The 64,106-nt window shown below is 51.5% G+C and overlaps 1 protein-coding gene and 1 pseudogene across 5 annotated transcripts in view; one reads left to right on the forward strand and one right to left on the reverse strand.

Annotated features, from left to right (window-relative positions):
- Positions 1-12,499, reverse strand: part of PRKAG2 (protein kinase AMP-activated non-catalytic subunit gamma 2) — a 260,684-nt gene extending 248,185 nt beyond the window's left edge. For 2 of the 5 annotated variants that reach the window (XM_030308856.1, XM_030308854.1), the window contains exon 1: positions 11,863-12,496. In XM_030308856.1, the coding sequence (XP_030164716.1) occupies positions 11,863-11,976 (114 nt within the window). In that variant the 5' untranslated portion in view covers positions 11,977-12,496. Of the gene's footprint in view, positions 1-11,862 lie in introns of all 5 variants that reach the window. The other 3 variants (XM_030308857.1, XM_030308859.1, XM_030308858.1) reach the window with 3 other exon arrangements.
- A 21,727-nt stretch (positions 12,500-34,226) lies between these two features.
- Positions 34,227-37,539, forward strand: LOC115502140 (annotated as a pseudogene).
- Positions 37,540-64,106: the final 26,567 nt, after the last annotated feature.

Genomic DNA, 64,106 nt, shown 5'->3' on the forward strand with positions numbered 1-64,106 from the left:
CTCCATTGAAAAGAATAAAATTATCTTACCATGGGACTCTCCCAGAAAACCTGGAGTGGGGTGGTGGCACAGCTATATTCTTAGGGTGATCTTACCCATGGGCCCCCTTTATAGGAGCGGGGAAGCCAACATTCTTGATCTTCCCCTTGGACCTCATTTCATCCCCCGCTCCAAGCCCTGTGAGGTGGGGACTATTAGCCACATTTGACCGGTGAGGACACTGAGGCTCAGAAAATACCAGGAAATGGCCCAAAAGACAGTGAACAAATGGTAGCACTAGAATCGCAACGCGGGCCTTTGATGCCCAAACCTACACCCCCTACCACGACACCCTTCTACAGAGCAGATGAAAACCACCACGGTTTCCCTGCTCACGCAAAGGATTCTGTTCTAGAGACAGTCACACAAATAACAGCTAAGTCCGTGTCTGTTGCCTGGGTGGGGGAGGCTCCCCCCTCCTCTGGTCTAAAGGCGGTGAGGCCGAGAGGCTGGTACCTGGCCTCGGGCCAACCGTCCCCTCCCTCTCTGCTTGTGAGGGCAGCTTACGTCCGTCTAGGTGCCGGCCGCGGTTCTAATCAGAGAATGATCGCGACGCCATCTAAAATACCGCCTGACATATTTACGACGCTCTTAACAAGTCAGTTAGCCTGAGCAAAAGCCCAAATAACTTTCTCAGGTCGGAGATGAAGGGAAAAAAGAACGAATATAATAACGTTCCTAAAAAACTGCTCTTTTATTGAACCAACAAAACATGGTTTGCCTGAAAATGATTTTTTCATAAGATTTGTAGATAATGGATTCACCCAGATTTTTCAGAATTAGCAGACCGAGGGAACCAAGCATTTGGATTCTCCAAGACTGCTCATATTTTTTTCTTTCCCCCAGTTACTCGGGCTTCTGCATTTCCTCACCAATATCCTCAATGTCAATGTTCGAATTGGCCGCACGGAGGTGGTTTCCCAGGGGCAAGGGCATGGAAGTACAGACGTATGCTATCCTCAGGGAGCATGTGATCTAATTAAGGAGACAAAAGTCTGGCCACCCTTGCGCCAATCCAGGACAACTCTGAAGGACCATCCCGGTTCCAGAATGTTCCAGTGGGTCAGCTAAGGTCTTCCTTGTGACTCCTTCACGGTCTAACTTCTCCCTCTGCCCCATCTGGCTTTCTTTCCTTCCCCCGCCACCAGAGGACCAAAGCTAGAGGCCCAAAATCGTTAGCTAAGAGCAATGTTTAGGTGAGAGTAACAAAGATCATTTGAGGGTAGCTCACCATTAAATAGGCATACAACCAAATATGTCCGTTGGACCTTAAGTTTCTGCATTTTGTTTATTATGATTTTATTATGGTAATAAATTCTTTTTTTAATTAATTTTTTCAGCCACTGAAAACAGAACTGCTTTGATTTTGTTTTCTGATCTAACCCAAGGTGTAGGTCTCTCTGACAGAGAGCCACAGTGGGGCAGGCAGATGGGACTGTGGCTCTCCAGACGCCTTCCCTGCCACAAAGGCTCGCCTCGCTCCCCAGCATCCCTCCAGGAGGAAACCTGGTTTGTCCTCCCTGCTTTGGCCCTGGCCAATCATGTGACCTCTCGCAAGTCCCTTAACCTCCCGAGGCTGCCTCTTCATTCTGAGGGGTTCCCGGTCAGCTCCCCCACCTTCTCTGACACCTGGCAGGGAAGTCACCTGGCTGGGTTACTCCCTGAGACCGGTTTGGTACAGCTGCCCGGCACTTCCCTCGGTCTGTGAGCTGAGAACATTCTATTTCCTGTGCCCCACACTCATGTCAACCTCAAAATACACTTCACAAGCAGAGAAAAGTGACAAGGAAAGCAACTTCTCTGTCCTCCTGGCACTGACCTCTCCCCACGAGCCAAACGGCACCTCTGACACTCGCCCGTCTCCGGTGATGAAATGGAAGGTTGGGCGACCCCGTCAGATGCCCAGCTTTGCGAGGACCCAGTTCCACCACTCCTGTGTCACTCAAAGCCCCCTGGAGCCCACCTGTCTTCCGGGAAGCCCTGCTTCCTTGCTGGAGCCCAGTGGAGACCCAGACTGCAACCCTCGTACGCGTTCTCAGCATAGAAGAATTACACATCCACGTTATATACTAAATACACTCCTAGATGTTAGTTATATAATTAAAACAAGTATATATTAATTATATAACATTATTAAATAACGTTATTATGTAATATATAAACCCACTTAAGACCTTCATATCGTCTTACATATTATAATTCAATAACATGTCAATAGGTTATATTTATATAGCTATATGTTAACGTGTATTTATGTAATAATATAATCATGTTGATTATGTATAATACTAATTATCATATATACTATATATACTTCAGAAATAGCAAACGTGTGTGGTTTTAAGTCACTATGTTTTGGGTTTTTTTTTTTTTTATGTTTATTTATTTCTAAGAGAGACTGAGCACAAGCGGAGGAGGGGCAGAGAGACAGGGGGACCAAGCATCTGAAGCAGGTTGATACCAGTGAGCCTGACGCGGGGCTCGAACTCACAGACTGCGAGATCGTGACCTGAGCCAAAGTTGGAGGCTCAACCAACTGAGCCACCCAGGCGCCCCTGGGGTGTTTGGATGGCAGCACAGGTGAACTGATATGGTGACAGATGTTCAAGGCTCCTCTGCAGCCTCTAAGCCTGGTCGGGAGAAGGTCACAATTGTCCTCTCTGAGGCTTGCACGGTGCCTGGCACACAACAGGCCTTCGCGAAGCGTCTGCTGACCTTCCAAGAGAAAGCTCGGTGGCTGTTTGGCAGAAGACTCGACACAGGATTTTCCAATTCCTGGTTTAGTGCTTATTCGAATGTTCCATTATTAAAAAAAAATGAAAAAGACCTACAGAATAAAGAGCTATGAAATTATAGAAGGTGGATTGTTTCTTTTTGAGATGAGAAAGATAAAGAATTGCTTTCAATGACCTTCCTCTAAAAAATGTAGGAACGGGGCGCCTGGGTGGCGCAGTCGGTTAAGCGTCCAACTTCAGCTCAGGTCACGATCTCGCGGTCCGTGAGTTCGAGCCCCGCGTCAGGCTCTGGGCTGATGGCTCGGAGCCTGGAGCCCGTTTCCGATTCTGTGTCTCCCTCTCTCTCTGCCCCTCCCCCGTTCATGCTCTGTCTCTCTCTGTCTCAAATAAATAAACGTTAAAAAAAAAAATTAAAAAAAAAAACGTAGGAACCATTGGGGCGTCTGAGTGGCTCAGTCGGCTGAGCGTCCGACTCTTCATCTTGGCTCAGGTCGTGATCTCATGGTCTTGAGACTGAGCCCCGAATCGCGCTCTGTGCTGAGCTGCTTGGGATTCTCTCTCTCACCTTCTCTTTCTGCCCCTCCCACACTCGTGCACGTGAGCATACGTGCTCTCTCAAAAAAAAATTAAATTAAATAGAAATAAAAATGTAGGAGCCACGTAAAGTGTACTGAGACCTGGCAAACCACTAGAGGGCAGCTGTCCAGACCAGGTGTTTCGTTTCTTGCGTGCCCATCACGTGGGTGGTGTCCCCTTCCTACTGAGCAGTCCTTACCTCCCACCCCCATGCTGCCACGCTGCCTGGACTGGTCTCGAGGCATCAAAAGCCCGGGGCTGGAGTGGGGCCAAGCAGAGACATCAAAAACCCAGTGAAAACACAACCGAGAGTTTTCTAGGCGGGTTAGGCTAGAATAGCCGGGAGCCACAGACAGCCTACCCCCTTTGTCTACGGTGAGGCTAGGAACACCGATAACAGTAGGCTGATGGGTGAGATAGAGAGGTGGCTTATATAAAAATACAGGCCTGCCACATGGCAAGTGGTCCAACAGTGTTAGCCAAATCTGACGACAACCCAGGTGGTATCTTACAATCGATGATATTGATCAGTCATAGCTACTATGAATGAAACTACCCATCGAGCAGTGTCCGAATTTCGAGGAGGAATCTCTCTGGGGTGTTTGATTACATAATATGCCATAGACAAGAATGGGGCCAGGCGATCACAGCCTCAAGGCCCCGACCCGGTGGCTGTCGCATGGCCCATGCCGCAAGGGGTGAAACCAAGAGGAAGGAACCCAGAGCTGCCTCTGTCCTCGCATGACCTTCCCTCAGTGTCTGCGCCCTTCTCTTCATAGAAGGGCGCCAGTCATCCCGGGTTAGGGGCCCGGCCTAATGGCCTCATCTTAACCGGGCTAATCACACACGCAAAGACCCTATTTCCAAATAAGGTCCCGTGCACAGGCACCAAGGAGTTAGGACTTCAGCAGATCTTTTGGGGGACACAATTCAACCCATGACCCTGTTCATCTCTGAATCCTGAGAACCACCCCATCGCCTGGAAAACAGACAGAAATGAATCGACTGGCTTCCCAGTGCCAGCTTTAACCCTACCTACCCGTAAATGTGATCCCCAGCCATCCCCCAGCCCTCCTTCTCTTTCAAGACCAAGAAGTCGGTGTCCCATGGCCGGGTTGTGTCCTTCCTCCGGCTCCCCCATCCCCCCACCCTCCTCCCACCCCCGCTCCGCACAAAGGGAGGTCACCCCAGTGCCGTCCTGAGCTGGGCTCTGCAGCCGGCTGAGCCCTCTCCGTGCTCCCCCTCCGCAGCAAGGGGACAGCGATGCAGGGCTTCCCACAGCCTTGGCCTCATGGAAAAAAGGCTGGACCCCTGGGGCCACCAAGAGCAAATCGGTCTCTGCTGCACACTGTCCAGCAACCTCACTGCCAGGTCAGAGTACATCAAAACACAGAGGCCCTGGCAGAAACCCCAAAGCCTGGGTGATATCTGATTGGTCTGTGACAAGCCCCTGAGCCGGCAGAGAAGGGCTTCCTGTCAACAGGAAGGAAAAGAATGGAGACCAAATTATTTTCAGAGTAGGCACTGGAAGAACGAGGTAGTGAGGTTGGGATTAACCATGTCGCCGTGGGCCACGCCAGCTGTCCCCTGGAGGCCAAGCCGGGCCCGGGAAGAGCCGACCCCTTCCTCTGTTCCAGCTGCATACGCTGTGCAGTGAGGTCTCTAAGGTTCCCCGTGGGTAAGCCTCAGGGACACAGCTTGACCGTCACAAGGCTCCTCTGCCCCGTTAGAGGAAGATCACAGTCAGTTCACCAAGCAAATTAAGGACTCGGCCTCAGCTCTTGACGGCTCTGCGCCTCATGGGCCTTGATTTGCCCTAGATTTTAAAAGACCTTGACGACAATTTGACCTCTGGTTTGGCATCATGGGGTTTCAAGACGGTTTGGGCCACCGTCTTGAAAGAGGCAGGAGACAAGTGGTGTTTTCGCATGCCATCATATTCACCGTTCTGGGTCAAAGGGAGGGTGGCTGGAGGGGAATGGGGAAACAGAGCTGGATTCTAACCCAGCTCTGTAGGGACGGCTGTCCTGTTTAGTAACCAGGGTCGCCCCCATAAAAGTAAAATGGTGCCCAGAAACAGAACATCGTTGGCAGTGAGCTGAACAAATCAAAAAGGAAAAATGGGAAAAGTAAAAGAAAACAGTCAGGGAAACAGCCTCATGGAAAAGCACATGTATTTGTCTGAATGGTTTGAGAAGATACAAACCGATTTAGAAGTTATGGGATGGGGGCGCCTGGGTGGCTCAGTCGGTCGAGCGTCCGACTTCGGCTCAGGTCATGATCTCACGGTTCGTGGGTTTGAGCCCCCTGTCGGGGTCTGTGCTGACAGCTTGGAGCCTAGAGCCTGCTTCAATTTCTGTCTCCCTCTCTCTCTGCCCCTCCCCCTCTTGCACTCTGTTTCTCTCTCTCTCTCTCTCTCTCTCTCTCAAAAATAAACATTAAAGGGGCGCCTGGGTGGCTCAGTCGGTCGAGCCTCTGACTTCGGCTCAGGTCACAATCTCGCGGTTTGTGAGTTCAAGCCCCGCTTCGGGGTCTGTGCCGACAGCTCAGAGCCTGGAGCCTGCTTCAGATTCCGTGTCTCCCTCTCTCTCTCTGTGCCCCTCCCCCACTCATGCTCTGCCTGTCTCTGTCTCAGAAATAAACATTTAAAAAATTAAAAAAAAAACATTAAAAAAAAAAATTAGAAGTTACGGGATGAGGTCTGAGCGGGTGAGAAGGTAAGGGCCAAGTGCTTCCGTGCTCCTTCAGTCCATCTGGGGGTTAGGAACCTCAGAAGTCCTACCTCTGGCTGGACGTTAGCAGTAGAATATAGCTCTCCTGGGTTTCACCCCAGGAGGAGGCCAGCTCAAAGCAAGCAGGGCGGGGGAGGTACTTGCAAAGCAACGAAAACCCTAACACGACATGTGGGAAGACGGGATACTGAGCATTCGAGCCATATTGGGTGGCTGCTTCTGTCTTTGCTACCTGAGTACTAGAGATGTCCGCTTGCTGAAATCACGTTCCATGACGTCCATAGTTGCAGAGGTCATCAGAGCCTGGTTTGCTCAAGGGGCTCGAACCCCTCCACAGATGGGGTACTAGGACCCAGCGAGCACCAGGCAGCAGAGGCTGGGCTCTCACATTCCATTTCCACCTGCCATCCAACCTTGGGATGGGGGGGTGTGCTTGTTCTCAGTGGGGCCACCTGTGAAGTGGGGTGGGGGGATGAGATAAGGGTGTATCCCAGCCTGAGGGCACACCCCAGGGCACGGAACGGTGACTCAGCAAATCCCTTAGTTTTGTGCATGCTCTGCTTATATCGCTAAGGGAGCTGGTCCCTGGAGATGTGTGCACAAGCCACAGGGCAGAGCCCACAAGGAAGGGGACTTCTTTATCCATACTCTTCCCGCCCATTCCCTCCACAGGCTCGGCGCCCGACTGTGCCTTCCTGGCATTCAGCCAACGTGCCATGCCCATGCTTCAGGAAGCCCACTCCCCAGTCTGCCACACTCACATCCTGCAAGCTGAGGAGGGGTACCCCGCCCTCACTCATAAACCCTGGAGCCACAGGACAGTTCTGGAGACTCCGTCGCTGGGGAGCTTCGCCTGAAGCTTGAGTGTCCTGATATCATACTCTGGGCCCTGGAAGAGCCTACGCTCAGGGCGTCCGAGATGCACCATAGGGCAGAATCAAGAAACATTCCGTTGTGCCCTGACAGGCTGGCCCGCACTGGGCTTCCATATTTATTTGGGAGCCAGAGTATCTTACCATTGTTCAAGAGTCAGTAGCCAAGGACATCTCTTCCCAATGACAACTGGAAAAGTATACATGACAGATATGAAGATGGATGGATGGATGTATAGCTGATAGATATAGATAGATAGATAGATAGATAGATAGATAGATAGATAGATAGACAGACAAGCAGATACATAAGTAGATAGATGGATTGGATGGATGGATGGATGGGTGGATGGATGGATGGATGGATGGATGGATACATGATAGATAGATAAGATAGATGATAGATAGATACATACATACACATATACATACATACATACATACATAAGTAGGTGGATGGGTAGATGGATGGATGGATGGATAAATGGATGGATGGATAGATAGATAGATAGATAGATAGATAGATAGATAAGATAGATGGGTGGGTGGGTGGACGGATGGATGGATGGATGGATAGATAGATGGTAGACAGACAGATACATAAGTAGATGGATAGATGGATAGATAGATACATAAATGGATGGGTGGATGGATGGATGGATAAGCGGATAGATGATACATACATACATACATACATACATACATACATAAGTAGATGGATGGATGGATAGATGATAGATAGATAGATAGATAGATAGATAGACAGACAGGCAGATACATAAATAGATGGATGGGTGGATGGACAGATGGATGAATGGATACCTAAACAGATAGGTAGAAAGAATAACTCACAGGGGTAGAAGAAACAGATCAGTACTAACACTGGGGAAGTTGAAAAACAATTATTTTAATATGTACACCACTGTAAGCATAAGACACACCTGGAGAACTTATCAGAAACACAGAACCATGGTCCCACTCCTCAGAGATTCTGATTCAGTAGGTCTGGGCTGTTACTCAGGATTTTATGTAGTAAACAAACAACGGGTGCTTGTACTTAGGCTGGTCCAGGAACCACAGAAAACCCTGCCTGAAACCCCTACTCAACAAATCTTGTTCAAGGGGTACAAACTGACCAAGGCCAAGGCCAAGAACAAAAGCGACACCCTCCCTGTACTGCATGGCATCCCTTGCCTTTCACTGAGGCTCAGGCTGCGGTATTTTAGTGATGTGACAGGTAGCCAGCACTCTAGGCACTCGGTCCTCCACGCCCCGGGGGGCGGGGGTGGGCAGAAGGGCGGCTCTGGTCCAGCCTACGTCCAGCCCATGCCCCACCCCCCTTCTGGGGTCCCTGAACAGAGTGGAAGTGGTTGGATGGAGGCTATTGGTCACATGCAAGTCACAGGCGCATCCCCCCCCCCCCCCCGCCGTGTAGAAGGCGCTGGGCCTCAAGCAGTGTCAGGCTTCCCCTCCACGGGCAAAGCCATCACGAGTGACCGGCCTGCCCGAGCCAAGTGCTGTGTTCACAACCTTCTGCGACCAGCCAGCTACTCTTGGCTCTAGTTTTAGTGTGTCTCCAGCGACCGTGAAGGATTTCTGGAGCACCTCTCCCAGGAGGCCCGGGGACCCATGCCTTCCATTGGCGGTAAATACCGGGCCACTGCCTGGAGCCTGAGCTCCTGCAGGCCTGCCTCGGTGTCCCCTCAGGCTCCTGCAGAGTCCTCCTCTCCGAAGCCCTTCCCTCCCCCATGGCCTCCTGCTCTATCACTGGCTTCTAAACAGTTCCAAAGACCCACAGTATGCCGGTCCACAGTTATCAATTTAAAAAGGTCTGGCACGTATGAATTTCAGCATTAATAGAGAAGCTGCTTCTTCCGGTACCAAAAAAAAAAAAAGAATATACCTTCTCCAGACAACAGTTTCTCTGGCCAAGTTCTGGCAGGATGCCACACACGGCTAGGCTTCCAAGGAGTTACTTTCCAAAACCATTCCCACCACCTTCATCATTATTCCTGCTTGACACTGGGGAGGAAGGTTGAGGGAAGAGAACCAGGGCGAGGCGCCAACCCACCACGATTCTAAACATGGCGCCCATCTCGTTCCTTGACAGGCCCCGGGCAACCCCCAGAGGAGTCCGAACTCCCGCTTCCCCTTCCTCCCCTCTCTCCCACCGTCCCCTTTGCCAGAAAGGGGTGAGCCCGTCCACCTAAGGAAGGGACTAAAACCAAGCCAGGCTTCATCCTCCATCAGGCCCAAGGGCCATTCTCCCTTCATCGCGTTCAGTTCATCAGTTACTATAGTTCGTGATTCCAGGTCTCTGTTACCTGCTATAACCCATAGGCCCTAGGGCAACCTCGGAAATGGATCCCCCATTCTGGTGTCTCAGGGCACAGCAGGTGCTCTTGGTAGCAAGGAGGGTAAAGATGGTAAGATAATCAGAGCCTGGGAGGGAGGTTCACCGTGACTGCAACACCCCGACACCCTAGGTCATGGTTCTGTTTATGCACCAGATACGGGGGGAACGACTGGGGCTAATCACGTCCAAAAGGGACTCAATCCAATTCAGTGCAGAGACAAGCTGTGTGGACACACTGGGGACCTCACGAGGGCTCTTTCCTGAGAGTGCACTGGACCAGTGAGAGCTGACCGGAAAGATACAGGACACCCAAGGTGGGATTTCAGACAACGATGGATGATATTTTCAGCACAAGTTCATCCCCAATGGCGCATGGGACATTCACGTACTAAAAAGTTATTCCTTGTTTATCCAAAATTTCTATTTGCTAAATCTGGCAACCTTACTTCAGGGCCCTCCTTGATGGGGCCTCACTCCGTTTCTGATTCCCACACCCTTTCTTCCATGAGAAGGGGCTCTTTGCTGTACCCGGAAGCCATCATCCAACCCCCAACTCATGGAGGTGCTCCAGCTGGTTCGCTGGTGGGAGTAATCCAGGCTTCTCACACGTGGCTCTGTCCTGCCTACCACCTCTGGGTCTGATGTCTCTCGGAACACGTCAGTACACTGTCCCCTACCCCTCTTTCCCCTCTGAAAGCAGTGGCTGCCAGCACCGGTCATCGGATGCCCTTGGGTCATGTGCCAGCATCTGTCTGAATGCCATATTTCCCCAACTAGAGTATGACTCTCACCAACCCGGTGCAGCGGTCAACAGGCAATTACTAGATGGTCAACGAGAAGAAGCTCGTCCCCGCGGGTCCCACCAGCAAATACAAGCCCTATAAGGAAGGAGACAGAGACCCTCTCTTTCACCCCTGATCTCGCCATCAACCAGAGCACTAGACACATGTGTGGGACAACTGAGTGAAAAGCACTTCTGGGTATGGGATGGATCATGCCCAGAAGGTTGTGAAAAGCAGCCAAAATCACGTCCAGCAGCAAGAAGGGTGGTCAGAGGATTCCAGCTACACCGTGGCCTTCCCACTTTCACAGCGTGGCCCCTCAAGTCTTTTTCTGGGTTCGGGACTTTGTCCCGCACTCACCACCAGCACCGCCCCTCCAGCGGCCCCAACACCGCATCTGGAACCGTCCTCACCAGTCCGCCTCGGTACAATATGGCCTGACACTGGGCAGTGTCATTTTCTTCTCTCTAGGTCTCTCTTTTTAAAACCAGTTGCCCTGATGCAGATGTGACAACCATACATTCATACCACACTATTTACGTTCGCAAGAGCTTTCCCGTGAATTGTTTTATTTCAACGTCGCTATAAGGCGGGAGTGTACGCACACACGGAAGGGAAGGGGGGGGGGGGCTTTGTTCAACAAACACTGAAGGAAAGTGCCTAACGGGGGTTCGCAGGGGGAGAGTGAGAGGCCAGCAGCCCCTCCCCAGCCCTGCCGGAGGCAGTCCTCAGAGGTTGGGACTCACCTCGCACTCCCACCCGGTGCCCAGAACCGGTCATCCCCCGAGAGAGAACTAAACGTCCCCAGGGAGAGAACCAACATTCTTCACGGAGCCCACCGCTCTGCGTGTATGTTTGTGCCTGTGTGCGTGCGTCTGTCCGTCCGTGTATCTGGACAAACATTTACTTGGCTGGTGGAGGTCAGGGGCATGACCCAGTTGGGGGGTTTCTCTCGAGTGCCCGTAGGGGCTGCGCCGCACGCCCCACCACCTGACTTCCCGATGGGGACGCTGGGGAAGGCCGCGGCTCCCCTGGGTAGCCAAAACCCAGGGTGGGCGCACGCCCCCTCCCGGCGCTCCCTCCAGTTGCACAGAGTCGAGCCGCAGACCGATCGAAGTCGCCAAAGTCCGGGCGGGGCTGCCGGCGTGGCTGGGGCTGAAGTTCGTGGCAGCTCCGCACGCGTTAGGGAGTCCCGAACCCCCAAATGCCCGAAATGTGCTCCCGGGGACAGGCAAAAGGAATAGCTGCAGAGGAACCCCCCCCCCCCCACGGAGCCCCGGGCCCAGGCACACCCCGAGCGGAACTGGGAAGGGGGAAGGTCCGTTTCGGGGCGCAGCTACACAGCCACACACATCCCCCCCCCGCCAGCCTCCCGCGCGCTGTCCCCGCCCACTGCCCCGCCCCTCCGGCCCCGGCAGCCGCGCGCGGCTCCACCTCCCCGGAGCGCAGTCCACACCGTCCTTTTTCAACAAAACAACACTACGCGCCGCCCCCCAGCACCCGCACCAGGCGGGATCCGGGGCTACGCCCAGCCCGCCACCGGCCGCCCCGCGCGCCCCCTCCCGCGCCGCCGCTGACGGTCGCCGAGAGAGATGGAGCCCGGGATCGGCGGCCCAGCTCGACCCCGCGCCGCCACCCATCCCCGGGCGGCCCAAAGTGACAGGAGGGGCACGCACGGCGCGCGCGGGGCGTCCCGCGTTAACCGCTTCGGCGCCGGGGTAGACGACCGGGCGAGGGTGGGGAGCCGGGCACCGCGCTGCTGGCACTCACCGGGATGTGCACTCGCAGCGAACGCCTCTTCTGGCTGGGATTTTTTTTGCCGCTGCTCTCGCCGGGGCTGGAAACATCTTTCTTCTTCTTGGTGTCCATGGCCGAGCTTCCCATAACTTTAACCAGAAGTTAATTCCGGGTAACTCGTTCCTGCAATTCGGTCCTCTCCTTCCTCGCCCGGCCCCCGCCGTCGGCCTCGAGCCGCGCGCTCTTGATGATTAGCCTTCCACCCCGGAGACACCGCGTGGGGACTTCCGCGGGGAGGGAAGGTGGCGCAGGTACCTGGGGCCGCCGCCACCGGGGAGGATGGCGGTCGGCGTGTGCGCTGAGTTCACGTGTCCTCTTCCTCCTTACGGGCTCATCGATGCAAAATCAAAGCCAAAGCCTGTCCTGGTTCTTGGTCTCTCTCCGGGTTACGCGTGGCAGAGGTCTCCCTCTGGGTGACAAAGTTTTCTTCCTTTTGCAAAGCGAAGCAACATCGTCCACCCTGTCAGCTCCTCCCACAGGTTCCCAGAGGTGATCTGAAAGGCAGGTGCAGGGAAAGACGGTACTTTGGAAAACAACCCTCCCGTGCCTGCGCCGAAGCGGACAATCTGGCGAGAGTGGGACAGTGTGTGTGTAAATATAATCCTGGGCCGCAGAATGAACCAGCCCCGAGCCTGGAACTCGGCCCGTCCCCCTTCTGGGCGAGATGGGGCGGGGGGGAGGGAGGAGGAGGCGCAAACGCGAACGCCCCGGCAATTGGGCTCCCCGCTCGGCTGCGCGCCGAAGTTCGGGCGGCGGCTCGGCTGGCGCAGCCCTGCCAGCCGGAGGGCGCGCCCGCTGCGTCCCACCGCCGCGCCGCGTCCCGGGGACAGGGAGCCGGCGGCGAGGGGCGGCGCGGCCCGGCAGGCTGGGCGAGCGCGGGGCGGTGGAAGGCCGCGTGCACTGAACAGGAAGTGCACGGCGCACGCCGCTCGCCCGCTCCCCGGGTCGCCGCACGTTGTCGCCTGCCCGGCGGGCGGGGTCTCCCGGCCGCGGCGGCGCGGGACCGGCCTGGAGCTGATTTGCGCAGCATCTCGTCCCCCGGGGTCTGGCTCCTGGCCCGAGCCCCCTGCGACGCCGCCGCGCCCTGCCGGGCCACCCCGCAGCGGCGGAAGCCGGGGCTTGCGGCGGGACGCGCACTGACCCGCACTTGCTTCCGGGAAAACCGCGGCCCCGGGCCCCTCCCCACCCGGCGTGCGGACCCGCAGGCGCCCGGAGAGCGGTCGGGGTTACCGGGGAGCGGGGTTCACACCCCACCCCACCCGCCTGACACCCGGCTTTTCTCGGGTGCGCCGAGGGGTGCGCAGTGGGGCGGCGGTAAGTGCGGGCGCAGGAGCCGCAGCCCCGCGCCGCCCCAAACGCGGACTTGCTGGGACTGCGGAAATCAACGGGGGCGGAAATCGCGGGCGAGGCTTCCACGTGCCCCTGCGTTGCCGCCGTAGCACGGCCGGTAGCGGAGGGCCGGGGGCGTCCGTGGTGGCGTCCCCCTTCCGAGGGCCCCAGGATGGCGCGACCTCGGCCCCCGGCCGCAAGAGGGGTGAATGCTGGGTAGGGAGCCGCCTCCTTTCTGGCTCCAGGTTCTGAGGACGAAGTGACTCCCAAAGTCACTCCAGCGCCTTGAATGCTGACGTCAGCTCCACCTCTCCCCGTAATCAGAAAATCAGGGTTACCCAGAGGAAGAAGGTGAGGACGCAGCCTCAACTCCTGTCCGGATGCGGATGCGGATGCGGAGATTCGCCGAGTGCCCCCTCCCCCCACTCAGAGGAGGAGGAATTAGCCCGCTTCAGGGACCCCCTTAGGTGGCGCTTCCCACCCAGCCAGAAGCCCCGTGTTTCAGCCATCTTTCCTATTTTCCTTCCGATCCACGTTCCATCATCTGGTCTAAAATCCCCTGCAGTCTGGGGGGTTCCTTGGTTCATGGGTTTTTTTCTTTTAATCGTCCTTCTCTTTCTCCCCTGCTCTCCAGTCTAGAACGAAGCCAGACTGGAAAATCCTAGAGCACGCCTTGCTTGACCGAAGGTTAAGCGTTCTGGAGCCCACTAGTCTGGGTTCAAAAATCCGGTGGCCATCCTGGCCCCACAGGTGTGGAATTTCAGGCTTTGACCTTTTTCTGACTGGTTGGTGGGGGAGACCTAAGACCACATCATTCCCCTAAACGCTAGAAACCCTGGTTAGTAGTTGAAAAGGAAGAGGGGGCTTTACCTTTGCGACCAAGGGAGCCCACCCTTACCCACTCAAAATTACTCCCCAACTGTCACTTAAAGTTCACCCCTTTTGCTTAAAGTTTTAATCCCTGTCGAGGTAATAATTTGCCAGGCCGTGCAAGTCACTCCATTTGATGAGAACTGATTTGGGGAGGAAAGATGGACGGGTGGGCAGGGGCGAGAAGACAGGCAAGAGAAGTCGAGAAGAGCCACCAGGAAGGGATTCAGAACCAGGAAGGGATTCAGAACCAGGAAGCCACTGCGCAACGCTTTGCCTGGGCCCTGTCCCTGGTGATGGGAAGTGGTTAGCAGTTGTTTTAATAGGTACTCGGGTCAGTTGATCCGTGTACCTATGCCCAGTCATTCATTAATACAATTGATTTGTTCTCTGAGTTTATTTTGTTGGAGTGCAGACTTTAGTGCCCGGGAACCCTAAATTAAAATGTTTTACCATGTTGCTGGCATTTTAAGAGCCTTTTGTGGTTGTTAATATTTCTGAAATCTGGGTGTTTCTTACGGACGGTGCCGGAAGAAGCTTCCCATTGTTTTTCCTTCCGATAAGATATGCATAAATTGATCATAGGTCTTCCAATCAGTGCAGTCTTAAGATTGAATTTTTCTGAGGGGGCGCCTGGGTAGCTCAGTCAGTTAAGCGTCTCACTTCCACTCAGGTCACAAGCTCACGGTGTGTGGGTTCAGGCCCCACATCGGGCTCTGTGCTATCCTGCTTCGGATCCTCTGTCCCCCTTTCTCCCTGCCGCTCCCCTGCTCATTCTCTCTTCTCTCTCAAAAATAAATAAGCCTTAAAAATGGAATATTTCTGAATGTTTCGCTTTGGGGTGCCTTCCGAAACCCCATCCTGTGGCTTGCCAAGCAGCAGTGTCGAGGAAACCCTTCCCACGGACTGTTGCTGAACGCGCGGATCTATGACTTCCTTTGCAAAAATCATGCAATAAAATCTATGCTGAACAGAATATACAAGATGTTAAAACGTTTTTTTAAGTGTGTTTATTTTGAGAGAGAGAAAGAGAAAGCATGAGTGGGGGAGGGACAGGGAGGGAGAGAGAATCCCAAGCAGGCCCCACGCTGACAGTGCAGAGCCCTGCCCGGAGCTCGAACCCATGAACCCCAAGATCATGACCTGAGCTGAAGTTGAACCCTTAACCAACTGAGCCACCCACGCTGAAAATTTTAAATGAAGACAAGCATTACTGATTTTGCCTTTTGCCTGTCTCTAGTATTGCTCAGGTCAGCACTTTTACAGATCCTCTTTATGAAAAATTCTGACTTTCTTTTGGTATAAAGTTTATCTACATATAAGTTTATATATATAAATATATAACAAGTCTATATGCGTAATAATCATATGCACTTTTACTGACCCTGTCTTTATGAAAAGTTCTGATTTTTTTTGGTATAAAATGTATCTACATATAAGTTTATATATGCATAAGTATATATAACAAGTCTATATGCATAATAATCTTATGCACTTTTACTGACCCTATCTTTATGAAAAATTCTGATTTTTTTGGTATAAAGTGTATCTACATATAAGTTTATATATATATATATATATATATATATATATATATATATATAACAAGTCTATATGTATAATAATCTTACGCACTTTTACTGACCCTGTCTTTATGAAAAGTTCGGACTTTTTTTGGTATGAAGTGTACCTACATATAAGTTTATGTATATAAATAAATGTATATATTGTATATTGTATATTGTATATATCATATATATATAACAAGTCTGTACATATAATAATCTTACATATTAGGTTTATATGTAATCTATATAAAGTTCGTATATAAAATATAAAGTTTACATACCTAAGTTCATACACAATAAGTTTATAACATACTACATATAGTATATGTAATATATATACACATATATTCCCTTACACCAAGAGTAAAGCAGAGGCTCTTGGGTCACCGAATATCTGTGTGATTCTCTACATTTTCCAGTGCTCTGGTAGTTAGGATAGGATGAAATTAATTCTGGCCAATGAAATGGGAGTAGATTTAGCGGGAATTATTTCCGGGTCAAGCGGTGAGGAGTTGGTATTCTCCCTCAGCTTTCTTTTCCTCTGCTGCTCTGATCTTAGAGACCATGTGTTCCAGATGGTGCACAGTAAGAAAGGGGAGGACAGCTTGTGTCGGACTTGATTGATGTGGGTCAGGCCACTGAGATTTTGATAATTAGTTGTTACCGCAGCATCACCTTGCCTATAAAAAAATAACCTCATTGAAACATTACTTATGGTGATGACTGAGTTTTTTGGCACTCCCTTGAATTTTAACCCAGGGCAGAGACTGCATTCGCCTCCCCCTGGTGCAGCCCTGACCTTCTGATGGATGGAAGGGTGAGAAACGGAGGCCGACCAGGACTGAGGGGTGTGGGGGGACCCACCTTGCGGGCTCCAGGGGCATGACTTGAGTCCTGTCCCAGCACTGCCGCTGGTCTATTGTCACCGTGAGCACGTCACTTCCTCCCCCATCTGCGAGAGAATCTTTGGAAGATTGCTAAGGCCCCTTTAACGGACTCTTGTATTTTGTCTTGATTATATATTTTGTACATCTTTGTTGATTTTATTGCCTCGGTCATCGCTTTTTTATTTAACTTTTCGGAAGTATCATTGCCCGGCGAATTGAAAATTAAAGACGGGGGGCGCCTGGGTGGCTCAGTCGTTTGAGCGTCCGGCTTGGGCTCCAGTAATGATCTCGCAGTTACAGGGTTCGAGCTCTGCACTGGGCTCCAAGCTCACAGTGTGGAGCCTGCTTGGGAGTCTCTCTCTCTCTCTCTCTCTCTCTCTACCCCTCCCTCGCTCACACTTTCTCTCTCTTAAAATAAATAAACTTAGCAAAATAATTTTTAAAAATTAAAAACAAGTAAAAAGACCTCTGGTCCTTCCCTGCAGATGGTTCTGGACAGTGCTTCTCAGAGAACAGGAGCTTATTGGAGATGTTTCCACTGGGGACATCATCTGTCCAGGCTGATAATAATGACAGGTGCTGAAGCTACTATGTGCCCGTGCTGGGGCGTCTTATACGTTTTAGTACATCTACGGGAGGAGATGTTATTAACCCCATTTCCCACCACACATGATGGCTGTACCACAATTTTTTCTATGAAAATCCCCTAGGAGAACCCTCAGAGACATCTTACGGAGGAGGGAAACTGAGACCAGCTGTCGGAGCGGGCTTTGATATCCATTTAACTTCTGTCCATCGATTTTAATTTGCAGGGCCCTCTGGAAAGAGACAAAAAAGCGTGCCACCCCCACCCAAGCCACCCCCTTTATCTTTGTTTCGGATGGCTCTCCATCCATAATGCTGGCCAACCGTAGGTCGTCCTGCTCACGCAACCCGAGAAGTACTTTGGATGAAGATAAAGGTAAACTCTGTGGCAATATTCTCCCAAAGAACAGGCTTGCTGTTCCCTTTTTTTTTTCCCTAGAGAATAGCTTGGTGTCTTGACCGGCTCTGTGCCTAAACGCACACTCAGCAGTTCTAAAGAATGACAGATTCAGCAAGCCGGGTGCGTGTGGCCCGCAGCGCTGGGCCGCCGAGAGGCGTCTGTTGGCTACATAAGAGAATAGGTAATCCCGGCAATTATGTTCCCTTCCTTGACTAAGGGTAGTAGTCACGTAAACAGCATTAGTTGGGAATCAAGTCTTTGGTTCTGCCGGTGGCTGCTTTCATAACTGCCTTACGGCATGGCCGTGTGACTTTTGTCCTGGTGCTCCAGCGTTTCCTCCCATCCAGGGAATGGGTTTGGGCTCCCTGGGCTGCAGGTCTGAGCTTTGAACACGCTAGAGGCATACAGATTAACCCAGGGAAACGCAGAATACCACCGTTATCTGAATATGGCTCGTGGCCGATTTGTGACCTCTCACTCACCTATCTGGGGCATGATTAAATAATGCAAATTCAGTATAGTAATTTCCCCGAGCAAACAACATGACTTCGGTAAGTACACCGGCCCCAAAGTTCATACGTTGCAGTACAAACAGGAACATTAACTTGCACGAGGGGGTGCTTAGCAGCACCCAGTGTGAACCACTGGTCCGTGGGACTTGCGGCTGAGGTCCGGACCCGGCCTCTAGAATGCCTGTTATGAACAAGGCTCCAGAAAAAAAAATATATTGACAGTCCCTTGGGATTGGGAGTGTTCAAGAGTAGAGCTCGTGCCCTGGGTTTTCAGGTGTGTGCCGACCTTGGCCTCCTGACATCCAGCCCTTAATGCGGGTGTACGATTTCCAGCCTGACTCTCAGAGAAAGCTGTGTCCCTCCCAGAGGGCCCGAGCACACCTGGAATTAAAGTGCGCACACTTTCCAGGGCCTATCCCCGTCTTTGTACCTAAACACTTTATGCTCGTTTCAAGGGCTCTGGATGTGCCGGGAGGCTGTCAAGGACCTAGTGGTTTTGGACCACCCTTCTGTGCCCTGGGGGCCAAAAAGATATTTTATAAGATGTTCCTAACGATAACTCCGAAGAGCTGCATGAGGTCTGGGGAGAGGACGCGGAGAGAGAAACTTCCCAAGTAAACCTCCATGCCGTGGACCTGCGAAAGGTCATTTTGAATCGTTGCGACACGTACTCCCAACGCACCATTGCGCAAAAGGCCTTACCTTGTTTCGTTTTGTTTTCTGTCCCTACTTCCTGTAGCGTTTTACCCTCTAGGTGGAAAAAGGTAAGGCACGATTACAGAGTCCATTGTTCTTTGGGCAGCCTGGGAGAACATTTTGCTGTCCTTGCAGCTTGCTCACACGGGATGCAAGGGAGTTCCCAGAATCTCGTGGACGACGATGCAGGGTTTCTGGGGACAACGTGAAGTGCGGGGCTGCGTGGGGGGCTCAGTGCTGATACAGAGCACACGCGGAGATGCCGTGCTCACTCGGTCAGCACCGAGCCCGGCACGCTGTCCACGGTCCTCTGGCTACAATGCGAGGACGGCTGGAGCTTCAAGAGTCTTGGTTGGATCGTTGCTTCCAAATCTTTTCTTTACCTTTGCAGCCTTAAGAGACTGATGCAATTCGTTCACCGAGAAGGGAGACAGCTAGAGAATTCTGTCATTCTGACCACGCCCTCATAAGAGACTGGTTTTTCAGCTTGTCGGGAGAGGTGTTCTCTTGCAGGGGGTGTGCTTTTGTGTGATCATTTGCCTCTGCCCTGGGATCCGTTCTCTGTCCCGCCCGGCTCTGTGTTGCCCGGAACCGTGGTCCCCAGATCCTTCGCCAACTGATCCCACTCCCTGTCTGGCCAGGTTTGGCCACTGGGAGGCAGTGGGGGAGACTGGAATGTGGGAGCACGAGGGAGGCCACGGTTCTTCTTGCCTTGTTTTGCTTTAGGGAACGTTTCTTTCCTCTGTGGCTCCAGCGCCACTGGCCAGACCCTCCCTCAGGGGCCTGGCTGCTGCCAGGCCGCCCTGACCATGGCCCCAGGGCCCAGTGGACATCGGAGCGGAAATCTGAGGGACACGAGCGAGGGAACCGGGCGGGCAGCTGTGGGGGAGGATCCCAGGACAGGTCAGGAGGGCAGTGGCTGGGGGTGGTGGGGGGGGGGGGGACAGGTGGGGCTTCATCTGAGTGACATGGGACGCTGTTGGAGGTCAACCAGAATGGCGTGGTCTGCCTCCCATCCTGAAGGACTGGCCTGGTGGCTCTGTGAAGTGCTTAGAGGGTAAAGTGAAGGAACCAGCTGTCACTCATCGAAGCAAGAGACACCGTGGCTCAGACCACAACGGGGGAGGCGGGGTAGTGAGAAGTAGCAGCTTCCGATTCTGTATTTTGAAGACAGAATCCCCAGAATTTGCTGAGAGGTGGGGCATAGAGTCTGAGAGAAAGAAACGGGTGACATATGGCTGTGACAGTTTGGGCCCAAGCAAGTGGAATGATCCTATTTCCTAGCAGGGGAGAGGCTGGGGGGACAGGGAGTCTCCTTTCGGCTGCAGTAAGTCCCAGGTTCCCGTGGGACACCGGAGGGAAAATAACCAGAGCCACGGGGAGACGTCTGGCCGGAGACATCCTCCCATCGGGCATTTCAGGCTGGAAGCGGAAGAGATCCGGGCATGAGTGTAGACAGTAAAGGGGTCAGGGTCGCTCCCCCATGACCCTCTGCCAGTTAGAAGTTAGGGACATGAGCCTCCACGAACGATGAAGAACTGAGAGAAAGAGGATCTGGCGGCCAGGAGACAGAAGGGCGTCAGGGAAGGTGCACTGTAAGCGACAGGCCTGGGAGGTGACCGTGGGGTTCGGCCACCGCAGCCCATGGCAGCGGCCTCCTGGGGAGGGCTCATGGGAGACAGGGTGGTGGCCGCGCCACATGCTGCACAGCTGGATCCAGGAGCTCCACACTGAACAGGGAGCAGAGATGGGTGGCGGGGAGCGCAATGTGGGTCAGGACAGGTTGGATTTTTTTTTAATGTTTGTTTGTTTATTTATTGAGAGGGGGGAGGGGCAGAGAGAGGGAGAGAGGATCCCAAGCAGGCTCCGTGCTGGCAGCGCAGGAGAGGCGGGTGTTTAATGGAGCAGGATGTTCCGGCGAGACGGAGTGCTTAATCCCTGGTGCGGAAGAGGGAAGGAAAACGGTGGGAGCGGATCGCTGAAGCAGGGAAGAGGGGCGAGGTGTGCCGGCCGAGCGCTCAGCCTACGTGGGCTGGGGGACGGTCCCTTGCGGGACGGGGAGCGGGGTGCAGGGAGAAAGGGGCAGGGAGCTGGGGGTGGGTGGCGGGTCTGGTTTCTTCAGGAACAGGAAGCGGTGGCGCCCCGGATGTAGGAGGAGTCGGGGGGCGTTGAGGACAGAGGGGCCGCGGGGGACACCCCGCTAAGGACGGAAATGCAGGCTGCCTCCGGGGCTGCAAGCAAGGCCCGTGCGCGCGTCATGTCACACACTGCGGTGTCGCGAGGGACACACGCTCAGACGCACCGTTGCTGGAGCCAAGCCCGCGTGCACCGTCCTCGCGGTAGGCCGGCAGTCCGTCCCTAGATGGATGGCGGGGACTCCCGCCAACCGAGGGCCCGTCCCGTTGGGCTCACCGACAGAGTGAGTAGCTTTTCCTGCCTCTTGATGTTTGCTAATCTGTTAGGTGAAAGCAGCGCCTCGTACGTTCAGCGCTTCGTGCGCGCATTGGTATTTCCTGTCAGTTACCTTCCGGTGAACCATCTGTCTGTGCGTTCGGCCCTTTCTCTGCTGGCCGTAGGCTTTCTCTTATCTGCGGACGGGGGCTCTTTGTATACTGACAAAATTAGCCCCTCGTCGGGGCGGTGGGTTGGAAGTATTTCTTCCCAGTCTGTCTCTTGCCTTCCCTTATCTTGCTTTTTTTTTTTTTTTCCATGCAGGATTTTCCCCCTTTCCTGTGGTTTGTTTTATTGATTTCTTTTTATGGCTGCTGAGGTTTTCTGTCACGTACAGAGAAGTGCGGTGGGCAGGGCATGGGCTCTGGACTCAGACCTACCCTTGCCACTCCCTGGCGGTGCACGTTGCATAACCACTTGGTCAACGCGGGGTAAGAATGCCTGGGGGGTGGGGAGGTGTATAAGCACCTGCCTGTGGCCCTCAGGCACCGGGCTTCTTCCCCCGGGCTCTGCCTGGGCAGTTTGGGGTAGGCCATGTGCACCTGTAAAGCTTGAGACCTGCGGGTCTGGCCCTTCCTCTGATCCTTCTCCTGGAAAGTATTTTGGGAACCAGAGACACAACGAGCTGTACATTTGGCTCTGTCTTTCGGGCCATCGAAGATGCAGGCATCGTGCCTGCCTGTCACGCACCAGAACGTGTGTGTGGCCGTGGAGGACGCCCTCCGGGGACAGCCCGTGCCCCGGGATCACCAGGAAGGAGAGCGTGGCCGCTTCCCACGGAGCTGGCCACTGAGGCGACCTGCCAGCTGTGTGGGCTGAAAGCCTGTCTGAGTCCCAGTGACGGGGAATGTGGGGGAGGGGATGCCAACACACGTCCCCTTTCCATCTTGCCAACGTGACATCCGCACCCAAGCTTCCCTGAAGAGAGGTTATGCTGTATGGGATGCAAATGTGAGTTTAGGGTTTTTGACTTTCTGTGTCTTTCCAGAGCAACTTTTACGTTATTGGACAACAGGGGAATGAGTCACAGGCTTGGAAACGGGAAACTACGTAAGGCCCGAGTGGAAAGAGGAATTTTTATTAAGGCAGAAGTTGGATTGTGTGGGATTTTAGAAAGCGTGGTGGGCTTTGGACCGGGACCCCAGAGGGAGAGGGGCCATAGAGTTATTTGTGGTAGCGTTCCAAGAAGGAGGGCACGAGACCCCGCAGAGAAAGCTGCTTCTATCGAGAACTGTTCCAACTAGAGCTGTGCTGAACCCCTGTCAGAGAGGGTTCTATACTACTAAGGCCGGGACTGAGTGTGGCTAGCCAACGTGGGGAGTTGATAGTCTGAAACATAAAAAAGACACGTGTTAGGATCCCCAGAGAGAAATTCCTGTTTGGTCTTAAAACCGGGAACAGTGGTCTTTCTCCCAAATTCTCTTGGTTTGTTTGTTCCTTGTGGGTACCGGAACTGACCCTCGTGTCTTTCACGGATGGCCAGAGCACAGAGCATCAAAGGCGTCACCCGCCCACATGTGTGGTGTTCATTCTTTGCTATATCTTCCTCTTTGGGGGAACTTGGCTCCCCTGTTGGCAGGGGCTGCCTTTCCGAGGCAGTGTACTGGTCCCTGCCCACCAGCTCAGCCAATCACAACCAGCCTCCCTTGGGGCGTTGGTCCTGGGGAGCCAATCAGAGCCCTTCCCTGGGATTCTAACTGGAGCTGACCAAGCCCTCTCCCTCCCCACCCCAGTGCTAAAAGGCTTCCACCTGGAGCTGCGCCCACTCAGGGGACAGTAGCCTGAGGGACGGAGTACAGCTCTCAAGGAGAATTAGGGAAGGGAGGACACGGAACCCTTAGTCCCCATCACTCCAAGACCATTTCTTCCTCTCCCTCTCCCACTGAGCCAACAACATTCCCATCTTTGCTTAAGATAGAGTTGGATTTCTGTCTCTTGTAAGACAAGGTGTTAGCTAATGAAGTTCTCTCTTTTAATTAACCTAATCTTGTTATTCTTTCCAGAGCAGGGTGGGGAGGAAAAGACAAAGGCAGGAAGGGAGGAGAGAAGCAAAGAAGGAAGGGAAGGCTGTGTAAGCAGAGTTTGTAGCTGATAAAAGTGCCTGTTATCTAGCTGTTACAGCCTGAACCCCCTTGCCCCTTGGCCAACCTCTTTGCTGTGGTCAGGTAGCCCTGACCCTCATGACCAGCAGCCTCCCAGAGGACCTACAGGACCATGGCATTTATTCCCAAGCCCGTTCTGAATATCTGTGGGAATGGGAGGTTCCGATGAGATAAGACCCACCCTCCATGTGGGTGGGCATCCTCCTGACTCCACGCGGTGTTTGTGGGGTGCGAGGGCCGTTTTCAGAGGCTCAACTCAAGCAGAGGCGTCGGATATTCTTGTCCCTCTGGGGATCCGGACGAGTGTCTCTGATGGGATTGGAGTGCATAAATCTTCTCCCATAGGAAAAGAACTTTGCCCTTTGTAATTGAAGAAAGCCTGCTTAAGCTTACTAATGACTGGGATTATCAAGGTCCATTGGTAATTTTTCAAGTTACCTGAGCAAGAAAAAAACAGTGATTACAGAAGCCCGGACCCAGCATCATCAAGCGCACGTGGGTCATTTACTTTGACAGGCGTAATTCAGTCCTTTTTATTCCTGGTCACACTCCCATGGCGCTGTAACCAGATACCCCCGGGCTAGGAGGTGGGCTGCTCGTTCAGCGAAGGAAAGGCTGTTGGCTTGATAGAAATGGTCAGATATCTGATTCAGAGAATTACCAAGATCTGATGGAAAAGAGGCCACTTTCCTTTTGGTTTATTTTTCCTCAATTTTTTTTTTTAATTTTTTTTTCAACGTTTATTTATTTTTGGGACAGAGAGAGACAGAGCATGAACGGGGGAGGGGCAGAGAGAGAGGGAGACACAGAATCGGAAACAGGCTCCAGGCTCCGAGCCATCAGCCCAGAGCCTGATGCGGGGCTCGAACTCACGGACCGCGAGATCGTGACCTGGCTGAAGTCGGACGGTTAAACGACTGCGCCACCCAGGCGCCCCTCAATTTTTTTTTTTTTTTAATCCTAGCATCTCTTTGTGTTTTTAAGTCCAGATGCACAAAGTGGCTACTCTTCGGGCGACCAGAGATCACAAAATGCCCTGCCTCCTATTCTTCCTCTGTTCCGCTTTCACGGAGAGCAAGCCCGCAAAAAAACAGCGTTGGAATAGCCCGTTGGGAAGATCTGCATCTGTTCTCGCGATGTTCCTATTGCTCGAGATATTTTGGAACTCCTTCTAAACGTTTTTGAAAGTTGAGGGCCCCTTGCGAGCTGTGAAGAGCAGAATTACCGATGTCACCACGGAATATTTGTGCAAGTACCGAGCAAAACCGTCCGCACCGAAGAGGCACATAAAAGATCCCGTGAAAACGTTTGCCGACGGCAGGGTGAAATTCCCACGTCAGCCTCTGTCCACATCTCACCCGCCAGTCGGTGTGGCTCTGATTGACCCTGGTTAATGAAAACTGGGGTCAGTTTCAGGCTGAATTGCTTGCGCCCCAGGGATTGCCCAGTGCATCTCTCTCTCCCTTTTTGAACAAAGAACCAGTAACTTCAGAGGCTCCCATTTGCTGGCATATCTGTGTCAGTTCGGATCCTTGGGGAGGTGGATGCCAAGACAGAACTAGACATGGAAGACGTTGAACGGGGGGCAATGTCTGTGCAGGATCGGGCGGGAGCGAGCAGGAGTGGGTGGGGAGAGCCTCGGACCACAGCCCGGGTCGGACACCTGGGGAAGGAGAGCGGAAGGGGGTGGGTAGGAAGAGCCTCGGATCAGCCCAGTTCACACCCAGACCATGCGGCCTTGCCACACACAAGTCGCCCGTCAGAGGAAAGGCGGGGACAGCCCGCTAGAGGACCCCACGTGTTCTGTCGTTGCCTGGGGATGGCCGCAGGGGCGTGGCCTCGGTGCAGGTGCACTGGGGAAGCCTAGTCGGAGGCTCTGGGGCTGTCAGTCAAGGCTGTCCTCGGGAAGGACAGTCGGGTGCCACCTCCGTGACCACCGCATCCCTCCTTGTGACACACAGAAGCACGTTTCTGTGCGCGTGTAGGGAGCGGCGCCCCTGTGGTTTCTGGGGCCTCTCCTCTCACCTTTGGGGAGACTTGGGAGAAGAAGGATGGGATTAACCGTGAGCCACCACTGCTGCCTCTGGTCTTGGGGCCACGTGGGTGCCCATCCCGCCCCCTCCCCCACAAGATCCAGTCTAAACGGCCTCCCTGGTAATGTGACCCAAACCTTGTCCTGAGGGCTCTGAGTCCTTTACGATCAGACCCTTCTCAGGCAGGGTCGCAGGGCCCAAAGTCACGCTGGGCAAGCATGAGGAAGGAGCCACATGGATCCCCGGCTTCCACGTGTCTCCCTCCCCCACCCATTGTTTGAAAGCATCTTACCTCCCACTGCTGGTCAAGGTTAACTTACCCACCAAGAGGGTGACTTCCTTCTTCACCCACTGGGCCCTGGACAGGAGCCAAAAGCGTCCTGGTGAGAGCTGTAGCTTGTAGTTGAATGGGACCCTGCCTGTGTCCCCTGGCAAGAGTGTGTCCCCTACTGGGACCCAGACTTTTAGCTCTACGGAGTCCAGAGTCGCGGGGACAGGAAGCACGCGGGTCACGGAGCGATGGTAAGGAGGCTACTTGGGCTCCCACGCCGTGGCCCATGTGCCCACATGTTCTAACTCTGGGAGACACAGTGCCACCAAGAGGCCTCTGAATAATGCACACACCGCATGTGTGGGGTGCTCCTTCCCAGCCCCGTGTGCTGTCACCTCCGAGCTCCAGGGACACCTTCAGTCTGCTACTCCAGCTCTCTGTGGGGCTGGCTGCTTCTGGATACAATAGTGCGTCCTACAGTCATGGCCGCACCCCTGCACCTGCTTAGCTGTCAGGTGAGCCCTCTGATGGCTGCTATGTCATGTGGAATCCATGCCTGACCAGGTGTCCCATCAGCCCCCAGACGGTGCTGATGGCCGAGGTTCTGTGGGCAGGAAAGACAAAGCCACGCCCAGAATAGGTATCTGCCCACGTGAGGATGAACCGCTGGCCCTTTCGAGGTGTAAGGGGCTTAACATGGCCGCCTTGCCACCGAGCAGATGGTCTCCTCCAGGAAGAGCACCATATTGGGGTCAGCCTTGTTCTCAGCTGCTGACCGGTTGGAAATTCAGAGGTGGCAGTGGCTAGATCGTCCTCGATAAATGGGAGTCCGTCCTGTCAGACCCACACACAGCCTCCTCCTCTGCCACTCATGTACCCATCTTGCCAGTCCCAAGGCGCCTGGTGACAAAGGCTAGCTGCCATCGACCAGTGAGTCATTTTGCGCACTTGGCCGTTCGGCGCCTTTTGTGCGGCGGGTGGCCTCTGGTGGGCGCCATCACGTGTGATTCCGACACCTTTACACCTCGCGTACACCATTCCCGTATGTCCTTCCACACGCCTCTACCCAGACTTTTCTGTCCCTGACCCTGCAGACCCCTAACCGGCCGGCCGGACCGCTGGCCGCTGTCCAGGCACCTGTGCGTATCCTCACCTCGGTCTCCTTCTCCGGCCACACGCATGGATGAACAGCTGTACTGGTCACAGCCCTGTCCACGGGGAAGAGCTGTCTCCTGGGACATTCAGGGCTGTCCTGGGTCATGACGGTCACGCGACAGCTAAACACGTTCAGATTACTCAGATGGCCATCTGTCGAGGCAGCCTGGATTTTTCTATCTGCTCCTCACATGGGTCAGACACGACGCTCCACTACCCACATGGCCATAGGAGTCAGCTGGGGAAGGGGCGCTGGTGGAGTCTTCCGGTTTGCTCAGCCTCTGTCCCAAATGCACCGCCTCCCTCTCGTAACGGACCGCTGCTGGTGTGTTCAACTTCGTGACTTGGTGGGTCCCACAGGACCTAGGTCGCAAGGAGGCAGCTCCAAGTGCCTGGACGGTCCGTGCTCCAAGGTCAAGTGTCCCCTCTCCCAGCGACATGTTTCTCAAAAGGAGCATAGTTTTCTGCCGTAGTTGGCATGGGCTCGCTCGCATTGGGGTCCTCCCCTGGCTGGTCATGACCTCCGTGGTACCTCTCCTCCCATCGGTGACGTCACCAACACTGCCGTGGATTCCCAGGGAGGAGCCCCACACGGCCACCCGGATGGCTGCCGCGACATCGGCCCCCTCCCAGACTTCCAGCCCCACCTGCCTGAGCTCTCCCCCCGCCCCATGCCCCAGTTCTACCCGGCAGAATTTCCCCCAAGAGGTGGGCAGGACTGCCTCTGGGGCCCACAAGTATGCCATGTGGGTTGAGTTGTGTCCCCCAGAGAGAGATGCTGAAGCCACATGCCTGGCACCTGTGAATGTGACCTTCTCTGGAAATAGGGTCTTTGGTTCCTTAAGGTGAGGTCATGAAGGGGACCGCTAATCTAGATGACTGGGTCCTTAGGAGAAGAGAGGGGGCACAGAGACAGACGCACAGAGAGGAAAACACCATGAAGACGTGCGCTCAAGCAGAAGGTCGCGTCAGGGTGGGGTCAGGGGTTGGAAGGATGCATCTAGAAGCCAAGGAACTCCAAGGACATCCAGTAGCACCAGAATCTGAGCTGGAGGCGCAGAGCACACCCGCCCCCCGCCCCCCAGAGCCTCGTGCGCTCTGCTGATGGCCCCGGTGACACCCCGATCTCGCACTTGTAGCGTCCAGAACTGCAAGAGAGTAAGTTTCTGTTACGAGCCACCCCGTCTGTGACTCTTTGTTACGGTCGCGGTAGAAACTAACACACAGGCACGTGGACACACACGCACACACGCACGCACACACGCACACGCACCTTTCTCTGCTGCCCTCCGTACTTTTGTCCTGGCTTCTCTCCTGCCTGGAGCGCCCCTCCTTCTCTCCTCCACTCACTCGGCTCCCCTTGTCCCCGTCAGGGCACCTAAATCTTCCCTCGGGAGCACCCAGGGACTTGCTCACCTCACCCTCTGTCCCTCTGCGTTCCTAACACGTCTGCGGGCGGCACCGAACCCCTGAGCGCCTAATTATAAAATGCCCTGCTTGATCTATTTTTATTTCTCACCTTGCTCCCTAGAAGGATCTCGGGAAGCTTCTGCTTCCTATAGCTCGAAGGCTATCTCTACCGTATTTTTGAAGACCGACCCTTTTGTTTTTAGAGCCAAGTAGTGTCTGACCTCACATCTCAGCGTCTACACAGGGCAAGGCTCTACCTGAGGTCTGGAGGGCCTGCGGGAGAGGTGACCAGACCACACGGGTGCAGCGCTCTGGGACCCAGCCGTGCCCGTCTTCTGACTCTCGATGGACGGCTCCTGTGTTCGGATCGGTCTCTGAGACTCTGACGCCCTGTGCTTGGACCAGCCGTGCCATCTGTTGGGGATTTGGGAGGGCCCCCGTATCTGAACCCCCCCAAGCCTCAGAGTCCCCGGGTGCTTGAATAGCTCTCGGAAGGAAAAAAAAAAAAATTAAATTCCAGATCTTGCCGCGTGAGTTAGTGCACAGCAAGGGGACAAGACGACCCATTCCAAATGTAAATCAAAGTCAATTTGTCTGTAGCGACAGCCACATTTAGCACCCATAAGCTCCCATTTTAATCAAGGCGGAAAGCGGTTCGTCTGCAATCAAGGCCCGAGAATTAGCACCATCTCAAGACACGTCCTTGTCATCTAGCAGAGTGGCTTTGGGCGCCAGCCCAGCTGTGTTCTCGGTGGCTCCCGTAACCGCAGTTCGCAGCCCACGAAGCCCTCTCGAAATACGAATGTGCTCATCATCACCGTGCGTCCTGGGTGTCGGAGAAGCCTGTGCAACTGAAGGACCCAGGTTCCTCCACGAGGACATCGTCCTTTGCTGTGCCTGCTGGGATGGGCATCTCAGAGACCCACGGGCAGGAAGCGAAGTCAGCAGGCGCAGAGCAGAGGACGTGGGGCTCGGCCCCCGCGTGATCCTTCCGATTACAGAATCTGCAGTGACATCACAGCCCCGATTGAATGGGGCCAGGCCGGCCCCTCCCTGTACCGTCCTGTCGTCTGGTCACCCGGGAAAGGGGTCTCCGGGGCTCGTCACGAAGGACAGGTGTCCACCTCAGACAATCCTGGAGTTTTGCTGGTAGGGGCCCTGATACCCAGTCTTCCCGCCTTAGCCCAGGGACAGGAAGCCCCCCCCCCCCAACCCTTTTCACCATCACAGGGCCTTCTGCAGGGAGCAAAACCACCCAGGCTCTCGGCTCTCACCAGTGACCGCCTCCCACCCAGCCCAGAGGAAGCTGGGTCTTGAAGAGCCAACGGGCCTGCCATTTTCCGAAAACACGGAGGAAAACACCCCACGGTTCATCTAGACAAATATATGCCTGCAAAGTTAGCAATGCCGTCTTCGGGAAGGTAGGTACGCTCCCCCGACCTCAGGAAGTGCAGAGATGGGAGTGCACGGCTCTCCACGGTGCCGGGGTCTCTGGTAGAGCCCCCCAGCTTGGTCGTCCGGTCACGTTTCTTATTCTTATTTTAGTGACTCTGTTCTGTCGTGCCTCTTACTGTCCGCGATCTCAGATGTTTTTCTGCTAAGCAGAGGAAGCACAAATGGCCCATTTTATTTATAACTCTGCAGTGAAGCTCGGAATCAGAGTGTGTACGTTGGGGGGAGCGGGGGGGACCGGAGAGGGGAAGGTACTGGTGAAACAGGCCGATGTCTGCGTCTGGTTTTTGCCTCCTCGGTGTCGATGATCTTGCAGCTTATACCAGACCAACACTCAGGAAGTAGTTAATTGTCTGGCCAAAGGTGTGTAAGGGCCACGTAATTTCCACGTGGCCGGTATGTGCCACGTTCCCTGGAGTACGTGAAGAAGCGAGGAGGGGCGCGGAAGATGAGAGAGGGGCTCTTTCGGTGGGCGCAGCCAGTCCCCGACTAATCGGGAATTGTAACAGGAGCTGACACTACGTGCCCACGGTGGGACAGCTGTTGTCCTGGTGCTCTCAGCCCACCTGTGGCCTTCCCCACGCTCTTCGGCGGAGGGCACCGTCACTGTGTCACAGACGAAGGTGCTGGGGCACCGAAGAGCTCGGTCAAGAGCATGCAGCAGCGGAGGGCGGAGTTCAACCGGACCGAACGGCAAGCACTTCGAGCGGGTCTGCGGGCCCCAAGGCAGAGGCCCAGGGCCGTGGGGCTGCAGGTGGCCAGGCCTCCTGGTCGCACTCTGAGTTGCTGGCCTCAAGCCTGGGGTGGGGACGCTGTACTGCCTGGGACCACAGGAGACCCCCCCCCCCAACCCCAGGCTCCTTCCCCTTCCCACTCCCCTCCAGGACCATTTCAGACTGTCCCCTCCAGCGGGTAACCTTTCTTCCCATTCCTCTGGCAAAGAGACAGTCAGACGGGAACTTCCGCCAGGCCCCCTCCCCCACGGGCCCCTTCCAGCGGTGACGCCCACAGATGACATTTCTTGTAGCTGGAAACCGCCGCTCGGCTCTCCCGGAGCCGGAGCCATCGTTCCCCGTCTTCCCCTGCTGCTCAGTGTGTCTTTCCCTCCCTCGGTGGTTCTTCCTCTTGGCTACACGATGGAATCACCTGGTGACTCTTAAAACCGAAAGAATGGGGGCCTCGTCCCCAGAGACTGACTCAAGTAGCCCGGAGTTCTCCCCAGGCATCCGGAGACGTGAAACTGACTCTGCCAAGAAGCGCCGGCAGCCAAGAGCGAGCTTTCCTGCGGCTGCCCCCAGCCAGCAGCTCTGCTCTTCCCACCCACACCCCTGCAGCGGCTGCCCCCCACCCTGCTCCGCCCCGCTCTACAACCACCCCCTGGCAAAAGCCATCCAGCCCTTTCTCTCCAGACCACGGAAGGGCCGGGGCCACCTCACCGCGGACCCTGCTGGACAGTCGCCCTCCCCCCGCCCCCAATCTTCCAGTAGCAGCGAGCAGCTGGTCTCTCCCTCTTTCTCGAAGCGCTTCCTTCCCTGGCTCTCCTCGCCCGTCTGCCTCGCTGGCTGTTGCTGGTTCCTCTTGATCTCCTCTGGTCGGTGGCCCAGGGCTCCGTGCTGGGACCCGTTCTCTGCCCCAGGTGCACTCACCCCCTTGCCGTGCTCACTCAGCCTGCAGGCGTTGTAAGTCATCTCCTCACGGAGATGGGATCTCTGGTCTGGACCTCTCTCTAGAACGCCAGCCCGGTGTCTCCAGACGCCCACCCGACACCTCCGTGGGGGTGTCTCTGTAACATCTCAAACCGAACACACCCCGACCTGGGATCCTGCCCTCCCACCCCACCGCTCCGCGGCCTTGCCAGCCCTTGCAAGCCCCCGGATTGCTTGCCTTCGGCAGGCGTCCTTCCGGTCCCACCAGCAAACCCAGGCGCTCCTGCGTCCGGGTACATCTAGGACCTCTGCTCACCCCTCCCATCTAGAACCTTTCCCCCTCACCCCTCCTCCCTGCCAGGCCGGTCCAAACTGGATCGTCTGTCACCTGGTTACTGGTTTCCACTTCCACCCTGCCCCCCCGCGGTCAATTCTCAAGACCACAGTGAGGGTGACACTTTACCAACATCCCTCCAAAGGCTCTACCTTTCACTCCTGTGAAAGCCCGTGAGCCCGCAATGACCCACAACGTCTCCATTCCATTAGTCCCCTCCTTGTCCCCGCTCCAGCCAGCTGTTCTGCTAGCCGTTGCGCTAACACGCCACACTCCCTCCTACCTCAGGGCCTTGGCAGGGGCTACTCCCTCAGCCTAGAACATTCTTTTCCTAGATATCTGGATGAACTGCTCTCTCCTTTCCTCCAGCTCCCCACTCAAATACTACTTGTCAGTGAGTCCCTCACAGACCACTCTTTTAAAGATTGAAATCCCTTGGGGCGCCTGGGTGGTTCAGTCAGTTAAGCGTCTGACTTCTGCTCAGGTCACGATCTCATGGTTTGTGAGTTCAAGCCCTGCGTCCGGCTCTGTGCTGACGGCTCAGAGCCTGGATCTTGCTTTGGATTCTCTCTCTCTCTCTCTCTCTCTCTCTCTCTCTCTGCCCCTCCCCTGCTCTCCCTCTCTCAAAAATAAACATTAAAAAATTTAAAAAAATAAAAGTACAAATTGAAATCCCCTTCCCCGGCATCTCCCTTCTTTGCTCGTTTATCTCTTTGGCCCAGGCCACCCCCTAATACCTCCTAATGCATAATTTACTTAACATGTTGCGTTTATTGTCTGCTCCCACGTGAGGTTTCAAGCCCCATGAGGGCAGAGACGTCCGTCTGTTTGGCTCAGCGTTCTATAATCTAGTACAGTGCCTGGTGCTCGGTGCGGTGCATAGTCGCTAGCGTTTGTTGAATGAATAAACGATAAATGTGATGCAGGCCAGGAGCTGTAGGGGGCGGTGAAGGGAAGAGAAGGCTTCATTCTTTTCCACGAGAATCATCACAGAGATTTGGTGCTGGGAGTGATGCTCGGGGGAGACTGGCGCTGAGCCTCGGGGGCAGGATCCTCTTTAATCACAGTCGTAATAGTCGGGATAAGCACTAGGACTCGGGAAATCCTGGGATCGATTTCCTCGGCGCTCGGCTCTCGGAGCGGGCCACAGCCCTGGAGAGGCCGAACCAGGGGTGGGGTGAGGCGGGGGGCTGTGAAATCAAGGCGCGGGGGCAGGGACCCAGGCTCAGCCCTCGCTGAGCCGGACCCCCCACACCCTTCCCAGGGCCCCAGTCGGGCAGACACAGTCGGCCGCAAGTGCTTTGTCGCCGAGGTAGCCGTCCCGAAGGGGATCCTTGGTGGCGGAAGAAGCACAAGCTGTGCGGCCCCGTGGTCCGCGACGGGCACTTACTCCCGTCGCCAGGGACGCCGCAATTATGTGTCGCCATGACAACCGCAGGGCGCAAGCCGAGCCTCAGCGGATCAGATGCAGACACGCTGTGGGCACTTTTCAACCTCTGCCTGAAACGTGGAGGCCGTGGGTGTGGGTGTCAGGATCCCGCGTGGAAAGCCACGCCCCCCCTTCAGGAAAGGGAGGGCACGGGGCTGTGCTCACACCAGTGTCTGAAATGCGGCTGTGACCGCACCCCTCCGTGGCCCCCCACGACTCCTGTCTGCTGGCTCCGCCCCCTCTCGTCTGCACCTGCTTGCCGTGGCCCAACTCACTCACGATTCTCTGGATGCCCTGGGGAGGAGAACGGTGTATAGACAAGGAGACAGAGGAATGAGACAGCATGGAATGTTCTGGAAACACAGGGCGATGTGAGGGGCAGGTTGGGGAGGAAGGACTTTGGTGTCCTGCGGGCCCTGAGCTGTCCCGGGCTCTGCCCCTCACCGGCGCCGGGCAAGTCCATCTGAGCTCTCCTCACCTCGGTAGGACTGCCGTGCAAATCAGTGCTGAGAGCTAAGTGAGGCTGGGACACAGCCGAGGTGGGCCGATGGGGAGGGGGTCCTTATGCTGCACATCAAAGACTTGGAGTTTGGCTGGCGGGGGGCAAGGAGCCAGAGGTTTAAAGCAGGGGACGAGTCGGTACTGCTATTCATCCCATTTTACGGACGGCAGAACTAAGGCACAGAGAGGGTCCATAATTTGCTCAAGGTTACACAGCTGGCAGGTGGCAGAACTGAATTCAATCCCAAGCTCTTAACCACTATTCTTCCTCTGGCTAAACAGGAAGAAGAAAGACCTTGGAGACTAAGGCCACGTTAGGGACCGTGGAAGAATTGACTGGGACCCAGAGAAAAGCCAGACGTGGCTTTGCCTCCAGTGTAGCGGCTAAGCTGCTGAGAAAGGAAGAATTGAGGTACTGGCGTGTTCATCAACACGTCTCAACAAGGGTGGACCCCCAGCCCTCTCCGAAGCCTCCGGCACCAGCCCCTGTGCCCGGCGCTTTGCCGTCTGAAGCCCTCCACGCGCCGGGCCAACCTTTCACCTGGATTTGTGAGCCTGTCATGGGAAGAATGGGTCCACGGCAGCCGATTCACCCCTCCCGGCAGATCCGGGAAGGAGAGGCCCTCACGCTAGGACTCAGGACTGCTCACTCACACACACACACTCACGCAGCAGAGATGCGTGCATAAGAAGGCCGGACACCTACATGGGGACTCAGGCTGGACGGCGAGCGTGTCCCCAGCAGCCACGCGTGACTGCGGTGGTCCTGCATGGGTCAGGGTCCCCTGCACGGATTGCGGCCACGCGGCTGCGGGCGGACGCCCACGAAGCCGGCCCTGCTGCTGCGGCCCTTAGAGCTGGGGCTCCGATGGCCGGAGAGGTGGTTTAAGGCGGTTTTAGCAAAAGCCCCCAGACCAGGCTCATCTGACTGTCGCTTGGCCATCAAAGGAGCGCTATGCAGTGGGAGTGGGTATCCCTTCTTCCAGGGATGCCCCAGAAGGCAGAGAAACACGCTGGACCCCCCGCTTCCTCCCCCTCCCTTCTTTTCTTCCAGCGCACCCATTAGCAGGGTAGAGGTGGGCGGGGGTTCTTGGGGGCCTGGGCCATGTCGTCCCCACAGTGAGGGCAGGCAGGGAGGGCAGGTAGACGAGAGAGCAAAGGGTGGTTGACTGTTCCACCTGGAACAGTCTGGGTTATCTGGAATAATCTAACATCAAATACACCGTCCTATTGTCCCCGTAAACTATTGAAGTTTTCTGGACGTTTAAATGCGGATATGCACCGATATCTGATTTGTCTTCCTGCTACGCAGCATTACACATTCCACTCGCTCGGTGGGACCCGACCCCAGCGTCTGACGACAGAGTCTTTATCTGAAGAAAATCCAGCATTCTTCCCAGAATCAAAAAAAAAAAAAAAAATCCATAGAAAACTGTAATCAAGGGGCGCCTGGGTGGCTCAGTCGGTTAAGCGCCCGACTTCAGCCAGGTCACGATCTCGCGGTCTGTGAGTTCGAGCCCCGCGTCGGGCTCTGGGCTGATGGCTCGGAGCCTGGAGCCTATTTCCGATTCTGTGTCTCCCTCTCTCTCTGCCCCTCCCCCGTTCATGCTCTGTCTCTCTCTGTCTCAAAAATAAATAAAAACGTTAAAAAATTAAAAAAAAAAGAAAACTGTAATCAAATGTTATTTCCTTAACATAATAAAAAATACCTCACAGAATCATTGGGACAAGAGAGGTATTCTCATTAAATTCTGAATGGACCGAGAATTATAAATATTGACAAGGAGACAAGAAAGTGTTTGATGATATAACTACCCACCTAGAAAACCAATTAGAATTGACTGGAAAACACTTAGAACTAGTACGGCAATTCCATACGGTGGCTGCCTGGAAAAGAAATACTCCGGGCTTAGTGCTTTTCTGATATAATAACAAAAACCAGCTGGAAAATTAAAGGGAAGAAAGAGGTGACTCATAAAAACCAATGCACAACCTCTTTACCAAGGACAGGACAGACCTTGGCGGGAGACCGGAAGAAAACCCGAGTGAAGGGAGAGGCTGTCACATTCCAGGAAAAGGAGACCGGGGTGGGGGGTGGGGGGCAGTGAAATCAGCACTAATTCCCAAACGACCATGCAAAATGAACAGAATCAAGTCCTATCACTCCCGCCCCCCACCTTCACACACACAGGATTTTAAGGTTTGGGATGTGTACCTGTAAAGCTCCTCCAGAAGAATAAATATAAGAGAAAACTTATTCATGGTTGGGGGGCGGTAATGAGAGAATTTCTTTAACGAATTGCACATATTACATAGTGTAATCATAAAAAAAAAAAAGATATAGTGAGACAACAGGAAGCCTGCAGATCAGCGAAATCCCTAGTGATCATGTCATATACGATGATTGTAACACTTTGAATCCTGAATGGTTATTGATGTATTTTCTATAATAACGTGGTGGCCGTTACACGGGCTGCTATCGGTAAACTGCTTCCGCGGGCTGGCACTGCTTTTCCAGTTCCTTCCGCAGCAGGTTGTGGGATCGGGGAGGAAGGAGAGAACATAAAGCCTCTGGATCCCGGCAAGATGAAATAGACATCCTGGCGGGAACTCAACACTCGTCTCTTCCATTAAAAGTAATCTCCGGAGGTGGGCAGCCACAGAGCAGCAATCGTGTGTGAGCGCATTGCCGTCCACGTTGGCCAGGCTGGTGTCCGGGTCCGCGATGGCCGCTGGGAGCCCTGTTGCCTGGAACATAGCATCCAGCCCAAGGGTCAGGTGCCAAGTGACAAGACCATTGGGGGAGGAGATGGCTCCTTCAACAACTTCTTCAGTGAGACGAGCACACGTGCGCAGGGCAGCTTTGGTGACCTGGAACCCGGAGCCGTGGCTGAAGTTCACACCGGCAGCCACCATCAGGTCTTCTGCCCTAGAAGCTCCTCACCGGCAAGAAAGATGCCGCTAATAACCATGCCCCAGGACCCTACACCATTGGCAAGGAGATCATGGACCTTGTCTTGGACCGAATTCAGAAACTGGCCCGCCAGCGCACGGGTCTTCAGGGCTTCTTGGTTTCCCACAGCTTTGGAGGAGGACCTGTCTCCAGGATCACCTCCCTGCCGGTGCATCGTCTCTCTGTCGATTATGGCGAGAAGCCCGAGCTGGAGCTCTCCACTTACGCAGCCCCCAAGGTTTCCACGGCTGTCGTTGAGCCCTACAACTCCATCCTCACTACCCACACCGCGCTGGAGCGAGCACTCTGATTGTGCCTTCTTGGTAGACGACGAGGCCATCTATGACATCTGTCGTAGAAACCTCAGTACCGAACACCCAACCTGGGCTACTGACCTGAACAGGTGGATAAGTCAAACTGTGTCCTCCGTCGCTGCTTCCCTCGGATTTGATGGAGCCCTAAGTGTTGATCCGAGAGAATTCCGGACCGATCTGGTGCCCTACCCCCGCATCCACGTCCCCGTGGCCACCTACGCTCCTGTCATCTCCGCTGAGAGGGCCTGCTGTGAACAGCATCCCGTAGCAGAGATCATCGATGCATCCTTTAAGTCAGCGAACCAGACGGTGAGACGTGAGCCTCGCCGTGGCAAATACGTGGCTTGCTGCCCGTTGTACAGCGGTCCTATGCTTCCCAGAGACGTCAGTGCCGCCATTGCTGCCATCGAGACCAAAAGCACCGTCCAGTTTGGGGACTGGTGCCCGGCTGGCTTCAGAGTTGCCATCAGTAACCTGCCTCCCACCGTGCTACCTGCTGGAGACCCGACCAAGGTGCAGCGAGCTGTGTGTATGCTGAGAGCACCACGGCCAGCCCCGAGACCTGGGCTCACCTAGACCACGAGTTTGACCCGATGTATGCCAGGCACGCCCTTGTCCACTGGTATGTGGGTAGGGGCACGGAGGAAGAGGCCCATGAGAACACGGCCACCCTCGAGAAGGATTCTGAGGAGGTTGGTGTGGATTCTGTGGCAGGAGAGGGTGAGGAAGGAGGAGAGGAGCACTACAGTTAAAGACGTCACAAAGGTGCTGCTTTTACAGGAAAGCTTATTCTGTTTTAAATATTGAAAAGTTGTGCTCTGATCCGTTCATTTGTATGTAGAAGTGTATACTCTCCTATACAATTGCTGGCCTCTTTTTAAAAACACAATACCTTGGGGCGCCCGGGTGGCTGAGGCATTTGAGGGTCAGGCTCTTGATTTCGGCTCAGGGCATGATCTCACGGCTTGAGAGACCGAGCCCCGCGTCGGGCTGTGTGCTGAGCGCACGGAGCCCGCCTGGGATTCTCTCTCTGCCCCTCCCCCACTCTCTCTCTCCCAAAATAAATAAAATAAACTTAAGAAAAAAAATGATGCTTTGTGATAGACCCAAGCCGTCTGTTTCTCTGATGGGTCTGAATAAAGTATTCCCTGTCTTCTATGAAGAGAAAAAAAAAGGAAGGACGGCTGGGTAGCCGTTATCGGCTCTTTGTGAACAGCAGACCGCGACCTCCAAGGGTTTGCGTTTTGGTAAAGCCCGAACCTCCAGTGTGAAGGCTCCATGTTCAAGGACACTGAACACTTCTGGGGGGAGGGGCTTCACCCCCACGCGCCCCGCCACCTGCTTTGTGCCGCTGTAGGATCCTGCAGACCGTCTCCCAGGGGCCTTCTCAGGACAAATTCTACAGCAGCTAGCAAGTGGTACCTGCAAAAAGGCAACAAGTTCAGAAAGAACGTGCAAAACACATTTCCTGCACATTTCCTGCTGTATCAGCTGTAAGGACTGGACTGTCATTTAGATAATGGCCTTTCACCAATGACTGAGCATTCACCCTTTTGGACTGAATCGGTTATGAAATAACGTAGGGGCTCTTAACCTTGAAAGGCCCACAGAGATACGTGATATGGAGCCAAATACCAAACAATCCGGTTTGGATTTGTTTTTTTTCACAGACAGAGTAGGGGAAAGCGGGGGAGGGGCAGAGGGAGACAAAGAATGCCAAGCAGGCTCCGTACTGGATGCTCGATCTCACAACCCTGGAATCACGACCTGAGCGGAAATCAAGAGTCAGATGCTCAACCGACTGAGCCCCCCGCAGGCGCCCCCTAAAGAATCCATTTTAAAACAACTTTCAGGATTGCGCCTGGGGGGCTCAGCCGGTTAAGCGTCCGACTTCGGCTCAGGTCATGATCTCACAGTTCATGCGTTGGAGCCCCCGAGACGGACTCTGTGCTGACGGCTCGGAGCCTGGAGCCTGCTTCGGATTCTGTGTCTCCCTATCACTCTGACCCTCCCCAATTGTGCTCTGTCTCTCTCTCTCTCAAAAATAAATACACATTAAAAAAAATCAAAAGAATTTTCAGTAGTTGCTCTCTAGAGAAAGTTGGGGCCAGACAGCTTTTTTTTTTTTTTTTTTTTTTAATAAGTCTTTGTCCAGGCGAGGACCCGGCTCCTGGAGATCTCCACCCCCTGAGTTTCTGTCCCAAATTCAGCCAGTAAGAGCCACAGGTCATGAGGCCTGACGTCAGGAAATCTTTGTCAAGACCTGAACTCTGATGCAGAAAAATTCAAGTTCAACCTGTCGTAATTGGCCAGCTTATTCCCCATAATATTTAGGAAGTCATCCAACACAAGGTGAGGCTCGGGACGGATCCCACATACCCACTCCTTTAACCCCCTCCTCCAAATTAATACAAGCGGAAAGCAGGTTAATAAAAATCAGCACGCCTGTATGGGTCAGGGTTCCCCAGACTGACTAGATATAGTCAGTCCCCGGACTGATATAGATAGATGATATAGATAGATATAGATATAGATATAGATATAGATATAGATATAGACATAGGTATAGGTATAGATTTAGATAAAGGTATAAATATAGATATAAATGATATAGATATAGATATAAGTATAGGTATAGAGATATAGAGATGATGGATAGATAGATAGATAGATAGATAGATATTTTAAGGAATTGTCCCATGTGATGTTAGAGGCTGGCAATTCTGAAATTCAGGCCGGCTGACAGTTAGGACCTCAGACAGTAGTTGGTGCCCCCCTTGTGTCCAGCACAGCCACCCCAGTACATGGGTAGGGCCTATAAGGTCGTCAGCTGTCCTAGGCACCATCTGAAGGCCCGCTGCCCATCCCCCCACCCCCCCCAAGACATACCCTCGGTGTGTTCCTGGCATTTGCTCTCAGCCCCGCATTCTGGCCGTGAGAGAGGCTCCTGGGACCTCTAACGGGCCACACCACTGCTCCCCTTTACCCCAAGACCACGACAACTCTGCCCCCATCCCCACATCTCTCTAGCACATTTTGTAGGGGGCTTTCTGAGAGGAAATGTAAGGGGGGGGGCTGTCTGGACTCTGGTAGTCTCAGCGTGGCTTCCTTCAAAAACAGAGCTCGAGACAAAGAACTTGCATCCAAGTAATTTCTTTGAGAGCCGATCTTTAGAAGCAGGACTGAGAAAACAGGAAGAAGTCCCAGAAAAAGAAGAAAAACCAACACGAGGGCATGCTATCAAGGTCACTGCCAAGGATGATACCTGCTTCTGATAAAACTTCTGAGAAGCAAAGAGAACCTTCCAGAACCCTTCACCTGAAGGAGGGGAGGCTGGGGCGTGTGTCCATCCACCACAGTCACTGCGGGTTGAGGGCCGCTCTGGGCATCTGTGAGCTGAGCCCGTGTTCACAAGGGCCTAGGGCATCAAACTGGTAAGTCCAGACGGGAGGGCCCGTGCCCAGAGCGGAGCAGGTCTAGGGGGAGCCATTCTGAGTTCACGGGGAGCTCCGGGCTGGGCTGGTGGGCTGCGAGGTGCTGAGGCATTGCCCTGCTGCCCCACAGAGAAGTGGTTGAAGGACCAGAAGCTGTTCAGCCTGGAGGAGAAAGCACTGGGCGTGTGACACATGGCCTCACACACCAAAGGGCAGTCTGCGTTAGATACGATGGTGGGGAGCGGGGGAAGAGATTCTGCGCCAGACCTTGGTCAGCCGCTCTCCAGGAGGGTCCCCCAAAATCTTCACGTGCAAAGAACAGTGGCGAGATAAAGGAAAACAAGAGGCGCCTGGGTGGCTCAGTCGGTTAAGCGTCCGACTTCGGCTCAGGTCATGATCCCACAGTTCGTGGGTTCCTGCCCCGCATCGAGCTCTGTGCTGACAGCTCGGAGCCTGGAGCCTGCTTCCGATTCTGTCTCTCTCTCTGTCAAAAATAAACGTTAAAAAATTTTTGTGAAAAAAAAAATAAAGGGAAATAATACTCTATGATGGTTGCTTTGACCGGTTTTCTAATCAGGTGCAGAGAATTTTCTGTTAGCTGGGCTGGACCTCAGCAAGCATTCCCTCATCCTGGTTATTTAGGCTTCCGGTGAAAGTAGGGCCCTCAGGCCCTCATTTCACCTCTCCGAGACCCAGCCCTAAATCTTGATTATCCAAGACTAGAGGCAGCCGAGGATGCCAGTGAAACCCACGGGGTCTGGAGCCACAGTTATAGAGCTTGGGCTTGAATCTTAGCTCGACTATGTAACTAATCTTGTGACCTGGCCAAGTTTCCTGGTGTCTCGTTTATAAAGCAGAGGTAATTATAGTGCCTACCTCCTAGGGCTGGGATGAGGAATAAGTGAATTATTTCGTAGAAAACACAAGAGTGTCGGGGCGCCTGGCGGGGCTCAGCCGGTTAAGCGTCTCACTCTGGATTTCTGCTCAGGTCACGATCTCATGGCTCGTGGGATCAAGCCCCGCATCCGGCTCTGCACGGACAGCACAGAGCCCGCTTGGGATTCTCTCTCTCCCTCTCTGTCTCTGCCCCTCACCTGAGCGTGCACGTGCACCGTCTCTCTCTCTCAAAATAAAGAAATAAGCATTAAAAAAAAAAACCCACAACAGCGTCTGCTGCATAGAACACCCAAGCTGTTAGTTATGATGATTAGTACTACCCTGTAGCAGGATGAAAGGAAGAGAGAGGGTGGGAAGGAAGGAGGAGGAGGGAAGGAGGAAGACGGGCCGACAGGGCTCTCGTCGGCATTGCATCTGCTGCCTGACGACACCACCCACCGGCAAGGGTGGTTATAATTCCCCGTTTTGAAAAATCAGATTGTTACTTCGCTCCTTCGCAAAGAGCAGAGCGTGGCTAGGAGAAAATCTGCGCATCCCCTCTTGCTTGGGCACCCACCCGAGGGAGCAGGGAACAGGCTTATTTTGGGATGTCCCGGGGAGTTTAAGCCACGCCAGTGAGGGGAAGATTTGTTCTAAGTATAATTACAAACTGTCTAATGTTTACGCTGTTCTCGATGGAATGGTGGGCGGCCCACGGGCGCTGGCATGTGCTAGGAAGTCAAGGATGGGTGTCTGGGCTCGACCTGGCCCTCTGTCGACGTTTCCTCCCGCACTCGTGAGGCAGAGCTTGGGAGGCAGGGCACAGAGAGGCCGGTTCCACATACAGCCACCAGACGATGTTTGGTAAATAATATTTTATAAGGTGTCTTGACAGTGACCTCGTTCTAGGTGGCTGGAAGTACTTTCAACGAGTCATTGTACTTGATCGCGTCAGCCCTGTGATGCAGGTGTTGTTCGGTAGTGAGGCTCACTTCTTCCCCGGTCCTCCGGGTTTTGTGAGGAGGGATTCTCCTTAAGCACAGTGGCCTTTTGCCATATCCCTCTTGCTCCCGACAAAGGAAGTAGGTTACCAGCCAGATGGGTGAGCCCAGCTCCTCCTACCTCCCCTCCCCTGGGGGAGCCAGCTGACAAGAGGGAAGATTCTTCCTGCTCTGGTCGTCCGTGCCCGAAGTTCCAGTGGGCAGGCACCCTGCGAGAGAGACCCTAGATGTCCAGCATGGCTGCGAGGGCATGGCCACATCTTCCTGATGCTGGGCCTTGATGTTAGCAACCAATGCTCGCCTCAGAGCAAAAGCCAGGCCTTCCGAACTAGGCGTATGCTGGGATCTGTTTCTACCCACAGAACACTTCCGACACCAAACGTGTGGGTCCTTTCCGCACCAACCAGTTCTCCACTTCCCGGACACCAGCTGGCTGTCCTACAACTCGATTCAATTCTGACACTAACCGCTCAGAGTTAGCGCAGACCACACAGGTCGAGGGCTCAGCCCCCCAAGACTGCCCCGCCTCAGACACAAGTCACAGGCCCAGGCGGCCCCCGCTCCTCCGACCGACCAGCTATAAATTTCCCACAACCCCCTCCTTGGGTTTAATAATTTGCTAGAATGGCTCAAAGAACTCAGCAAAATACTTTACATACACGTAGCAGTTTATTATAAAGGCTCCAACTTAGGAACAGCCTAATGGAAAGGAGAGAGATGTGTAGGGCAAGATGTATGGGTGGGGGGTGGGCACACAGAGCCCCCATGCCCTCTCCAGGAGTGTTCCCGATGTCCCCGTCCAGCTCAGAAGCTTCCCAGATCTCCCTGTTTAAAGATTCTTATGGAAGTTTCATTACCTAGGCCTGATTGAGGAAGTCATTGGCTGTTGGTGATTGATTGATTTACTCTCCAGCCCCTCCCTGTTCCCGGAGGTGGGGGACGGGGACAGCGGGGCTGAAAGTTCCAACCCTCTAATCATGGCTTGGTCCTTCTGGTGACCATTCCCATCCTGAAGCCATCCAGGGGCCCCCAGACACCAGTCATTTCATTACAGACCAAGGGGCCATGAGGCAGGATTGCAGGTGGCTCCAGAAGGTGGGAAGAGCAGGAGACAGATTCTCCCTTTGAGCCTCTAGGGGGCGCGCGGCCTTGCCAACATCTTGACTTTAGCCCCCTCAGAACTCATTATAGGTGGGTGTTAGAATAGACTTCTAACATCCAGAACAGTTAGATAATAACTTTGTGTTGTTGTAAGCCACCATGTTTACCATAATTTGTTACAGCAGCCATTGGAAACCAACCCATTCTCCATCCATTTCTTTTTTTTAATGTTTATTTATTTTGATGTTAATTTGTTTTGAAAGAGAGAGAGACAGTCTCAGCTCCATTAGCTAATTCGTTTGGAGTTGCAAGCTGGTGGTATTCAAGTTCTGCAGTTTAAAACATTTTATTAGTTGGGCGCCTGGGTGGCTCAGTCAGTTGAGCGTCCGATGCTTGACTTTGGCTCAGGTCATGATCCCAAGTTCGTGGGTTCGAACATGATCCCAAGTTCATGGGCTCCGAGCTGAGTGTGGAGCCTGCTTAAGATTCTCTCTCTCTCTCTCTCTCTCTCTCTCTCTCTCTCCGTCCCTCTCCCCTTCTTGTGCTCTATCTCTCTCTCTAAAATAAAAAAATATTAGCTATAATAATTTACAAGAGGATCCATCCTTTCATCTGGTGTTTTGCTGTCCAGTGGTATTGTTTACATAGGAGAGATGGTAAATGCTTTTCCTTTTCTTTTGTTTACTCAGTTTTCAGGATAATCAATTGGTTGCCTGTCATTCTCAAAAGGTGATCAGTTAGTTGTTATTTAAATACCATAAATTTTTAGAAAAACGTATTTGATGCGTTTCAATCTACTGAAATTCCTGTCTTTATTGAGTCTCAAATTGTCCCACCTGCGGCCAATGGAAACTCCTGAGCCATTTGGACATGCTCTTAATAGTCTTTGGTCGTTCTTTGCTATTTGGTATCTCAAGATGTTCCAGTCTCTTCTAGAACATTTCCTACCTCCAATCCAGAATCAGCCATTTCTCCTAGAATCTCTGGTTTCTTTTAACAGAGAATGATATTTTAAGAGTACAATCTAGAGGCTATGGATATGTATAAAAATATAAATGTATATATACATATAGAGAAAAAAAATGTAGAAACAATGACCGACCAAAATTCGTTATCTATAGTACATCCAAATGATACATAGTACATCCAAAATGATATACTTTTTGTTCATATATATATACATATATATGAAACTTCATATATTTATTAACATGTATCTACTTAGGGAGATATATATCCACCATTTATCTATCTTGAGTTCATAGAAAATTTTTCAATTCAAGTTGAGAACAACAAGGTTGATTTTTTTTAATTTAAGTTTATTTATTTAGAGAGAGACAGAGATAGCACGAGCAGGGGAGGGGCAGAGAGAGAGAGGGAGAGAGAGAGGATCCCAAGCAGGCTACAAGCTGCCAGTGCAGAGCCAGACCCAGGGCTCAAACTCACGAAACTGTGAGATCATGACCTGAGCTGAAACCAAGAGTCAAACGCTTAACTGACTGAGCCACCCAGGTGCCCCCAACAAAAAGGTTTTTACTTAACCACTTCTGTGTTCCATCTGTATCTTCTTTCTTTCACACTGAGATTCCTAGTTCTCGGTGATATGGGGAAGGATAGAATTGAAATATCTCGTAACTTTTCATTTGCTTCACCCTGCATGATACATACTATAGTCTTGGAACAACAGTACTGATCCCAGCACGTTAATTATGATTATTGAAAACACTTAGCCAGTTTGTCTGCATATACTATCCCCATTATCCCTTTATTCTTATTTATTTGGTTCATTTTGTTGTGATTTTTATTGTCAGATCATACAGTCATCTCATACTATAATCTCTCCTTTTTAACCTTTTAGTTTTACAAGTCACTATATATTTAATGCTTAGCAGTTGTCATTGTGTTAATGTTTGCAGACATTTATCTGCCCGAAGTTCATTCTCTACTAGATCGCTCAGGAAGAGCTCACGGGACCATAATTTCCTGAGTTCGTCATGCTCACCGAAACGTGTGCTCTTTGTACTGAAAAGTCTTTTACTGTTTTAAAATCCATGGTTCCCATCTTTCCTTACATAGCTCCAATACGTGGCTCTTGCGGCATAAAGAATTGCTGTTGAAAAGCCTGATGAAAAGCCAGTATTCTTTACAAGTCACTTTCTCTTTTTTGTCGAGATACTCAAGGTATATTTTCTCTTTCCCTAAAGTCCTATAATTTTACTAGAATATGCTTTGGTGTGGATCTTTATGGGTAAATATTTCCAGGTACAATGTGTTCTCTTTCAATGTGTAGTTTTTAAAAAAAATTTTTTTTAATGTTTATTTTTTTAGAGAGAGAGAGAGAGACACACGGTGTGAGTGGGGGAGGGGCAGAGACAGAGGGAGACACAGAATCTGAAGCAGGCTCTAGGCTCCGAGCTGTCAGCACAGAGCCCGATGCGGGGCTCGAACCCACAAACAGTGAGATCATAATCAGGGCCGAAGTCAGATGCCCAACCAACTGAGCCACCCAGGCACCCCTCTTTCGATGTGTAGTTTTAAATCTTTGTTATTTGAGAAACGTGTTCTTGAATTATCCTTGGTAGTACCTGTTCTGATCCCTTGGTTCTGGTTTTTCTATGTCAGAGACTCCTGTCTTCATATGTTGGATCTTCTTTTTCTCTCTTCCATATTTTTACAGTCTCAAATACTGTCACCTTTTTCTTCATTCTTTTTGGATTTTGGAAATGTTCTCTTCTTTTCCCTTCTACTTTTCTTGTCATCGTCTGTTGTGTTTGTTTTTTCTTGGATTTCTAGTTCAGTCTTCACTTCTAAGATCTGTTCCTTCTGTTTCTAGTTCTTTCTTGTTTCTGTCAACTCAATTCTGAGATTTTTTTGATTTTGACTGATGCTGTTCTTTTTCATCTTGTGTCATTTTCTTGCTGTCTCTTAGCTTTTTCTGAAATATCTTCTAAGATACCCTCCAAGAGTCCAGCCACCCGGTGCACGCACCCCTGCCCTTGATTGTGGGCAGGACCTGTGAGTGTAAGGGATATCGTTCGCACGCTTGGGTTATATTATATGGCATAGATGAGAGGATTTTTCAGTTGTAATTAAGATTCCCAATCAGCTGGCTTTAAGTGAATCAAAATGGAGAGCATTCTGTGTGGGCCTGACCTAATCAGGAGACTGGTTTAAATGAGAATCTGAAGGTCAGAGACAGAAAAGTCAGAGAAATTCAAAGCAGCAGAGATACTCTCTTGTTGGCCTTAGAACTGCACGCTGCCCTGTCGTGGAGGGGGCCATGTCACAGGCCAGCAGATGGCCTCTAGCGGCTATGGGTCTGACTTCTACAATCGCAAGGAATTGAACCCAGCCAACACCAGTGAGCTTGCAAAGGGACCTCGACCCTCAGGTAAGATCACAACCCCAGCTGCCACCTGGATTCCAGCTTCATGAGACCCCAGAGGACCCCGCTAACCTGTGCTTGAACTCCTGGCCCATGGGAACTGCAAGATGATAAATATGTTTTAAGCTCCTAAGTCTGCAATTCATCATGCGACAATAGAAAATGAACATGGTAGGTTGTAGTTTTGCCCTGTTCAGTGAGCACGTCTTCTAGCCTGCTTTCCTTGTTTGTGTGGACTCTATGCCATTCTATTTCTCTTCGTCTTTTTCTAAAGAGTTACTTTGTATGCGACTTGACCTTGACGTTTTCTGCTGTTAATTTTTATATGAAGTTGGTTTTCTGAAATTTTATAAGAGGGCTTGGTTCTAATAGCTTTTTTTTTTTTCTTTCAAGCTTCACAAAGACCCTTCTGTTGTTTTCATGCAGCAGCTTGCTTGATGACATTTATTGGCTTGGTTCTCAGTTATCTGGACGTTCTCTTGCCTTCACTTCTGTTATCCCTATTCTCCTCAGTTTGATTTTACTCCAAGTAATTTCTCCGTAGCGTGGGACCCCATCCAAGACGGGAACCAGGGCGGGCCAGTTTCAAGCGTTTATAGGGTTGGGCTGATCCCGCCCTTCGAGGTTTCACTGCAGGACCCTCCCATTCTCTCTCTCTATTGGGATGAGCAAACATTATCCACAAAGGGCTCTACCAGCTTCCGCCTGCTGGTTCTGTTAGCTGCCCCGTGACCTCCCTGAGTTCTCGTGCACAGATGCCGATGCCATGTAGGTGTCATGGCTGTATCGCTTTGCCTGCCCGCTTTTATTTTGGAGTTAATAGAGATGTCCTGACAGCTAATTATCTTGTACCTGTTGTGCATGAGTTTCTGGTTTTTCTATCTAGTCGTTCTATTTTTATTTGGGGAATTGGGAAGATCCCAAGACAATGCTGCAAGCCCTCCTGTGAATCTCCCAGGAATTCTCCTGCTATCTCCTTTTTATGGTCGAGAAGGCTGAACTCCCAGGGAGGTTAACTAATTTGCTTTAAGTCACACAACAAGTGAGTGGGGAAGCTAGCATTTGAACCTGGTCCTAAATTCAGAGCTCTTACTCCCCCCCCCCACTACGTTTTATTCAAAAACTTCCTTACTATAATAATCCCAGCTTTACAACTTCACTTGTTTGGCGGCACCTGGGTGGCTCAGTTGGTTAAGCATCTGACTCTTGGTTTCGGCTCAGGTCCTGATCTCACTGTTCGTGAGTTCAAGCTCCGAGTCAGGCTATGCGCTGACAGTGTGGAGCCTGCTTAGGATTCTCTCTCCGTCTCCGTACCTCTAGTCATTTTTGTTTGTTCATAACTTGTGGGAAAGGGTATTTTAAGGCATTACGCTTTCCTATACCTCTCTGTATTAATTTCCTAGGGCCTCCTGTAGCAAAGCACCATGAACTGGGTGGCTGAAAATAACAGAAATCTTGTTTCATAGTTGCGAAGCCTAGAGGTCTAAAATCCACATGTCAGCAGGGCTATGCTGTCTCTGAATGTATGGAACGTATGGAAGAATCCTTCCTTGTCTCTTTCCAGCTGATGGTGCTCGGCCAGAAATCTTGGGCATCCTTTGGCTCATAGATGCATTACCCCAGTCCTCTGTCCTCACACGGTGTTCTCCCTGCGTGCCTGTGTTTTCACAGGGCCATCCTCCTATAAGGACACCAGTCATATGGGACCTGGGGCCCACCCTACGGCAGGATAACTTCATCTTAACTAGTTACATCTACAATGACCCTATTTCCAAATACTGTCATGATCCGAGCCACTAGGGGTAAGGATTTCAGCGCATCTTTTTGGGGGCGGGACACAAATCAACCCATAACACTCTCCTTCCTGCTTCATCTCTCCCATTTGAGCAGGTGATCTTTTTTTTGCTCCTGGAGGAATGGAAGGGATTGGAACAAACTATGTGTGTGGCATGGGGCTCCCATCTTTCTCGGATCAGCTTCTGTGCTGGTTGTCTGGAGGCACATCCATCCATCAAACAATCAGTAAGCCTTTTAAAAACCACCTTCGGCGTGCAAGACCTGTGTTGGGAGCTGCAGGGAATCTAAAAAAGCATCTTTTTTCATTGAACTGCAGACGTAGTCGATTGTATGGCACATCGTTATTTTCTTTTCTTCCAAGGAAGAAACACCCTGACAATTAAACCATGACATGTATCAATTTTAAGCTGTATCCCAATTTCAGAGTTGTTACAATTCCAAAAGAGCTGTATCTCAGAATTGATGAAATTCTGCATGAGGCACCAGGTCTCCTTTTAAAAAGTTATACCCTTGGGGCTCAGTGGGTTAAGTGTCCGACTTCAGCTCAGGTCATGATCTCATGGTTTGTGGGGTGACAGCTTGGAGCCTGGAGCCTGCTTCGGATTCTGTGTCTCCCTCTCTCTCGCTCTCCGCTCCTTCCCCACTCACATGCTGTCTGTCTCTCTCAAAAATAAATACGTGTTAAAAAAAAATTAAATAAATAAAAAGTTATCATCTTGGTGGAGAGAAAACACATGTGCACGCACATGCACGCAGACAGGTGCACACACACAACTGAGGCAGTGCCTGGCCAAGTGTGAAAGGAGCTGTAGGGACTCAGGTGTTTTCAGAGCTGACACTGGAGGTGGCCGCCCTTTGGCGGGCCCTTCGGGTGTAGATGGAACCACTATCATCCAGGTGGAGCTGAGGAGGGCCATCGAGAGGAGGGGAGAAGGGTAACACAGGGGGCGCAGGTGTGTAAAAGGTAGAGTGGTGTCCAAGAGGGAGAAACAGAAAATGATGTAGCAGGGAGGCCACCTTCTTTCCAATTATGGTCCTCCCTCAGGAGTTTGGATTTTATTCTTTTAGCAATAGGGAGCCATAGAAAGTTTTAGAGCAGGGAGGAGCACACCAAGAAATGTTTGGGGATTTTTTTTTTAAGCAGGCTCCATGCTGGGTGCGGAGGGCTTGAATGTGGAAGTTGCTTGAACTCATGACCCCGAGATCATGACCTGAACTGAGATCAAGAGTCAGACGCTTAACCGACTGAGCCGCCCAGGCGCCCCACGTTTCGGGATTATTAACCTGGTAACAGGCAGTACGTGCAGAAGGAAGAGGTCGCATCTAGGAGACCTGTTGAGAGACAACATCAAAGGCCCAGGTAGTGGCAAAGGGAAGAGCGCTGGTGTGAAATGAAAAGGAAGGGACCCAGGGACACTTGTTCGGAAAAATAAACAGGCAGGGCCAAGATTGTGTCAGTACTTGAGTGTGGACAGCCGACCGTGCTTTGCCAGAGTAAGGAGCACCTGAGGCCCCGTTTACCCGCACGAGTCTTCCTGATCAATACAAAAGAAGGCCCCACGCTTACCAGGTGCGACGTCCATGGACGCTCCAGGCTGACCTCAAATTTTGGTTGCCGTAATTTTCTTTTTTTATTAAAAAAAATTTTTTTAACGTTTATTTATTTTTGAGACAGAGAGAGACAGCATGAACGGGGGAGGGTCAGGGAGAGAGGGAGACGCAGAATCTGAAACAGGCTCCAGGCTCTGAGCCATCAGCACAGAGCCTGACGCGGGGCTTGAACTCACGAACCGCGAGATCATGACCTGAGCCGAAGTCGGACGCTTAACCGACTGAGCCACCCAGGCACCCCTGGTTGCCGTAATTTTCTAGAAGGTGGGTTTAATGCTGCTGACATCTTGGGTGAGACGACACCGGGAACTAAGAGCGCGTCCCACGATTGTAAGTACCTGAGGCGTTTCACAAACAGCCTCGTTTGGTTTTACGACCTGCCCGTGTAGTGGAGCAAGGGCAAGTTTTACTCCATGCGCCTCGAAAACTCAGATGACCTTTACGAAAACCACATAAGCCAGAAGCAAACCTGGGAATGAATCCAAGGTTTCCTGATGCAATATTTGTATCTCCACGCGTGTGTTTGCTCTACCTTCAGTAAATTAGAACAGGACACTGTGTAAACATTAAGCACCCTGTAAATTCTAGGTAGGGACCCAGGAGAGGGGGTCTGTTCGCGGAGGGAGAGTTAACTTTGTTGAGAGATTCTACACCTATCCCTAATGCTTGGGCAAGGGATGGGCTAGACGTGCCGTGGGCAGAGCTGGCCACCAGATGAGGCAGTGATGCCCTTGACTGCGTAGGGGTCCTGGATTTTCTCTTGTTGGTGTTGGAGGCTCTCAGAGGAAGCACTTTTTCTGAAGGTCAAGGGCCAGGGAAAACCCTGTGTAAGCAGAGGTTTTTTCCTTCTCATTCTTCAAATGGAACTGTATATTCAGAGAGTAAGTCCCCATTCTGTCGTATCTGTTTATAACGGACTTTGTCCATCAGTGAACAAATAAATGTGGAGAAGTTTTGATGGTCCAGGTGAAGGGTGATGGTCAACAGGAAGGAGATGGTTCCCTTGAGGGATAATTTTAATAAACCTGGCTTTTAGCATTCAAGATGGTAGAGTTAAGATAGGAGAGAACTTGGTACGTTCTGGCTGAGAAATTACATGAGTTTCATTTACTGAGAAGGGAGAAGCCTTGTGGAGAGCACATTTGGAGGCATTCCATGTCTCCCTCTTGGCCATGGTAAGTTTGACATCCAAGAAGTGACTCCAGGCAGATAATCGGCTGGTCCTGCCTGGGACTCAAATGCCAGGTTAGGACTGGAGTTAGATATTTCAGAATCATCAACACGGAGACGGTAGGCAAAGTCAAGGGACTGGCGAGGACTGCTGTGTTAGTCCCTGGGGCTGCTGTAGCAAAGTGCCACAAACTGGAGGGCCTCAGACAACAGAAATTGTATTCACTTACAGTTCTGGAGGTCAGAATCTGAAATCAACGTGTCCGCAGGGCCGTGCTCCCCCTGAAAGGTCTACAGCACAATCCTTCCTGGCCTCTTCCAGTTTCTGGCCAATGTTCCGCGTCATCGGAATTCCTTGGCTTGCAGCTAGCTACATTACCATTGGTAATTACCATTGGACTGCTGTTGCTACCAGATGGCATTCTTCCTTGTGTCTGTGTCCCCATTTCCCTCTCCTTATGAGGACACCAGACACTGGATTTGGGCCCACCCTACTTGTGTATAACCTCATCTTAACTTGACTGCATCTGCAAAGACCTTATTTCCAAGTAAGGCCACATTTGCAGGTTCCAGGTAGACACATGGGGACTCTCTTCAACCCAATGTGGATACTCAGAAAAAGAGCGTAGATGGAGAAGGAGGTTGATGAGGACAGAACTTTGGGGTCCCGATGTTGGGAGGCCGTGTCTCACGTCTAGAGAGGCATCGTTCTAGTGAAGGAGTGATCAACCACATGGCACACTGCTCATGGTTACAGAGGTTCACCCGTTTGGCCTGGTTAATTGGTTTGGCAATGGAGGACAGATTGACCTTCTGGTCTTGGGGATGTGGAAATAGTGGGCAATGGTAAAAAAAAAAAAAGACACTTCCATGACATGGTAGGTCGAAACATGATTCTACTGGGTTGAAGACAGAGGGAGGACAGTGAAGCAATAAAAACAGTAAGTAGAGACATCTTTTCTGTGAGGCTCGGAAGGGATCACCGATGTGGGGCCGGGACAGTTGAAAAGGGTGTGGAATGGAAGCATGTTTGTGTGAAGGTGGAGGAAGACGCAACAGAGTTCATCAGTGGGTGGGAAGGTGACCACGCAGGAGAGGAGGCGTTGGGTCAGAAGGGATGTCCTTGAACTTGTGAGGGACTGGAGTGTTGCACGCTTGGGGAGGGTGTGGCTTCAGATGAGAGCAGAGACGGGCCAGTCAGGGTCATGGAGGTGGGGGTGGGGTGGGTCATAGGCCATTGTTCGAGAATGGCCCAACCGGAAATAGAAGAACTTGAAAGCCTGAAATGCAGTTTGAGAACTTGAAAGCCTGAAATGCAGAAATGAGGCTGGGGATGAGGGAGTCAGATGCTAACAGAGGAAATGCTTACCAGAACAGGGGTCCCCCATAAAAGGGGGTCCCTTCAAACTAAAGCCAGTGAGAATTTGCTCCCAGCTTAAAATTTCTGAGGCCCTGGGAACACACGTTTCCCTTCCTTTACTTTTATCATTAATCTAGCAATATACAAACAGTCCACTGGTAAGAGTTCCTCAGGTGAATCAAGGCTTTCCCAAGAGATGGATTTATTAAATATCAAACAATATAGCATTTGTAGAAATTAGAGGTGAACTTGACAGATGGATTTGTCTTGGCAAAGGGGCATCTTCAGTCATAACTCCACTCCCATCTCCTGGTGACAGTCTTTTTGTTTCCCTCCGTTGTAATCTTTTTTAAAAAAAATTTTTTTTTAACATTTATTTATTTTTGAGACAGAGACAGAGCTTGAACAGCGGAGGGGCAGAGAGAGAGGGAGACGTGGGGCTCGAACTCACGGACTGTGAGATCATGACCTGAGCCGAAGTCGGCCGCTTAACCGACTAAGCCACCCAGGCGCCCCCCTCCGTTGTAATCTTGACTTTCCTTGATGGAGAACTTAGCTTGACAAAGTACTGTTGAGTACTTGACAAAGTTTCTCCCAGAACCTTGTCCAGGGTCAAAATCAGATGTACTGGCCTATGTTTTGTGGAAATATCTTCTGAATTTTTTGTAAGTTTATTTATTTATTTTGAAAGGGAGAGAGTGCAAGCTGGGGGAGGGGCAGAGAGAGAGAGAGAGAGAGAGAGAGAAGAGAGTCCCAAGCAGACTCTATGCTGTCAGTGCAGAGCCTGATGCAGGGCTTGGTCTCATGAGATCATGAGCTGAGCATAAACCAAGACTTGAACTCTTAACCAACTGAGCCACCCAGGCACGCTGTACCTTCTGCTTTTTGGAACTCAGGACTACGGTTTCTTCTCCCTAGTCCCCAGGTGCTTCTGCTGTTCCCCACACCCCTCAGAGCACATCATACATTCACCAGTGTCTTCTGTATACTTTTCTCGTCCTCTGGGATATAATTTGTTCAAAGTCGCATGATCCCTCCCACAAAACATGAAAGCTCAGTGCTAGATCCGTGTTATCTATCAATCCTCGAGAATCTTGTTTGACCTTCAGAACAACCTGTGTGCTTGTTGTTATCATCTCAGAGGCAAGGACACAGTCTCAGAGGGTGAGTGTGGTTCTCTCCATTACAGCAGCTGGTCAGGGCAAACCCCAGGTCTTCTGACCCAAAGTCCAATTAATGCAGCCTTCCTCTGGCTCACATTGGCTCTACCCTTCATGCTTTGAAGACCATGATCCCTGGTAGAATAGAAGCCAAACGAGAGCTCAGCAGCTCTGTGTTTTCATCGGTTCCATTTCACCATCTGTCCCAGGTAGAGGGCCTCTTTCTTGTTTCTCTGAGCATAACTAAAATCTATTTTGAAAGTTGACCCGCCGTCACCTGGGAGCCTTAGTGCTGGGTGGCCATTAGCTTTCCTGACACTGGTTTTGCCTCTTCCCCTCTTTCATCGTGTCCTATGACCAGTCTAACAAGACTCAAGAATGTAGGTTTGAAGTTAGGCCAACCTGAGCTTGAATCTTGAATCTTGGCAATAGACTGGAGCCGGCTAGCTGTGTGAACTTGAGTGGCTCCGTTGATATGTACCTCAGTTTCTTGGGTAAACACCACCCTCCTGTCTCCCATGCGCTGTGTGGTCCCTCGCATTCCGCTTCAGGGACCCTCTGAGGAGCGGCAATCAGCAGAAGTGATGCTGTGCTGTTCCAGCTCTAGGTCAGAGGAAAACCTCTTTTAAGCTTTGGGAAGCTGTGAGCCATCATGGAAGAAGTCTGGTTGCTTGCTACCATGTGAAGAAGCTACGTGGAGAGTCATGGAGAAGAGGAGGAGGCCCTGCCACCCCAGAATCCCAGCTCAGCCTGGCCTTCCAGCTGTCCACACCAGGGCCACAGCCCCGGTGCACCAACCAGGCCAACCTGCAGGTGGAACGCAGCGTCCAGCTGAGTCTAGTCAGCCCACAGAATTATGACACCTAGGAAACCAATTTGACAATAAATTTCATATATTGGAAAAAAAAAAAGAATTATGACACCTAACCGGCCACTGTTTTAAGCCTGATCACTGTTTAAGGTGATCCTTGGAATATTAATTGTGGGGGGCAAAGGGTGAACTAATACACTAACAACTAATAGAGTGCCTAGCATGGTGCCTAGCACATGATAAGAGCTTCATATATAAGAGCAACTCTTTTTTTTTTTTTTTCAACGTTTATTTATTTTTGGGACAGAGAGAGACAGAGCATGAACGGGGGAGGGGCCGAGAGAGAGGGAGACACAGAACCGGAAACGGGCTCCAGGCTCCGAGCCGTCAGCCCGGAGCCCGACGCGGGGCCCGAACACACGGAACGCGAGATCGTGACCTGAGCTGAAGTCGGACGCTGAACCGACTGCGCCACCCAGGCGCCCCTATAAGAGCAACTCTTATTTGATTTTGTCAAAACCCCAGGTGGTTTGAGAGCTCCTTTGAGGTTCAAGACTGACCTCTTGAACACATGCTCTTGACAAATAGGTCTTGAGGAGCTATCTGAATCATTGAAGATACAGTGATCTGGATCATCAACACCACGACCAGAGTTACCCTCCATTCACTCTCTACTTGAAGATAATAAATTGGCAGCCAGGGGCTGACCAATTACTAGGAAAATCAGGAGTTGAACCCACTGCCATGATGGCACCTTGGTTTTTGAGATCTCTATTGCCTTTACTCGGTCCATGCTAAGGCTACCCTGGCTTGGTGTCCTGGAGCCAGGAGCTACTTGTAGACTCTGGGCCACTGGGAAGTTGACCTTCCTGTGGGAGACAGGCTGTCCTTCTCAGGAGGACCCTGGGAAGACACAGCTTGCTTTGATGTGTAGGGCAAATAGGGTGGAGGGTCTACACTGTCCAGCCAGTCCCTTTGCCTCATACAGCATTTCTACTTCCATTGGCTAATCGTTCCAGTTGGCTAATTGTCCATGCAGGTCTGGACAAGAGAGAGGGTGGACCTGGGATGTCTAATCCAGCTTAGCCAGGGCTGCTCAAGGAATAAGGACAGGTGAAGACTCATCCTACCTTAGTTCATGTGAGCGTCTATAACAGAATACCATAGACCGGATGGCTTATAAACAACAGAAACTTATTTCTCACATTTCTGGATTCTAGAAGTCGAAATTCAAGGCACCAGCTCATTCAGTGTCTGGTGTGGACCTGTTTCCTGGTGTGTCCTCCCATGGCAAAAAGACTGAGGGAGCTCTCTGGGGTCCGTTTTATAAGGGCACTAATCCCATCATGAGGTCTCCACCCTCATGACCTCATCACCTCCCAAATGCCCTATGTCCATATACCACCACATTGGGATGAAGTTAGTACCAGGGAAATACTGAAATCAACACTCAAGAGGTATCTAATTCAATATTGCCAGACTCTGTTTCAACATATGAATGGCAGTGGGGAGCACAGATATTTAGTCGTAGCATACCCCACCAAGAACATTGGGGTGCTGATCTCCATGCAGGGATGACCCTGGAATTGTCCCCTGGCACACAGGAGTCAGGATAAGTCATGCTGCGGTCATATTCTTTTATAACTAGTCAGCTAAAACTCTTCCTTTGCAGTGATAACATGCAATTGAAAGCCATTTTCGTACACAAGGTGTCACTTTGTTAAGGTATGAACACGTTGAGATTTTGATGCACGCTGGCGGAAGAATGGGGTCTCACTTTCCACAAGCTCATGAGGAAAGAGCAGCTTGGACACAAAGACTAAGGTCGTTCTGATCGTCATAGTCACCCACACTTCCTGGCGTGTCCTTCCTCAGACTGATCTGGGAGCTGGGGAAGCATGTGTTAGACAAGGGGATTCCAATGAGCAAATACCACCGAGTTCAGGGCCCCAAACACGTTCTCCTGAAGAACTCATTCAGGGATAGACAATGGGCACGGTACAACCCCTCTGTTACCAAATGTTCATGGCTACCATATTGAAGTTTATTTATTTATTTTTAGAGAGAGAACAAGTGGGAGAGGGACAGTGAGAGAGAGACAGAGAGACAGAGAGAGAATCCCAAACAGGGTCCCTGCCTTCAGCGCGGAGTTCGATGCCGGGCTCGAACCCATGAACTGGGAGATCATGACCTGAGCCGAAACCAAAAGTCAGACCCTCAACTGACTGAGCCACCCAGGCACTCTGGGAATATATGTATGTAATGCTCATCTACAAAAACAACCTGTTCTCAGGCCCCTGAGTATCTAACAGTTTCTCTTCTCGTTTATGCATTCAGCAAAGCTTTCTTTGGAGCCAGGTTCTCGGCTCTGTGTGTTACAAGGTGAAGGGGCGCTGGGGTTTTCCCAGAGGAGCCGGGGCCCATCAGGGAGACGGGTAAATGAGTACACACAGGAGCACGGGGAGGGAGCGGTTGGTGCAGCAACTGCAGAAAACACTGGCCAGGACAGAGGCTGGGAATCCAGCTCTGGAAGTTGAGGAGGCCTTCCCAGGAAGTGGCATTTGACCTAAACCTTCCAGGAGGAGTTGAACTTGGTGGGATGGGAAGGGAAGGGGCACTGCAGGCCGAGAGGCCAGAGTTGGGCGGGAGAGGGGTGTCGGCAGTGGGGCAACCCCCACAATGGCCGGAACAAGTGGAGCACGTGGCCCAGAGGCCAGGATGGCACGTGAGGTCAGAACGGGCAGCAAAGGTCTTCCTGGGCGATTCTAAAACATTGAGACCTTTATCCTGCAGCCCAAGGGAGGCGACAGGATTGAAAGCAGGTGAGTGACATGATCTACTTTGTTTACAGGAGAAGAAAATCAGTTCAATTTGTCAAGATGCCCGGCATCAGGAATGTATGAAGTTGAACAGATGGGCATAGAAGGTGGGAGAATGAAAGGTACAGGGACTGGGGGCTTGATTCTTTGGCACAGAGATGGTGAGTGTTGCCATGAGGGTGGGGGGTTAAGGGGAAAGTGGCTAAAGCAACAATGGCAAATATGTAGCATGGGTGTCCCCATCTCCTTTCCTGTGCCTGTAGCAGACATTGCTAATCAATCACAGCACCGTTTCTTGCAGAGCCCAGTGCTGCAGAAGTCAAAGGAAAAGGTTTCTAGAAGATAGGATGGTCAACAGAGTCGAATGCTCCATGCAGTAAAAATGAACAGGACATAGACCAAAGAAGGCTGGTGAGTTGATGTTCAGGAAGGCTCCAGAAGTTTCTTTCCCCTCGTACAGAAACTATTTTCTGTTGTTTTAGCATCATGTTTATTTTTCCTTTGATAAAAGTAAACTCACAGAATTTGAAAATAATAGTCACCTGTAATTTCACCTTGACTAGTAACATTTTGATGCGTGTATTTCCAATATTTCCTTATGATAGATTTTTAGAAGTCACCAAAATACCTAAAGATTTTAAAACTCCTGACATAATCAAGTGCATTTAGAAACATTTTACTAACTGGCATTACCACCAGCAGAGTATAAGGGTGTTAAGTGATGGCACAATTTTTGACTATCTTGTTTTTTCTGAAACTGATACAAATCCTTTATGGAAACCAGCTTATAATATTATAATATCATATGATATATGTGTATATGTATATACACACACATATTGGTATATATACTTGTGCGTATACACACATATACATATGAATATCTTTCTTCAAATAATCTTAATGTTCTGGGCACCAATATCAATGCAAAAGGTTTTTATCATCCTTCCACAGGACAGTAATAAGCAAATCTCTTTCTCCCTTGCTTAGATGAAGAGAAAAGGAAACATCAAAGGAGCACATTGCTGACCTGGTAGACTGTGGGTTCTTAAAAATGAATCAGTGAATGAAATACTCTACTAGTGCTTACTTCATTCTTAGTGTCACAGGCACATGAGAAAAGTAATATTATCCCAATTTTACAAAGGAAGGGAGCTGAGACTTAATGAGGAGGGTAATTAACTTTCTCAAAGCCATGTAGTTAGTAAGTGGTAGAACCAGAATTCACAGGCCCCGCCTTAGTTGAGAGTGTGTATTTTCTGTCTGTACCATGAACTACATTGGAGAGAGAGAGAGAAAGAGAGAGCCAGCTGAGGGGTGCAGCTGACTCTTTCGGAGGCTCGCTCTTGGTTTCTGGTCGCTAATGTCTTGGTGGAGACCCCCAAGCCCCAATAGGAAACCCATCCTCTAAAGGCAGCCAGACTCCCTCTTCTCAGTCCGGGTGTGTTTGGGGACCATTTTAGCTTCTGAACGCGCTCCGGGCACACCACTCTGCCCAAATCTGCACATGCTCACCATCTCAGGAGCTCTCTGAACCCTATACTTTTGGGGCTTTTATGGAGGCTTCACCACACAGACATGATAGATCATGAAGCCCATCTCCAGCCCCTCGCCCCTCTCAGGAGAGTGGGGGGCAGGGCTGAATGGCCCGAGTTTCTAATCACTGCCATCACCCGGGGAATCCCAAAAGATTTGGGGGTTTTGTGTCAGGAGCCAGGGCTGAAGACCAAATATTAGAAGCTCCTGGTGTACCTAAAACCCTTGTAATTTAGGAGCTCTGTGCCAGGAACCAGAGGCAGAGACCTGTATACATATATATACGTACATGTGTGTATATATATATATATATATATGTGTGTATATATGTATATATATACATGTATATATATATGTATGTATATGTATATATACATGTATGTATATATACGTACATGTATATATATATGTATATATACATGTGTGTATATATGTATATATAGGTAATATATACAGGTATATATATGTATATATAGGTAATATATACAGATATATATACGTATATATATGTATATGGGTAATATATGCGTATATATGTATATATAGGTAATATATTGGTAATATATACATATATATATATATATATATTTTTTTTTTTTTTTTTTTTTTTTTTTCTGTTCTCTCACAGGGTGTTAGCCTGACATGTGGGACAAAAGCTGACTCTCGGGTCAGAGTTACTATATGATTGTGTAACAAAAACCCTTTACTGATGAATTGGGCAATGGGGAGCCTTCTTCTGAGAAGCCTTGAGGAGCGGGATTTCTCCCTGTGATAAACCTTCCTTTGGAGAGGCCCTTTGTTTACTGTCCTAGAACCCAGAATCTCGGAGCCTGCTTGGGGCCAACATCCACCTCACTAATGTATGGGCTGCAGAACCCGCCTTCGGTTTTTGCAAATCAAGAGATGCTAGATTTCCCCTCTTCCTGAGGTTGTTCTCTTTCTCTTTCTTTCTCTTGCTTTCACCCATCCTTTCTCGGGTGTGACCAGTGATTCTGTGCACCTGCGAACCTGTGCCCTTCTGCGTCTGGGTAGCCAGGAAGGAAGATACACTCCGTGACCTCCGCACAAAGACCTTACTGTTCTTTCACTGCGCCTCGGGCCGCTGGCTGGTTTCCGTGACCCCACTTACCTGGGACACTTCGACTCACAAGCCGGTTTCTCATGCTTCCTCCTTGGTTTCTGTTGGTCACAGCCCCCCCCCCCCCCCGCTTGGTGATAACCCCAAAGCGGCCATGCTTGGGGGAGGCGGGACCAGATGTGATTGGACCCTGAGGCAGACTCGGCTTCCTGAGTTTCGGGGACAGCGAAACTTTAGACTGTCCCCACCTACCCTCTGGAAGAGCCCACCGAGGAGACCCCGCCACATGCTCCAGATCTCACTGCCTTATGGTTCCGCCCGAATGGGCCACGGTGACCCACTTACCTAGTTTGGAACCATCCAGAGCCCTTCCACCCTGACCAGAGGGAATTTGACTCTCTCCAATTTTTTCTCTCTAGAGCATTAACTTCCTTCCTTATTTATGTTTTAAGTTGTGATAAAATACACGTGAAATTACCATCTTAACTGCTTTTAAGGGTACAGTTCCATAGTGTTAAGTCCATTCACGCTGTGGTGCAACCATCACCACCCCCCTCCAGAACTTTTTTCATCGTCCCCGAGTATAACCGTGTCCCCATTAAACAGTAATCCCCGTTCCCCTCCCCCAGCCCCTGGCAGCCACACTTCGGTCTGTCCCTGTGAATTTTCTGTCTCTAGATATCTCATATGACTGGAATCACACGATATCTGTGACTGGCTTATATCACATAGCATAATGTCCTCGGGCTTCATCCATGTTAATGCATGTGACAGAATTACCGTCCTTTTGAAGGCTGAAAACTTTCCATGTATGTGTAGACCACAATTTACTTACCCATTCATCTGCCAATAGACACTTGGATATAGCTTTTATTTAACAAACATTTTTTGAGTGCCAATGATGTATCAGGCACGGTGTTTGCTCCTGGACACGAGATTGCTGTTGAGGTAGACTAGGAGGTCTGTGCCCTCCCGTAGGTGATGAAACACTAAATAATAATGCCAAAAGTAATGGCAGTTTCTTCCCAGTTCATGAAGACACCAGTGAGTATTCTTTTTTTTTTTTTAATGTTTATTTATTTTTGAGAAAGAGAGAGACAGAATGTGAGCAGGGGAGGGGCAGAGAGAGAGGGAGACGCAGAATCCAAAGCAGGCTCCAGGCTCTGAGCCATCAGCACAGAGCCCAATGCGGGGCTCGAACTCATGGACCGTGAGATCATGACCTGAGCTAAAGTCAGGCACTCAACCGACTGAGCCACCCAGGCGCCCCAGCCAATGACTATTCTTAATTTATGTACCCTCCACAATTTTTGATAAAACCTTTGGCACCTGATTGAAAAGAATGAATAAGTGGCAGAAATGTTCACAGAAAAGCTTGAAACTCACCGTACCCGGTTATAATCTTTATAGGGGAAGCTTCTAATGGTAAGTTTGAATGACAGCTGTAAGATAGCCATGCTTATTGCTAGCCGTAATGTTTGTAGCTGCAGTGATAAGAGCAGCTATGTCCGCATTTCTCAGTGTTCCGTGAACAAGCAGCAGGAGTTTCGGGTTTCCTGGGCCCTTCCAAGGTCGCAGACCCCAAGCACCTGGCCACAGGTCCCCGAGGACACTGTCTGTCCCCTGTGCTTCTGCACTCCACTGATCGATTTTCCTCTTGCTGCCATGTTGCTTTTTACTCTGCAACCATCTCATTAAACCGCACGTTTTAAACACCGTTCAGTTTACCACCGCACCCTGTGGTGCGTCTTCTTCACCGTGAGCGGTTGCTCTGCAGATTTCTGAACGCGTTCAAAGGGCCCTTGCCTTAGACAGAGGGCAGGCGGGAGCCTCTATCGGCGCCCTTTGCACTCCTGCAAAGCTTCCCAAGATGCTGTGTGTCCTTAGATCGGTTTATACAGTTACACATCTGGTTGCTGAACTGTTCTAGATCTCCCTCTTGTGGGCCATCTATGGAATGAAACACATTAATTGTTTCCAATAGACGTGATAGAGTCTTGTAGGTTATAAGGAACCCATTTCTGCGAATCCTGTTTTAAACCTATACAAAGTGTATAAAGATCTAAAAATACCCGTGCACCCACGCACCAGCCTTATGAAACCTTAACATTTTGCCCCATATTTACTTTCATTTTTTTAACGTTTATTTATATTTAAGAGAGAGAGAGAGGGCGCGGGCGCGCGAGACAGAGCCCGAGCAGGCGAGGGGCAGAGAGGGAGGGAGAGAGGGAGACACAGAATCCGAAGCAGGCTCCAGGCTCCGAGCTGTCGGCACAGAGCCCGACGCGGGGCTCGAACTCATGAGTCAAAGTCAGAAGCTGAACAGACTTGAGCCACCCAGACACCCCTCCACGTTTACTTGAAATCTTCAAAAAATAAAAAAAAAGTAGAGAAGTCGCGGGCCCCTGTGTACCCTCCCTTTCTGCACCCTCCAGGTAACCACCACTCTGAATTTGTATTTGTTACACACAGGGTTTTCTATTTCTGATCCATATATACGTGGATCACACCGGGTGCGTTCTCCCACGACCTGCTTTTCTTCCGCAGTGTTACGCTGTCGAAGTTCGTCCCTGTGGCTCTGACGTTCTCATTTTCCTCTCCTGTATAGTGTTGATTGTGTGACTACCACACTCTACTTACCAGGGCTTGCATCCTGGGGTATTTCGGTTGCTTGGAATTTTCGTCACGACAGACCAGGCCGCGCGGCCAGCCTTCTTACACTGCCTCCGGGTACATACGTGTGCGTTTCTCTAGGGTCCGTCCTGAGCGCGGATCGCTGGGCCATGCAGCTCGTCTCCGTATTGCCAGATTGCCCTGGAAAGGACTGTCCTGTTTACATCCCCCCATTTTCCTGTCATCTGCCAGCGGGCAGCCAGGCGGGAAGGCGCAAGCCCCACCATTAACTGCGCGCTGCGTTATCCTCCTTGGCATGAACTCGCTTGTTTAGTCATGGAAATAACCTTCCGAGGCAGGAGGCAGGCAGAAGCACGTTTGCCAGAAACCAGAGAGGTCCAGGAATCTGCCCGAGGCCGCAAAGATAACAACAGGCAGAGCAGCGGTAAACCTGACCCACAGCTGTGCCGAGGAGGCCCTCAAAGACTCGGCCAGTGTGGGCTGGGGGTACAGGGGGTGCAAGGGGGTGCAGCGGGGGAGGGGGTGGATGGAGGGGAGACGCCCCTTCCGCTGCCACGTCGCCGAGAGCTGACAAAAGAAAAGATATGCCCTCTAATTTTTGAAATCATGAAAGCCAGCATACAGACCCAAGAGCAAGGGCAATAAAATGAACAGGTGGGCAGAAGGGAGACAAGCAGGAATGAAAGGCATCTAGATAAAGGGGGGGAAAAACCTCACGGTTAGAAAATTACATCGGAGGGGCGGGTCTTGGTGGCTGCGCTGGTTAAGTGGCCGACTCTTGATGTCGGCGCAGGTCATGATCTCACGGTTCATGGGTTCAAGCCCCACGTCAGGTTCCATGCTGTCAGTGTGGAGCCTGCTTGGGATTCTCTCTCTCCCACTCTCCCTGTCCCTCCACGGCTTGCTCGCTCTCTCTCTCTCTCTGTCTCTCTCAGAAAATAAATAAATAAACATGAAAAAATTACGTTGGAAAACTTAATTTTCCAAATTCTGTATTAGCTTTCCTCTCAATCACTAGGAATCCGTGATCCTTTTAAGGTGGAAACCCACTTTCCCCGTGCTTGGAATCGCTGACTTCAGTCCTGTGTGCTGGGGCAGTGGTGGAGAAGGGCATATTTCCAGAGGCCCCGGCCTGGGTAGTTGAGTGGAAGCAAAGAGAAAAACAGAAATGAGAGTTGAGTGAAATAAAAAAAAAAAAAAAAAAAAAAAAAGGGACCAGGGAAACAAATGCCAACTCAACAGCTGGTCTCTGCTCAGCCCCCAAAGGATCTGTGCATTGTGTCTCTTGGGTTTGCACACTTTCTAAAGAAACTTCCCCCTTTTATTTTAAGTAAGAGAAGGACTTAAGAAGGACTTCCCTAGAAAACAATGGAAGCTGATATTTCATCTAAGGTTGGACGTGTACTTACAGGAGAAGAATGCCAGGGGCTCGCCTGCTTCTGTTTTAGTTTTAGCCTCTATATTTTACAAAAGTATGCCGACCGTATATCAGCGTGTTTAATGTTTACTTAAAAAGAAAATGACATCTGAAATGGAACAGTCAAAG

This window comes from Lynx canadensis, chromosome A2 (genome assembly GCF_007474595.2).
Source record: "Lynx canadensis isolate LIC74 chromosome A2, mLynCan4.pri.v2, whole genome shotgun sequence".
NCBI lineage: Eukaryota > Metazoa > Chordata > Mammalia > Carnivora > Felidae > Lynx > Lynx canadensis.